Raw genomic sequence first — 70,298 nt, forward strand, 5'->3', positions numbered from 1 at the left:
ATTGCTCGTCCCGAAGAATGACTACCACAAAGCCCTTCATGGACCTCGCTTGTCACTATTTCAACTTCGGGTCCGAAAATACATAAAAGATAAGGATCACTGACACCTCGCTTGTACAATGACTCTTTAATTATACAATACTTAGGGCTGATGATTTTTAATTTGCGAGCTTGCCATTTGTTCGATGGTAGTTCTCCATTAAGAATGAAATTTTTGATGGGTACCCTCCAGTCAGCCTCCAATCATTAGCGGAAGTATTATCCTTGAGTATAAACTTCCTTGGTTCGGGTTCGGAAGGAATATCAGGATCTTCGATTGTCTCCTGAACCTCTACATCACTTGGAAGTGACTGTTCGGTTCGAGACGGTTCTTTAATGGGAACCTCTTGATCCTTTAACTTTCTTTTTGACTTTCTTTAGGAAGTTCCAATGGTGAAGTAAGTTCGTCATCTTGAGACTTTATCCGTGATCTGGTGATGACAAGTGAACTATTTCCGGAACACTGTTTTGGAGTTTCGATGTATTCGGCCTCTGAAATGTTATCGTTTTCTGTTTCTTCAACTAAAATACTTTGCGAAGAAATACATTCAACTGGGATAACTCGTTTGAGTTCAGGATCTGAGGTAGAAGCTAAGGCCGCTAAAGCGTCTGCCGAAGTGTTTTCTCCTCTAGGTATTCGAACTAATTCTAATTCTTTGAATTTTCCGGCTAATTTTTTTACAGCCGAAAGATAAGCTTCCATTCGAGGAGCCTTAGCTTCGTAATCTCCAGCAAACTGGTTTACAACTAGCTGAGAATCGCAATAAGCTATTATTTTTTCTGCTCCAATCGCAAGAGCAAGCCGAAGTCCTGCTAAAAGGGCTTCGTATTCTGCTTCATTGTTCGAAGCTGGAAACATTAACCAAAATGATTGCTCGATTATTTCCTTTGTCGGAGTTTTGAGCCTAATGTCGATTCCGGATCCTTGTTTAGAAGAAGAGCCATCTACATGTAATTTCCATGTAGAGTCCGTTTCAACAAAGATTCCATCATCTAATGGTAGTTCGGTTAGAAAATCAGCCAGGACTTGTGCTTTTGCGCTAGTCCAACTTTTGTATTCTATATCGTACTCACTGAGTTCGATTGCCCATTTCGCCAATCTTCCGGACAGACTTGGACCGTGAAGAATTGAGCGAAGTGGATGAGAAGTTAAAACTTCTATCGGATGAGATTGGAAATAAGCTCTGAGTTTTCTAGCAGATATGACCACTGCTAAAGCTAATTTCTCCATCATGGTATATCTCGTTTCTGGACTAGTTAGAGATTTACTTATGTAGAAAATCGGCTTTTGCTCACCACGGTCTTCTCGAACTAAAAACCCACTTACAGAATGATTAGAAACCGAGATATAAAGGTAAAGTTTTTCATCCGATTCAGGTTTTGAGAGAACCGGCGGTGTTGTCAAATAAGTTTTGAGTTGACCAAATGCTGCTTCGCATTGATCATCCCACCGAAATTTTATGTTTCCTTTTAAAATCTGATAAAAAGGGAGACATTTATCGGTGAATTTCGATATGAAACAATTTAATGCAGCAATTCTGTCTATCAATCGTTGGACCTCCTTAATGTTTCTTGGCGAAGGCATAGTAAGGAAAGCATTAATCTAATTAGGATTTGCTTCTATTCCTCTTTCCGTGACTATATAACCTAGGAATTCTCCGGAAGGCACACCAAAAGAACATTTGGCAGGATTTAATTTCATTCTGAAATCATTCAGAATTTTGAAACACTGCTCAAGATGAGTGATGTGCTCAGATTTCTTAAGAGATTTCACGAGCATATCATCAATATAAACTTCCATCGTTTAGCCCAAATGTTCTGAAAACATTTTGTTAACTAAACGTTGGTATGTCGCATCGGCATTTTTTAGACCAAATGGCATAACTTTGTAACAGTAGATTCCACTGTCTGTTATGAAGGAAGTTTTTTCTTCGTCTTCAGGATTCATCATGATCTGATTATATCCAGAAAATACATCCATGAATGTCAAGAGTTCGTTTCCGGCTGTTGACTCAACGAGCCGATCGATATGTGGAAGAGGAAAACTATCTTTTGGGCAAGCTTTGTTAATGTCGGTGAAATCGACACATACTCTCCACTTTCCGTTTTCTTTTTGACTACCACGGGGTTTGCTAACCAGTCCGGGTATTTCACTTCTCTGATGGAACCAATTTTCAAAAGCTTATCAACTTTGTCATTGACCGCTTGAGCTCGGTCTGGACCAAGTTTTCTTCTTTTTTGCTTTATTGGTTTAAAACTGGGATCGACGTTTAAATCATGGGTAATGATACTTTTTTCGATTCCAGGCATATCTTTCGCCGACCAGGCAAAAATATGTTTATTTTCTTTCAGAAATGTTACCAACTGATCTTTGATTTCTGAATCTAAAGTAGTACCGATTTTTACTTTTCGATCTGGAAATTCGGAATCAATTTCAATTTTTGTGGTAACTTCACTTGAATTAAGACCACTTGGGTAACGCGAGGTGCTCTCTTGCTTCGTGTTTATCATTAATTGCTATTTGAGCGTTAAACGATGTCCCATGAGGTAGCAAGATCGCGACGTTTCCTGATCTCCTCGAATGGTTCTGATTCCTGCAGGAGTTGGAAATTTCACACACTGGTGATAAGTTGAAGGTATAGCCTTCATTTGGTAAATCCACGGAGTTCCGAGAATTATGTTGTAAGCGGCCGGATGGTCGAAAACAATAAATTCTACAATTTTAGGAACCTCTGCGGCGAGTACTGGTAGTTTTATGTTCCCCAAGGACATAGATGTGTCACTCGTGAAAGCTACTAATGGTGCCGGTGGACCGATAATGTCAGCCTTACTGATTCCCATTCTTTGCAAAGTGCTTAGAAATATGAGATCTACCGAGCTTCCAGTATCAATTAGACACCTAGTTACTTCGAAGTTCGCAACATCTAGAGTTATCACAAGAGCATCGTCATGAGGTCCTGTTAATCCTTGAGTGTCTGAATTATCGAAAGAGATAGAAGGTGTTTGTTCATTTGACTGGAAACCCACAGCAGTTTGAATTGCTGCTCATTTCTTGTGCCTTTTGATTGATTTGATCGAATCTCGGCATAATTTGGATCCTCCCATTATTACATCGATCCTTTTCTTAGGAGTGTTCAGAGTTCCGGGCCCATTGGGCTTATGTTTCTTTTCAGGAGGATTGGACGCTTCATAATCTTCTTTTTCTTTATGATAAGATTCTACAAACTCCTCGATATTGAAATTAGCGAGCTCTCCAGCCGCCCACAGTTCGGTGAGGTGCTTTTTGAGTACGCTGCAATCTTTGGTGGAATGCCCATTTACTCTTTGAATATCGCAATAGGCACTCTCATCTCTAACCCAGGTATTAGAAGAATTGTATCTTCCTTTGTTTGGGGAGGGTTTTCCTACGGCATTAGTAGCAGGATTAACTCCGAACCGTTTTTGATCTTTTGGTTCGAATTTTTTAGTTGGATTTCCAACGACCAATTTTGCTGGCCGATGCTTCTTATCGAGGCTAAGCTTTTCTTCTTTTGCCTCCATCCAATTAGTAGATCTGAATAAAGCATCTTGGATAGTGCTCGGACGATTGACGATGATTTCTTCCCGAAATCGGGATTCATGCCAAAGTCCGTTCCTTAAAGCAGAAAGGGCAGCAGCGTGCGACACCCCAGGAATTTTGGCTATCACTTCTTTGAATTTAGCGATATATTTGCGAAGTGGTTCGTTCTGACCTTGGGTTAAATTCCATAGATCTGCATCAGAGGTTGCCTTTTCCATGAACATGGAATACTATTTTAGGAATACGGAGGACAATTCCTTAAAACTATCAATAGATTCAGGCTCCAACTGAGTGAACCATAATAAAGCCGATCCGGATAGGTTCTCAGAGAATAGTTTGCAATATCCGGCATCTTCCTCGTCTGGTTCTATATCAATTCTGCCAGCAGCGATCTGAAAAGCAGCGATGTGATTTTTAGGATCACCTTTACCATCGTAAGTTGGTAATTTGACCTTTCGAGAATCTTTGATCCGAAGGTTCGAGATTCTCGAAGTGAAGGGTGTTCTTCGAGTTTCTTCGATTACTCGATCGATCTCAGGTGCCAAACTTGTCGCCTGATGAAACTTCGACTTCATCTCATCAAGTTCTTGACGAACTTTGACGAAATCATCGGAAAGGATAACATCAGGTTCTTCCATAAAGAGTCCTTCGTCAATAACAGGATTGCCCTGATTTTGGGGATTTTCATCCCCGGTTGGATTGGACCCATCTCCTACGGTTGTCTGATTGCTAGTACTAGCAGGACGGCCTGTAGGAGGAGTTTGAGTGCTCCCGGATCTGTTTTGTGTGGGAGTCTGGAATAGCCTGCGCTGATACGCTGTTGTTCGCGCTGAGGACAAATTATCTAAACGGCTTGAAACAATGTTCTGCGCGTTTGACAAATTTGTTTGAGTGGTTTGAACACTCGTTAGAGTTTGCTCGATTGGGTTTAACCTTTCACCAAAAGTGGTGTTGGCACTAGCGAGTGTACCCATCTGATTGGTCAGATCGGTGGTTGACTAAGTAAGCAAGGCAATTACATTGCTCAAAGCTTGCTGATCAGTCATAGTTTCTTGGTTTGAAAAAGAGAGATTTTGAGATTAAAGAGTTTTGCGGTAACTCCCCACAGGCAGCGCCAAAATGTGGATGTAGGATTAACACTCGATTGTTTTTAAGTATTTTTGTGGAGAAAAACTCTAAAATCAACAAATGAAAATAAGGATTTGAAAAAGAAAGTAACCAAGAAACTAAATAAAGCGAAAGAGTTTGGCAAGAATAAAATAGTAAAAAGCCTTGCGAAATTGTAAAAGAAAGAATATGTTGTATTGCTTGGTCGTAAGAGGTAAAAGTTGTTCTGCTCCCAAACACATGCGTTTGAGGTTGTTTTTATAGAGAAAACATGATCAATGCGGTCATTTACTGCTCATAATCGCATTGATCCGCATTAATCATGTAGGTTACAATTTGACCGAAACGGCTTGAATTTGAACTATCTTGGGCTTCGCGTGGATCTTCCGAACTCTTTCTTGTTGACTCCGAACTCCTGCGTCTTAACGCTGCCGCGAACCTCGAACAATATTCTTCTCGCTTCGGCCTTCTTTTATGCGAACTATATGTTGAATAAGAGCGAACTCCGTATTGGTAAAGATCGAACTCTTTTGGTACACTGAATCGAACTCCCAACTGGTTAAGTCCAATAAAGTATCTAGAAATCCAAGAGGATTATTATGTAATAATGACGCGGACAAACCCAAGTGGATCCTACCGAAGATGTGTGGGATCCGACCCCAACATGATATATTTTTTTAATATTTGAAATCGACATATTTACTTTTACTAGAATACAAATTAACCAAATCTTAAGTTATTCTAATAAAAATTGGAGTAGTGATTTAAAATACTTGTATTACATATATTATATATCTTTACTAATATTATCTAAGATCTCACTCCTTTTTATTATGATACTTATAATTAATTAATAGATATTTAGGTATTTTATATATATTTTAAAAAACTTCTTCAAGAATGTAAAACAAATATTGCAATTTATTTTGATATAATTGTTTTAGTATGTATAGTGTATGTAAATATTATATTTAAAACTAACGTTTTTTATAATATAATTATTTTATTCGCACTGCATGAGTCGCTTTCACCATAAAACACATATTTTGAAGCGTTCGAATCGTTTGATCCGCAGTTGTACCGCCAGATATGCTTGATCCGCTTTTGTTCTGCTTGATACGCTTGATCCGTTTGATCCGCTCTGCCCGATACGCTTTCTCCATTCGGAGGCTTAGTGTCAAAAGAGGAAGAAAGGTGGGAGGTACGTATACAGTAAAATTTCTTGAAAAAGTGGTATTACACCCATATTTGGCACACTTTTCTATTAAAATATATATTTTATTTTTCATTTAATTCAATTATAAAATATATATATGTATATATATATATTCTATAGATAGATGTCTTGTTTGAAAAATCGCTAGGCGCTAGTCGGGCGCTCGGTATGGCCTAGCGATTAATCGGAAAATCGCATTAAACTCGGGGATTAATCGAAGATTAGTTTTAGGGTTATTTTAATATTTTTAAAATATATTAATCCAATATTGTTTTCAAAATTGCAGTAAACACATAAAACTGTATTTTAGAGACAAATTTTTATGATTTTTATTACAAATTTATGATTTTTATCAAAATTTGAATATAAGTTATTGTAAAACATCACAAACTCTCAATTTAAATGATTTTTATATTTGCAATCTAAAAATAATCGGAATATGTAAGATTAGGCGGGGAGTAATCGGATTAGGCGGGAAGTAATCGGATTAGGCGGAGAGTAATCGGGTAACTGATTTTTTTAGGGGATTAGTAATTAATCGAGGCGGATAGTTTGGGCCTAGCGATTAAGAGGGGAGTAATCGGGCTAGGCGGGGATTTTTAGAACAAGGGATAGATGTAGTTGTACTTTTATTTTACAACAAACACGATTCCAATTACAATAATAGTGCAACATCTCTCTTTTCTTTTAACGTCGTCAACGTCACTGATAAAAAGAAGTTCTTTCTTCCTTCTCACAATAGTCTTCCAAACATCAAATTAAAGGCATTTTCCAAAAATTCAAATATATATAAATCTATTCATATTATATTTTTTGCTAGTGTCATATAAATAAATTATCTAATACAAATTTTTATTACTTTATAAAATATTACCATGAATTATTTTAAAATTTTGCTACCGAAAGTTATAAAAACACTAAATAAGTTCCTAATAAGTATAGTTTATAAATTGTTATAATATATATTCAGTAAAATTGATGTGTAAACATATACCTTTAAAATTTTTAATTGTCCAAAAAAATTTATGTGTACACAGATAATTGTTCAAAATTTTTACTCATATAGATCTTTAAAAATATGAATGTAAGATTATGATCAATAAACAATATTAAATTATAATACTTATGTATATGATATAATTAGAATACGGTTAGAAATTGATAAAAATATCAAAATATAATTGGTTATTCATTTGATAAAATATAATTCAAATTTACGGTTTAATTTTCTTGCATACATTCTTAAGATAGTTAATGCTAATTCTAATATAATTAATATTATTTTTAATATTGTAGATATGATGTCTAATCAATGACAAAACACAAATAATATTGGGGAAGGTGATTCAAATTTTTCTACAGAAACATTAACACGGGTAAATATCTCCAATTTGTTTTTCTAAATTTTAGCGTAGTTAGAGGATAACTAAAAAGATTATTTAAATTTTTTAAAAATTGTAGAGCGGTCACAATTTCAAATGGACTCCTAGCAGAGAAAGAATATTTCTTGAGTTATACGATAAAGTAGTTGCCATGAATAATTACCGTATAAAAGACCCTAAAACCCTTGGTAAAGAGTATTTGGTTGAAAAAATTGGCGAGAAGTTCAATCTCAATATAAACTATCGGTTCTTCAAAGAAAAGCTTGATCAGTTGGAAAAAAGTACAAGAAGTATGTACATCTTATGGATAAAATGGGCATCACGGTTGATCCTGTCACACATCAGATAACTGCAAGTACTTCAGAGTTGAAAGATCAACAAGTAAGTATTGATGATATTTTTTATTACCTAAATATGATTACTAAATTTTACGTACAAAAACTTTACCTATATATTTTAAATTTTGTTAATAACAGGTATGTAAGATTATACACGCATTTCAACAACCACTGCCACAACTTTGGGATGTGATGCAACGTTGTTTCACATTATATAATATCAAATCGCAATCTCAATACTCTGTAAACCAGTGAAGAGAAGCACTTATGAACAAAGGCACAAGTAATAACGAAGGTCATACATACTCAGAAACATATGGTGATGAAATGCCAAAAATTCAAGTTCCAGAGACACAAGAAAACGAGGAGGTGTATCACGTTAACATTGACGATAATACACGTCCTTCAACTGAGTTTACACATGAATATACGCGCCAGAATTCTCCATCATCTGATCCAATCCAAATTTCTGCTTCTAGAGTTCAACAACGAAGTCGTGAAAGACGTGGAATTACTTCACAAAGATATGGCGGATATTCACGTGTCTCTATTGCAAGTGGTTCACGAGGAAGTCAAAGAAAATAGTCTTTTGAGATAACGCTAACAGATACTATGACTGTTTTTCGTGAGTTTCAACGCCAAAGTTTACGCCCAACTCCATTTGACGAAGAGGATTTCGACGTGTGATCTAGCTGTGAAGATATTTGAAGCAATGGATCTTCCAACCAACACAAAATATTATTGGGAATGCATTAAGGCATTTAGAAAAGACGAATTTTGGCGTAAGTATTTTATTGCTAGATCTGACAAACCTTTCAAAGATAAAATATAATTTTTACAAGCTCTGTCAGGATATACATGGGATGATGAACGTGTGGGAAAGCGCTTAAACACGGGCATCATTATGAGAGTCCAAGTTCTGCTTGTTTTCCTTATGGCAATCCAATGCCTGGTGGTTTTCCTTACGACAGTCCATATTCTGGTGGTAATTCGTGGGGTCAAACTTCAGGTGGTCAATGGGGTGCACCGCCAAATGCTCCACGATATGGGGCTCCACCAAATGCTCCACAATGGGTTACACCACCAAATGGGCCACAATGGATTTCATCACCAAGTTTTCAACAATGGGGCACACCACCAAATGCTCAGAAATAGGGCACACCACCAAATGCTCCACAATGGGGCTCATCATCAACTGTTCAGCAATGGATTTCGCCATCAATGGCGTAATTCACCATTTGCTTCAGAATGGCGTAATTCACCATTTGCTTCAGAATGGAGAACACAACAACCTATGCCAAACTGGGGAACACCTCCAAATGGGCAACAATGGGGTTCATCATCAAATGGTCCAAGCTGGAGTTCACCATCAAATGTTCCGTAATGGAGCTCACCACCAGTTGTTCCACAGTGGAGTACATTATCAACTGATCAAGAATGGGGCTCATCAGCAAATGTTTCACATTGGGGCACTTCACGAAATTCTTCACAATGGGCTCCTCCAGCAAATGTTCAACGTGGACTTTCACTAGGAACTCAAGATGAAACCACTCAACATAAAGATCCTGAAGAAACACCAGTTCATAATTTTTCAACAGAGCAAATACCACGAACACGAAAAATAGGGGGATTATTCAACATTTGGGGAAGGAAATGAGGAGTCCAGTTTCTAAGTTACAAGGAAAGAATTGAGTTGTGGAATTTGAAAAACGAGTAATTATATTTGAAAAGTTGATAATTCAACAAGCATTGAGTTACTCCAATCAGTATTTTCAAAGAGGACCATCCAAACAGATGGCGGTTTGGGTTGGCACAATATTTGGCTTCGTCTACAAGAAGATGATGTTGCTTGTCTACAGTTATTACGAATATCTCTTAGTTGTTTCAGAACATTATGTGAAACATTACAAATAAATTATGGTTTACAACCAACATCGAATGTAAGCATTGAAGAGAGTGTGGCAATGTTTCTACGGGTATGTGGTCACAATAAAGTTCAAAGAGATGTGAGATTACGATTTGGACAAAATCAAGAGACAATAAAGAGAAAAAAATTTGAGGTCCTTACAGCGACTGAGTTACTTGCTTGTGATTATATCAAGACTCCAACAAGGCAAGAACTACGTCGAATTCCTGAACGATTGCAACTAGATCGAAGATATTGGCCATATTTTAGTGGATTTGTTGGAGCAATGGATAGAGTTCATGTCTGCGTTAAGGTGAAACCCGAATAACAAGGAATGTATTGGGATCGACATGGTAGAACATCATTCAACATCATGGCAATATGTGATTTGAATATGTTGTTCATATATGTTTAGAATGGAACACCATGATCTTGTCACGGTACAACAGTTCTCATGATCGCACAAGATAGTAGTTCTGAATTTTCTTTGCCTCCAACAGAAAAATCTTATGTAGTTGATTCTGGATAACCAAACAAACAAGGTGTTCTTGCTCCATATAGATCTTCACGAAACAAATTTATTTGGTATCATATGTCACAATTCGAAAATGGTCCTCCTCCTAGGAATAAGCAGGAACTGTTTAATCGGTGTCATGCATTATTACGTTCTGTCATTGAGAGGACATTTGGAGTTTGGAAGAAAAAATGGAGGATTCTTTGTGAATTTCCTAGATATAATACTCATGTGCAAAAGAGACTGGTAATGACTACAATGGGACTACCTTATTTTATCGAAATTTCTAATTTTTCAGATGACAATTTTGCAGAAGTAATGCGAGAGATAGAGATCACAGACACAAATTTTGATACTGATCTAGGGGATATAGAAGCTGCAAAGGTAGTTGATGGCGATCTTATGGAAAACATCAGAGAAACTATCGCATATATGTTATGGAAAAATCGGAATACTAGATATTAATCTGTTTTTGATGTTATATTTGAAGTAATTTTTAAAAAATATTTTAATAGTTATTACAATAAATATATTTACTATATTTATAAATTAAATCATAATTGAATATTATATAATATGATATCCAATATTTGATCCGTTTTTACCATTCATACCTTTATTTTAAATCGCAAGATCCACTTGATCCGCTTTTGTACCGTCAGATCTGCTTGATCCGTTTTTGTTCTGCTTGGTACGCTTGATCCGCTTGATCCGCTCTGTCCGATATGTTTTATCCATTCGGAGCCAAATAAGAATCATTGGAGGAGATGATGTCAACAACCCACTATCTAGTCTATATTTGTCTTTTAATGAATAAATCTTTTTTTTTTCTTAGTGATATATTATGGTTTTTACCGTTTTTAACCATTATATAGTTAGTGATTTTAGAGTATTTTTAGTTTTTTTTTGTGTGTTTTTCGAGTCTTTACAGGTACATGCATATTTTGGCGGACTTTGGTGCAAAATAGGAGTATTTCGAGCATTACAGCTGAGAAGAGAAACTTGGAGCGTTCGAAAGGTGTTGGTGTCGATCGACACTACTTGGTGTCGCTTGACACGCATTGCGTCCAGAAAGATCACACGAGTTTTTACCAAGTCTTGAAGAATTGCATATTTGCCCCAATATTTTTATTTAGTGCAAAACAACCCTCAAACTCGCTCATTTTTGCAACTTTACCCTCTATCTCCGAAAAATGCAGAGTAATCATACGAAGTCCAAAATAATGTGCAATATAACCCTTATACGTATATTGTAAATGTTTTTTCCGGTCACATACATTAGATTTTGAAAATTCTAAAGGTTGAGTTGACGGTAGCGAATAAGGGTTATAACCCTTATACGTATATTCATCGCGAGGGCTTCGATTTGATATATTAATTGTCAAAATTTTACGAACTTGACGGTAGCGAATAAGGGTTATATTGCGTATTATTTTGGACTTCGTAGGATTAATCTGCATTTTCTGGAGATGAAGGGTAAAGTTGCAAAAATGGACGAGTTGAAGGGTTTTTTTACATAAAACCCTCTAGACTAAATTATTGAATTTTAAGGTCATTGTTTAGACCTAATTACTTTTGGGAGAGAGGTTTTGTATTAATTTGGAGAGAAGAATCAGACTCCTTTAGAGAAGATTCAGAACTCCTTTACTCTATCTTTTAACTTCTTTAATGCAATTTATTCAGATAATGATTTGTGTTTTTTTTTCATGTCTGACTAATTCACCTGTAGATTTAGAGGTTTTCATGTATTGATGAATTGCTAAGTTTAACAATTGGTAGGATAATTTTATAGTTTTTCACCTGGATTTGATTTAATCACTAGTTCTAGATTGATCACCTAGAATATAGCTTATAGGATAATGGGTTAAACACGAGAGTGCGCTTATTTCCTGAAATAATCTTAGGTGAGCAAAAGTATTATTCTCATATGAGAGTTGGGTTAGATACTTTTATGTACAATCAAACCTGGACTTTAATGCTTGTTTAATTTTAGGAATTTATAGACGAGAGTTGGGAATCCAATTATTAGGCGTAGTTAATCAATGCAGACGAGAGGTAGTTGATTTTAGTTGCGCGTTAGAGTTCAAGAATGGTGCTTAATAAACCCTTACCTGTTGTCTGATTTATAATTTTGATTTACTGAAAGGACAACTACCAGAGATATTTTTCTGATGAATATGGCCAGAAAAGCATCTCTGAAGGATTTGGTTTCAGCTAATAAGCGTAGAGTATCTCTTACAACTGACATTTGGACTGCTCAAGCTACAGGTGCTAGTTACATGGTAATCACTGTGCATTTCATTGATGAGTATTGGCGTTTAAGAAAGTTTATCATTAGGTTTAAGTACATCACGGATCACAAGGGAGCTACAATATCAAGGGTTCTACTTGAGTGTCTGCCTGAATGGGGAATAGAGAGGATATTCACCATCACAGTCGACAATGCAACTGCCAATACTAGTGCACTCAGGAAGTTTCAAAGGGCTTTACAGCCACGGAGAGCTAATTCTTTGGTGTTAAATGGAGATTTTATACACATGAGGTGTTATGCTCATATCATAACCTTGATTGTGAAGGAAGGTTGTAGAAATTAGGTGTTCATGTGAAAGCCATCCGCAATGGAATGTTATATGTGAGGTCATCTACTTCTAGATGTGACTCATTTGAGTAGAAGGTTGTGACAGGTAAGATGACAAAGGGAGAGCTTGCCTTTAGATGTCAAAACAAGATAGAATTCTACATACTTGATGTTAACAAGAGCAATCAAGTTTAAGTTGGCATTTGACGAGATGGAGGCTAAAGACAAGTTGTACAACATCCAAGACCAACTTCTTGTTTATCTTTGTGGTTTACTAGTTTTGGTTTTATATGTTGTTTGAGAATTCTTTAAAGTTTTAAACCGGCTTGGATGTTGATTGAACTCTTTTTCAGAGTTTTAAACTGAAGGCAACTTGGACTAGAAGACTAATCAAGTAACATCATAAACAACTGCAAGGTAACTTCATCACTCCATTTTGTTTTCTTTTACTTTTGAACTTGGTTTATGGTTTAATGTTAATATACTAAACTTATGAATCATTGATCATTTCGTAATTGATATCATACTTGGTTTATAGCTTAATGTTTATCATGGTTTTTCATTTTTCAACTAATCTTATTTGGTTTTTATGTAACAGGAACAAGTCATGGAGTTTGGATCATGGCTTTGGATTTGAACTTCTTTCTTTAATTTGGATGCTTTGAATTTGATTTTGAACAATGTTTTTAGGTCTTGCTTTGGATTTGAACTTCTTTCTTTCATTTTAGATGCTTTGGATGTTGATTTGGATGGTTTTATTTGGATGTTGTGGATGTTGCGTTTTGGTTTGAACGTATGGAACTTTAAACTTTTGTTATGTCATGCTTTGGTTTTACTTCAAGTTTTTTTGTTACAGATTTACGGGTTTTATGGTATATTTGGTTAGTAACAAGTATGTTCAGGTATATTGTAGTAGTTCGGAACCGGTATCCGAAAGTATTTGTATAATTTTCGGATTTTACATGGAAGTACCAGTACCTAAACTAGAATTCGAAATGTACCGAATCGAATCCGAACCAAAGTTTTTAAATACCCGAACGAAATCTAGAATTCTAGTTCTAAAAATTCTGAACCCGAAAGAACCGATCCGAACGCCCAGAATTAAATAAATCTATTACAAAATCTCTTGAGGGTAGAGATTTATTAAGGAAAGGAATGAGATATCTTATTGGTAATGGAAGAAGCACCAATGCTTGGCTTGATCCATGGCTTCCTACTCACCCGCCAAGACCACCAAGATGCATCGAGGGTATAGACTCAAATGTGGTTTGTGTTAGAGATTTAATGAAAGTGGGCCAACCAGGATGGAACATGGAGCTGTTACAAAATATCATTATGGAAGAGGATATACAGCTCATAAATTCGATCAGATTGAGTCCAATGGAAGCTCCGGACATGCTAGGTTGGTACTATAACGATTCAGGAATTTATACGGTGATATCTGGTTATTGGCTGGCTTCTCATTTACCAGAGTATCAAGAAGAGATCCAACCACCACCAGGCTCTCAAGTGATGAAGGATGCCATTTGGAAAATGAAAACAGCGCCTAAGCTACAACACTTCCTATGGCGAATGTTATCAAAAGCGTTAGCCACGAAAGTCGAGCTTGCTAGATGAGGAATAGCAACGGACACGACCTGCAAAAGATGTCACAGAGAGGAAGAAACCACTGACCATTTGTTTTTTGATTGTGATCATAGTCAGGATATTTGGAGGGAAAATCGACACCTAAGGCAGATCATGTGTAATTCGGCAAAATGTCTTACGACTAAGATCAACGGAATCATTGAGTGCTACAATAATAAGGAGTTATCTCTGCTAGACCGCCAGATACCACTATGGACTCTATGGAGGATTTGGAAGAGCAAAATCAACTTCTCTATGGAGGATTTGGAAGAGTAGAAATCAACTTCTCTATGGAGGATTTGGAAGAGCAGAAATCAACTTCTCTATCAAGATTTGGATAGTACATGGCAACAAGATACCATTAAGGCAATTGATGAAGCAAGAGAATGGGTGACATGCTGGCACGAGGATTCCATTAATAACAATGAACATGGAAGAATTCGGAACCATGCAAGACGGTCGCAATGGCATCGACCACATGAAAGTTTCATTAAGTGCAATTATGACTTCAAGTTTGTTCAAAATGGAAATGATTCACAAGCAGGATGGATAGTGCGTGATTCGGATGGTTTCTTTATAAGAGCGGGTATTAGCAGGGATCTTCATGTTTCATCGGTTTTAGAAGCAGAACTACAAAGCTTGGTAATGGCAATGCAGCACACATGGGCACAAGGAAATATGAGAGTCATCTTTGAAGGAGATAATAATACAATCCAAAAATTGGTCACATGGAAGGATTGCAATTTTAGAGTTCACAATTGGATTCGAGAGATTAATTTCTGGAAGGCAAAGTTTGAAGCTACAAAATTTCAATGGACAAGAAGACACAACAACCAGGCTGCTGATAGGCTAGCAAAGGAACCTATGGGTGATCACACCAACTTTGTCTCCTATTTTTATGTACCTTCTTTCATTGTAAACATCCTCCATGAGGATCACTGTTAACTATGGCTGGGCAAAAAAACCGGACCCGATATCCGAACCGATACCCGGACCAAAAAAACCGGGTTAGGACGGGTTAGGGTATTAGGAAATTACCTCATTGGGTAGAGTATTGGTCTACCCGTGGGTATCGGTTCGGGTCGGGGAATACATGTTACCCATTTAGGGTACCCATAAACTCGAAGCTGATTTAGACATTTGTTTATATATGTATATAGTTATATAGTCATATAGTCATATAGCCCTACCTTTTGAGTTATGACGATTGAGGTAAATTTTTCCCTTGAATTCTCTTTTAGTTCCTTTTTACCAATTACAGTTTCAAAGTTTGATTATAATCTGTTGTTCTTTAACTTGTCAATGTGATGTAGAGTTTGAACATGAATTTCACATCCATGGTTTTGAATGATTAAGGTAAGTAATCATATTCATACGTTGTTTAAACTTTAAACTTTAAACTATGTAACAAAGATTGACATTTGATTGTTTTTTCTTGTGAGGAGAGAAAGATTCAAAACAAAGTCATCAGTCATCACCGGATCTTGTCTGGAGAGAAAGATTCCAACAAGGCTACAATCCTATCTTGTTCTATGTTTTTTATTTTTGAATAATCGGATTTATGAAATTTTGGATTGGATTTACTCTTAACTCTTAAGTAGTCATCTTTATGATTTTGGATTGGATTTAGTCTTTAGATGTCATGTTTGATGTTCTGTTCTTTTCATTTGATCATTTGAGCATGTACAATGATTTAAAACTTCGGGTATTGGAGTCATATTTCGAGTTTATGGGTAATTTTACCCATTTAGATCCAAACCCAATGGAGACCCATAATTTTCGGATTTTTTTCGGTTCTCATGCATATTACCCAAACCGAACCGAATCCAACGATACCCAAACCGGACCAGAACAGAATCTTTAGAAATACCCGAATGGACTATAAGTTCATTACCCATTTAACCCGAACCCGAATGGGTTCCCAAGCCTAGTTAACATTAATGCAATCTAGTCGTTAAAAAAAGGAAAAAAAAAAAAAGTCTATATAAATAAAAGTCACGACGATCCTTAACGCGTAGAATCTTCCATTACTTTACTTTTTAGGACGAACAGAGAATTGGGGGCTAGGGTTTGTAATTGAAGAAAGAGCGAAGAAGATGATCGAGGTGGTGCTCAACGATCGACTAGGGAAAAAAGTTAGGGTTAAGTGTAACGAAGATGACACAATCGGTGATCTGAAGAAGCTTGTTGCGGCACAAACCGGAACACGAGCGGAGAAGATCCGAATTCAGAAGTGGTACAACATCTACAAGGATCATATCACTCTCAAGGACTATGAGATTCATGACGGCATGGGTCTTGAGCTTTACTACAACTAGGTTTTGCATCTCTCTTTCGTTTGCGATTACTTTGGCTATCTTTCGTTTTTGTGTTATGCGATTTCATTGATAAAGAATTTTTGTGTTTGGCTTTAAGTTTGAAATTGAGATGTTGTTGTTAGTTGCAGACCTGTGAATTGCAATATTTTGAGATTTGATTGGAATTTTGGAACCTTGAAAGCCATTATTCTTAAAAGTTTGAAGCTTTTTAGGGTTTGATTTTGTAGTAATTTAAACCCTTAAGAGAGGCCCTAAGCGGATAATTGAGACCTATGTTTTGGCTTAAAGTTTTGATTTCTTTCGGAAATTTTAGTTAGTAGTCAGTCACAACCTGTGAAAAAGGAGAATCCAAAGCTTAAGTTGGAATTTTGGAACAGCCAAAACCCTTTTTCATCAAAACCTCACACTCTTAAAGTTATTTTGTTGTAACTAAACCCTTAAGACACGACATAAGTGAATAATTGACCTATGTGTTGGCTTTAAAGTTTAGGTTTTTGGGAAAATTTAGCAAAATTTAGAGGTTGTAGTTAGTTGCAGACCTGTGAAAAGTATAATTCTAAAGCTTTAGTAGGAATCGTCAAAAGCTATTGTTATAAAAAACCTGAAGCTTCTTAAGGTTTTTGATTTTGTTCCACTGTATCCAAAGCGTAGCTATATATGGTTTGGCTTCTTTAAAGAAGAAAATTGGTTGGTACATCACAAATTAGATTGATAAAAAGCGTTAGGTCGAGTTTCGTGTTCGATTTCCCCATAGAATTAAATCCTCTATTTCTGCTGTCTATTTCCCCATAGAGTAGCCTATATGTTAGCTTAAAGTTATGACTTTCCAGAAATTTTGGCAAAATTTAGACGTTGTAGTTAGTCGCTGACCTGTGAAAAGCAGAGTGCAAAGTTTTTATTGAAATTGTTTCAGAGCATCCAAATCATAGATAGATATGGTTAGGCTTCTTTAGTACAAAGAAGAAAGTTGGTCCACTAAAACTGGACGTTTTGCTTGGAATGATATCGATTGGTTGAATAGATTCTCTATGATCATTCTTCTTCTACTGAAATGTCTTTTGGGTCTTTCCTAATCCTTTGTGTAATTGGAAGGTCTTAAGAGTGACACGGACCTCTTTTTCCTCTCATTCATACATTACCTGGTCTCTACTGGAACATGATTGATAGCTGAAATAAGATTCTAAATATCCTCTCTATGCCTTTCCATATGCAATTTAACTCTCATGTTTTCTGCTTCTTAATCATTTGAGACTTTTTGTTTGTCTCAGTCCATAGTAGTTTGCTATTAAAACTCGAAACATTAACGTAAAGCTGTCGTCACACATTCCATTCATGTTTTTTATGTTACTCATTTGGTAACTTAAGGTAGACAATAGTCAGTGTCAATGAACCTCTGATATGTCTTTTCATGTTCGTTCCCTGCTCTTTCTTGCATCGTCCAATGTGATTTTGATTCAATTTTTCTATCAGCTGAATCGTTATTTGCTTGTTTCATCTGTTCCAGGCTATTCGAAGGAGCTGAGCTGAAGGAATGTTGTTGATTTGGATACCTGCATAAACTCATCTAAACCATGTGGCATCTAAAAAAGACATATGTTGTAAAACCTGATAACTACAAATATGTGGTAACAATGACATTTGACTGCCAATGGTTTTAAAACCCTCCTAAACTGTCTGATTGGTTTCTGGCAATACTTTGCAGCTTGTACAACGTTGGCCTATAATCTCCATGTTGGTACTATAAAAGTCTATATAAGTTGTATTCATGTGCTTTCTCTCCAAATGTTTCTCATCTTCCGAATTACCCCTAATGCTTGGATATCGGTTTTGATTAGATGTGAATCAGAAAAAAAAAAAAAAAAACTTGCTTGCTTCTAAGAAAAGTCAAGAAAAGACAATGAAAGAAAGAAACCCAAAAGACATTTCAACACAAGAAAGTACTATAGTTGTTCATTGAATGTAAGACTGGCCAGTGATGTCAACGTCTCTATCACCGGAAGAAGCTGGTTGCTTGTGCTTTGGCGTCAACGTCTTTACCTCATCAGGTCCGTCTGCGCTTTGTGTTTCGCTGGCCGGTATGTGATGCTGCCGAGGCTCTTTCTCTATATTCTTGGCCTCTTTCTCTAAATTCTTTGCATCTTTCTCGTCGTCATGACCGTAAAGGCCACCTCCGTAAGCTTCGTGCGTCACCGGCTGCATCTGTGAGATATACGGTGGCTGGTGCTGTTGTGGCTCGTACTTATCTCTACTTTCTTCTTTTTTGTGCTCTTCTTCCATTATTACTTTTGTCTTGATGTCGACACTGTTGGTTGTCTATTTGTATCAATAGTGGTTTCAAGACACGTTTACTTACCTCCCACGTGCCATGATCAGAAGACGAACACGTCAAGTGGGCATATGTTTTATTATACTTTAGAGTGAATCTTGCTTGAGATGTGGGCAAAAACTCGTGTTTCCAAGGATCGACAACCAAGTGGACTTGGTCTGGCCAATCGAGAAACCACTACATGTCATACAGACATACAGTTCTAATCCACTTTCATCTTCCGATGAGTTTTTGAATCGTTGTTGTTTAATATTTTTCAATTAATAAAAATCAAATAATGAAAAAGAGCAACTGTTTTATCAAGTGTGGATCAAAATATTTTGCGACGAAATCAATTGCAAAATCTGTATCTCACTAGTCACTTGCAACAAATCTACACTGTTTTTGTCGCATTTTAGCGATTAACGATATGTATTTTGAGCATTTCTAAAGTTATCAATTTGTTCATTTTGTAGGAACGTTTAGTAACTGGTACGAGGCCTATAAGCATAAGTTGTATGCGACTGGTACAAGGCATACATCAATTGTATATGTAAAATGAGCATAAACTCTTGTGAAGATGTTAGTGGATTACTCTGCCTAGGATCACGTGTAGGTGGTCGTACTGTTTTCAGCGAGTTGTGCTTTGATCAGAGCCGGATCAATGAATTTTGGGGTCCCAGTAGAATTAAGAAAAAAATAACATCATAATTTTTATAATATTTAAAATTATAAAGTAAAAATAATCAATTTAAACAAAACTATTATTTAAAAAACCATATTACAATTATATTCTTTAAAAAAATAGTAATAACTTAAATCTTATGAAAACTAATTTTTTTATGGGTTTTTTTCAAAAATTATTCATCAAACTTGTTATTTTTTTCTCATATTTACAACAATTTATATATATGTATAACTAAAAAAATATTTACGTAGAGCCCTTCTAAAATGGGACCCATTAGAATATTTCATCACCATGTGCTCAAGTCCGGCTCTGGCTTTGACAACAAAGAGGAAGAAATGATGACAGCGGCAACATGATGGTATTTTGGGGCACCAAAGTTAAACAAGAAAAATAAACTGTCTCTGAACATGTCAATGTATATTATTAACATACAGTATGTATAGATTGAAGCTAAATGTATTTTACAAACCGATCTTTTACTTTTTTACTTAAGAAACATACAACTCAGCTTGTCCGTCAATGAAAAGGCTCATGAACTCTTCTCCATCCACAGTTTCTTTCTCAATTAGGAGCTGCGCAAGCTTGTGTAGGATATCAATTTGTGTTGTTATGATCTCTTTCGCCCTCACGTACGCCTTCTCCACGAGCTCTCTCACTTCTGCATCAACCACATCCGCTGTTGCCATCGAGTAATCCTTCTGCGATGACATCTGCAAACAAACATAAACAAAACATGTTTTGAGAGATGAAAACATTGATACAAAACATGTATCGAGTTTAGATATATTACACTTTGACCCAAGAAAGGGTTTCCTCCTGCTCCACCAACTGCCACTTGTCCAATCTTTTTGCTGAACCCGAATCTCTCAACCATTTGGCGAGCCACTCGTGACACCTGCATGAAATCGTTTGATGCTCCGGTTGTTACATTCTCGTCTCCAAAGATCACCTCTTCTGCAACCCTACCATAGGCGAAACATAATAAAGATTGTTTAACACTTGGAGTCTAATCTTGTAAATAGAAAACCAGCGCAATTCGGTTGTCAACAAACCTGCCACCAAGTGCAACAGCCATTTGATTCTCAAGGTAGCTTCTGCTATACAATCCAGACTCAAGTCTCTCTTCGCTAGGGGCGAAAAAGGTGAGCCCACCAGCTTGACCACGTGGAATAATCGATATCTTGGCCACTGGATCGTACTCCGGCATAAGTGCACCAACTAAAGCATGCCCAGCCTCTGCAGATTCCAATTTTATTGAACAGTGAGTGGACAACACTAGCAAAAAAGAAAATGGAGAAGCTTGGATCAGTAGTATCTAACCATGATAAGCAACAAGTCTTTTCTTCTCCTCAGAGACAACAGCATTCTTCTTCTCAGGGCCAGCAATGATCCTCTCAAGAGCATCGGATATTTCATCCTTGCTTATCTCCTTAAGCTCACGTCTAGCCGCAAGAATCGCAGCTTCATTCATCAGGTTCTGCAAATCAGCACCAGTGAAACCCGGAGTTCTCCTCGCAACTTTCTCATAATCCACATCCTTCCCAATAGCCTTCCCTCTAGAATGCACCTGCAATAAACCAACACAACATTACTCATCATATTTCTCCATTGTTTAGCATAACCAATCATGGAAAGAAAGTAAACCTGCAGGATCTTGACTCTTCCAGCTACATCAGGCCTATCCACTGTGACTTGCCTGTCAAATCTACCAGGACGCAACAGTGCGGAATCAAGAACATCCGGTCTATTGGTCGCAGCCAACACAATGACACCGGAATTACCAGAAAACCCATCCATCTCAGTCAAAAGCTGATTAATCGTCTGTTCTCTCTCATCATTCCCACCACCCATCCCAGCTCCTCTTTGCCTACCCACAGCATCAATCTCATCAATAAACACAATACAAGGAGCTTTCGACTTCGCCTTCTCAAACAAATCCCTAACTCTAGAAGCACCCACACCAACAAAAAGCTCCACAAACTCCGAAGCAGCACACGAAAAGAACGGCACTCCAGCTTCTCCAGCCACAGCTCTAGCCAAAAGTGTCTTCCCCGTACCCGGTGGACCAACCAACAAACAACCTTTAGGAATCTTAGCACCTAAAGCAGTATACTTATCAGGATTCTTCAAGAAATCAACAACTTCTTGTAACTCAAGCTTAGCTTGATCAGCTCCAGCAACATCCCCAAACGTTACCCCAGTTTCCGGCACTTCCTGAAACTTCGATTTCGACCTACCAAAATCCATAGGACCTCCTAAACCTCCAGGACCACCAGCACCTCCTTGACCTCCCCTAAAGAGATAAAACAACCCTCCAAAAGCAAGCAACGGAAAAAGCAAATTACCAATGAAATCAAACAACCCATTTCCAGATTCTCCTTCCGAAACCGATATATCGACACCATTCATCGCCAAGATATCAATCAAATCCGGATCATTGGGAACAATAACAGTAGCACGACGATTATCAACAGCTGTTAGCTGAAGAACAGAACCATCTTTACTAAATTTCACTCTCTCAACTTTACCTTTCTTCACCGCATTTAGAAACTCACTGTATCGCCACTGCGTTCCATCAGGAAGATCCGATGACTGAGCTTGTGGATTCGGTGCTGTCATCAAAACGTTTTGACCAAACGTCGACAGATTTGGTGATTGAGCTTCAACAGTAACGGTCGGAGCTGGCGGCTGAACCGGTTCGTTAACTGCTAAAGCTTGTGGAGACGTAGATGAGAACAACAGAGCCGCTAACGCAGCTTGCGATGGCAAAGATTTCATTAGCTTCTCCGATTGGTATCTTCTTCGAGAGATGACTGAGAAAGGAAGAGACTTTGTGGTGGTTTTTGGTGTTGGAGCTGAGATTATGATTTGAGAACCGAGGAAATTTGAAGAAAGTAGTAATGGGTTTGAAGATGTGGCCGCCATTGAAGCTCTCTGAAGAATCAAAATTAGATTTTGAAGAAGAAAGCGGTGAAAAAGGAAGGATCTTTGAATTGAGTTTGAAGGAGGTTTTTGTTTCTTCTTCTTCTCTGCAAATTGAGATTTTTTGGAGGAGGATTAAAGAGAAGTCATGAGTTTGAGTGATTGCTTGAGGTTCGTCTACGTGTGTTATCACATATCCAGTCGTGATACTAGCGGATACGCAAGAGTCTCAAATAATAGGAGAAAACTCCTTATTGGGCTGCTTCAAACACTGTGGGCTTTTTTAGTGTTGTGTATAACTTCATGTTGGACCATTAGTGTAAACCAGACGGTATGTTTCAGTTTCAGTTTAAGGTTTGAGCATGACTGCCAAAAAAAAAAAAAATGTATCATGTAATTGCTAATAGAATGTCATATATTATAAGATTTCTATATTATTGGGAAATGCATATATTTCTAAGAAACTAAATCAAATTCCAGGAATTGGAAACAATATGTGCGTCGAAAGACTAAAACTTCGAGTCGATTTTCTTCAATATGTCTATGTACAAATTGAAACACAGTAATATAACAATTTTGAAATTAAGAATTCAAAATTCGTATATTATTTTCTTCAATGTGTTCGTACCCATTCGTTTTAGGCAATTTAATTGTATGAAGCCGTTAGATTTTGAATTCCAATTTCAAATTCGTAATATGTTTTTGATGTTGTGTTAGAGCTAGAACAGATGCTGTTTGTGATTTTCGTTTCTTCACTCTGGGATTGTAATGAAGCAAAACTTTTCAATAACGAAACTAAAGACGATCAAGCTCGATTCACCAACTGTACGTATCGTCCAAAGTAAAGAAGGCCATTGACACAAAACACTGACTATTCTCGGATGGTCAGGACTTATGGATATCCCACCATAGTCAACCACTTTTCCATTGATGTTGCCCCAACTTTAACATCCCCTCGCCATGCTCTACTTCTTGGCAGGCAATTGATACTCTATAGCCTAAAGAGTAATGAAATCCGAAGAAAATAAGGAAATTATTTAATTTTATTTATTTGCACGAGATATGTTTACATACCTTTTATCTTTAATTTTAATGAAAATGACAAAAAAAAAATGAACGAAAAGAAAGGAATGTAGATAAGAATTGAATCAAACAATTATAGTAAATTAGATTAGGTCTCCATATACAAACCATTTACTTCCAAAGAATGTACAAGATTTACTTTGCACTCGTAATTGTTACGATGTTTTGTAGATTATGAAGGTAATACTCTTTAACTATTACATATTTAAGTGAATTTTGAATTAATTATCAAATCTTTATATTGTTGGTACCATAGAAGTCAACGATAAAATTGGTATTGAAGATGTTGGAAAGACGGGGAGTACTTGCGGAATAGAGGGCTCAACGATCCACTATATCTTAGAGAAGTAAACATATTCGATTTGTTCTCTCCAAGAGAGAAAAAGCCAGGAGTAACAGCGTTCAAGCTATTCTGTCTTCAACATGTTAACCCATCAGCAATGTTCCTTAAAGGGATATTTGAATACTTTTAGCAAGGAAGATCAATACAAGGACTCGATATGATTGGTAAATCAGCTAGAAGAGGATATGAGTTGACAATCTATGCGGACGCCTTGATTAGGAGAATCACGAATCTAGGAGATATTAATCTAGATAGAGAGTTTGTCTATAGAATGAGAAGAAGAGTGAACCGTGGGTTTAATTACAAAATAAGTGATGAATTCACAAAAAAAAATTAAAAGCCATAAACTTTGATGATTTTTACAGGTGTAATTGTGGTGGTGTTGAAGCTTGTTTAAAACCTAGTAATGTCCAATAATTACAATTACTTTTTATTTATCAATCGAAGTCTAATTTCAATGTCATACAATTTCTTCCATGTTTCATCACAAAATAACCAAAACAAAATTATTGGTCAATCAGTCTAATTTCCAATGTCAATGAGCAAAACAGAATATTAGTCAACACCAAGATGATAACTACAAGATTATCAATCTTACTCTAATTCCGATGTCATACAATTTCTTCATCAGAAAATAATCAAAACAAAATATTGGTCAACCCAAAATAACTAGAAGAGTACATGGCTCAATCCAAAATAACTAAAAGAGTACATGGCTCAATCCAAACTCAATCCTCATTTGAGATAGACACCACTATCCCATGTCTACTTCTTTCATCCTTAAAAAACTTGTCATAGAAAGAAGACAACTCATCCTTCTCCACATACTCGAGTAAGTCTTTGATTTCAACAGCACGGCCATCTATGCGTTTCACATCATTCACCAAATGGTGAGAAATACCAGAATCATCCGGAATATATGTCCTCCTTCTGTAAGTTTCAAACTCATTGTCTTCAACATTCTCCTACATATAAAGCTTAATTACAAGATAGAACTTCAATTATAAAAATAAACTCAATTATCAGAAAAACAACTTACCAAGAAATGACCAATTGAATCAACATAGGATTCTATTCTTTTTAGCAAAAGTTTAAAATGGTGATTTGCAGAGACAACACATAAATAGAATCCACAGACATCGGACTTGCTATGAACATCGCAACTGATTTCATAGCCAAGTCTCTGGTCATACCTAAAAAAAAAAAAAAAACAGATCCGAGTTAGCATTTGTTAGCATTTTTAGAACAAAACAAACACAATTAATAAAGGTTTAGAGAATAACCTAAGCTCACTGTAAAATTTATCCGCCACCATTGCTTTAAACAAACTCAAGATTATGAAATCCGAAGAAAATAAGGAAATTATTTAATTTCATTTATTTGCACGAGATATGTTTACATACCTTTTATCTTTAATTTTAATGAAAATGACAAAAAAAATGAACGAAAAGAAAGGAATGTAGATAAGAATTGAATCAAACAATTATAGTAAATTAGATTAGGTCTCCATATATAAACCATTTACTTCCAAAGAATGTACAAGATTTACTTTGCACTCGTAATTGGTTACGAGGTTTTGTAGATTATGAAGATAATACTTTTTAACTATTACATATTTAAGTGAATTTTGAATTAATTATCAAATCGTGGAAGCTCCCTTGGCCCATTGGTTGACCAAGGGTTGATTAATGCTTATACACCAAGAGGTCTGGGGTTCGAGTCCCAGATATTGCGATTTATTAACAAATTTGCATATTAATGGAGGCAAGTGTGCAGGAGATCTCCAGCGATGTACAATTATAGCCGTTCGCCAGGATTCTACGCAGAGAAGGAAGTGTCGCCAGGTCGTGGATCATTGAAGGTATTCATCAAGATTATGAAGAAGGAAGTGTAGTCTGTCGTGGATCTAGTAAGGGTCGGAAGGAATTGTCAGTTGTAGAATCGTCTATGTAACAGTTCTCATAATTTGCAATTAATAATAAATCTAGACGACAAAAAAAAAAAGAATTAATTATCAAATCTTTATATTGTTGGTACCATAGAAGTCAACGATAAAATTGGTAATGAAGATGTTGGAAAGACTGGGAGTACTTGCGGAATAGAGGGCTCAAGATCAAGAGATTCAAGCGTTCGGTGAAACATTTGTAATGTGGTATTTCAAAAATGTTCTTTGACACTAACATGGTAATTTGGCAATAAAATAAGGTACAAATTACAATACCAATAGATGAATAAAAATTTTCTTGTCCTTTGCTTATTTTCATTACAATCCATTAACATTTTATTTTGCTTGCGCTTTGGCATTTGCTTGTTTTGATTACAAACCAATAAAAATAGTTTTACATGAAACATATGAAATTGATGCAAAAGATGGAAAGATAAAATAAGTCAATTCACTTAGCCCATCCACAAGACACACCTGATGCATTTCCCTTCAAGAAGTAGCTGGAATGCGTCATTGATCTCCTCGAATTTCATTTCATGTGTCACAAACTTATCCAATTCAAGCTCATTGCTCAAATAGCGTTTTAGAAGAAGAGGAATGTGTGTTTTAGCCTTCAAACCTCCAAACAATGAACCCATCAGAATCTTCCCATGGTGAAGAACATCAAAGGAGTCTAAACATATTTGTGAACCCGGCTTGTCCACCCCTAAAGTTATCGTCTTTCCCCATCCCTAAACGTTGATTGTACCAATAAAAACCGTCAAATGTTTTCCTACTTATTTGTTGTATTTCGAAATCTAGCTCTACTTTGGTTTTAGGTAGAGATCAATGCAACAATACCTGTCTGCAACAAGCATAAGCTTCTTGAACCAAAGAGCTACTTCCAACACACTCGAAACAATAGTCTGCTCCCCCACCAGTCATCTCATTGATCACCTAAACACAAAAGTATAAAAGTTATATGTTTATCTTTTTCGACTGACGTATATATTAGTGCAATTACCTCGCTAACACTCTTTTTCTCGCATGTCATAGAGTTTACAAACTCGGTAATTCCAAAATTCTGGCCTGCAAAAAGTTGATGTTCAAAACAATTATATAATTCATTTTTAATATATAGAAAAATATACAAGGTATAGAGATTTATGCAAAATAACTATTGAATAAAGAAATTCATTAACCAACCAACTTGGAATTTGGCAGGGTTTATATCCACACCAATGATTCTAGAGGCACCACAAAGTCTTGCACCCTCTGCAACCTAGAAACATAATATCCAAACCCTAACCCATTTAAACAACTCATAATATTCAAGACGATTGATTTTTACATGATCATTACTAGAAATTGTAAGTTTACCGCTAATCCGATAGAACCAAGTCCGAAAATCACAACGGTTGATCCTTGTTCAACTTTGGCGGTCTCCCAAGCAGCACCAACACCTAAAACATTATCCTTTAACTCATCAAAATCAAAGAGTAACAAACTTGAATAATTTCCTTTTCAATATTAGTGATTTACCGGTGGAGACTCCACAGCTGAGGAGACAAGCACGACTAGGAGGAATCGAAGAATCGATCTTAACAATGTTAGCGACATCAAGAACGGTGTATTCGCTGAAGCTGGAGACGTTCAAGAAATGAAAGAGAGTTTGGCCATTGAGATCGGTGAATCTGCTGGAATTTTCGTATCTTGGCATCCAAGGCGATACCTTGAAGGGGAATTTACTACATAAATTGCTTTTTTGAGATTTGCAATCAACACATTCACCACAGTCAGGCATGAACGTTGGTAGCACGGTATCTCCTTCTACCACTTCCTTCACATTTTCACCCACACTTTCTACTACTCTGCATAATCAAATTTCACTTACATTAATATTTGTAGTTGTGTTTTTAAAAACGCTTTGAAGTGTAAGTTTGGATTTATTAGGATTTATTATGATTTTTTATTGATTTAGATATCTTGCAATATTCTTTATGCTGGTGTAGTGGTGTGTAAGTTGCTATAGAAAAATGGTTTGATATTAAAAGTTAGAATATACTATAAAAAAATTAAAACAAAAAAAAAGTTGTTAACCAGTTTGTATAACGTAAGTTTCAAAAAGTAACAAAAAATCACATTTCAAAAAAAATTTAATAAGTAATTTATAAAAAGGTCAATTCAAGAAAATGATGAAAGAGTACTTCTGGGTGCAAAGTGTCTTCGGTGGTGTCCTTCTCCTTCTCCCCAAATATACATTTTTTTTTTTGAATAAATTGTTGTTAAGATAATTTTCATGTGAACTCCTACGATAAATTCCTTTCTCTCCTTCAATTTTTTTGCTCCAATATCGTTCTTTTTATTTTTATTTCAATTTTAGGCGAGCCAACAGAAAAGTAGACATTTTGTTTTGTCTTTTGATTCCGATTTGACTTTTTTAATTTCCACTTTATGAGTTTTTGGTTTGCTTCGTTACAATTTTCTTTGGTTTTGGGTTGGTCAGTTTTATTAGAACTGAACCACATAAAAACGTACACGTAATTTGGTTTGGATGGTTATTTTTTTTTTCTTTGAATAATTTTTCGAATCATTCATTCTAGTATTCTACTTGCTAACATTTACATAGACATCTATAATTAGTTAATGAACATAAATCCCTATAAAAACCCTTGTTCAAAAAATCGTTAGGCGTTAGTCGGGCGCTCGAGCTGGGCCTAGCGCCTAGGCGGAAAATCGGGATTAATCGGGGATTAGTTTTATGCATTGTTTTATTTTATTTAATGTTAAAATTAAATAAATATATGTTTTATGCATTAATGTGTTTAATGTAATGTTAAAAAGTAAATATATTATGCTATGTATATAAATATTAAAATAATTGTCAACAAAAAATTAATTTTGGCAAAATTGATCTTGAGGAAACTCTTTTTTTGTGTGTCTAATACAAAATAGTCAATTAGTATATAAATGTAGTATTTAAATTAATGTAGATGTAGTACACAAACCCTCGGGACACAACCGCCGAGATTTGTTAGGCGGTCCAAAAATCGGTTAATGATTAATTAGTCCGATTAGGACATAATCGCGGCGGTTGTGTCCCGAGGAGCGGCTAAGCGCCCGCGTTTTTGAACAGGGATAAAAACTGTCATAAATATATATATGTTTGTGTTGATTGACTAACAATAATGGATGTCTCTAGTCTCTATACATCTAACTTATTCAATGAAAATCTCATAACGTTAGCCGACTAAAAAAGTCCAACAAACCCATTTGTTGTGTAACCTCCCACGTGAGGTTTGAAATGAGGATCTACTAACCGGATGTCATTGAAAATTAGCTCTACGAAAAAGGATAGAGGAAAAAACTGTTTTTTTCACAAAAACAGAGAGAAAGATAGAATCATACCCAAAAAAAAAAAAAAAAAAAAAAAAGATAGAACTAACTGGCAAGGGATTTTATAGTCCAATGGCTCGACCACTTAGTGTTCGTTACTAGTTTACCCTAGTGATGGTGTAAAAATGTTGATTAGTGGGTTCAACGGTAAAAATTCCAAAAAATAAAACTTTGCACAACTTGAAACATTTTTTTGGCTATATCTACCATCTTTCTTTTTCTCCATATCAGGATAATTTTTTTTCCTCTACTTTCTTTTATTTTTCTAATTTTGAGCCTACATAGGAGTACTGACCATTTTACTTTAATTTACCGTTTGGTTTCAATTTAATTTCTGCGGTTTCGGATTTATAAAAGCTAATTAATTTGCAGCCTAACGTTACAATTTACAAATATAATCTCTTTTGTGCAAAATATTGAATATATTGAATAAATAAAAAAGAAAAAGGTTAGAGGATGAGACGTAGACTAACCCTATTGCCTCATGGCCAAGAATCCTCGGAAAGCAGGCTGGAGGAACCTGCGGAAACATGACAAAATTTTGTAAATCTGACTGTTCAGTATCAACGACCACAAAAAAAATTATAAAATATAAAATCAGATTTCATATAATAAATATGAAAATATCTATCTTGGTTTATATAAGTAATGTCAGTAATTGGCAAAAAGACAAAACAAATGCCTGGCAATATTGGACATTGGAGTCTGTTTTGTTTCTTTTACCAAGAATATTTTTTCGTTTTTTAAAATAGTGTGACTTTGTGAGTACTGAGTACCAAAAGAAAAGAACTAACGTTGCAAATCAAAAATTAGACATAAGTTCAGATTTGTTAAGTATCTTTTGGTCAATCCGTGAACCAATTGGGTCAAACTTTGTGTCACGTTAAGAAATAATGTTGGACCTTATCTAAAATCGTTGAATATTAAACCAGTTTTGCAAAGTCTAAATGCTATAACTTATAAATCTGACTGTTCAGTATCAACAACTACAAATTAAAAATAAGTAGATCCGATTACATAAAATAATAAAATATCTATCTTAGTTTTATGTCTATGTCAGTAATTAGCAAAAAAACAAAAAAATGCCTGGCAATATTGAACATTAGTGTCTGTTTCGTTTCTTTAACCAAGAACATTTGGAGTATATTGAATTCAGAAACTCACGTAGAAAATAAAGAATTAATCATAAGTCAATGTTTTGTGTCTTCGATAAATATATCACGACAAGAAAACATATCGGTTTCAGACGGATGTTACGTAAAATATTAAAACCAGTTTTGTGTAAAAAGCCTAAAACGAAGAAGAGAAGAAGAAAGAGTACACTACTTGGAGTTTCCAGAAAGTGACGTCACTGTGACATAGCGCGGTGCAGATGATTCGGATCCGAACCTCGTAAGGCTGCGGCGGCGCCACCATGATTTCTTCCATCACCAACGGCTCTCCGGCCTTCCTACTAACCGCCGCTGCCATAGAAACATAAAGTCAACGCCATTAGTTATAGTCAACGATAAGATACTTAATGAATTTTGAGAAACTTTTCTCTTCACTAACCTTTGCATCGGATCGGCTTACGTGAAGACTTGTTGTCGCCGGAGGAGTTTCCGTTTTCCATCTCAAATCTCTATCTCTTTTTTCTTTGGTGTGTTTTTTTTTTTTTTGAGAGTCCCAATTTGTAAGAGCTTCTCTCTATAAGTGTGTTATCTCTCTCTGTATATAGACTAATTTAGATTACTAGTATATTTGTCGTTTTTAATTACTATTATAAAACTTATTTCTGTATTTTGTGTCTATCTGCGTTCGGTGCATTTGAAACTTCCTATATACACACCAACTAGATGAGGTTTACATAATTGAGATTTTCATAATTTTTCAAATATATATACAATATTCGTCTGTTTTATAAAAAGTATTATTTTATATTTTTCACACATATTAAAAAGTTATTAAATTTTATATTATATCTCTTATCAATACATTAAACAAAATTATCTCTTTTCTTAATAAATTAAAAAAATGGTTAAAAATAAATTTTTATGAAAATACAAAACGACCATCTTTGTGAAACAAAAATAAAACTTTAAAACGGTATTCTTGGTCAAACGGAGTGAATATATATTATCTTATTATTGATAAAAAAAAAAATTTATTGTTTTTTTCTTTGGTAGCTAGACTATATCACCATGGATATTGATATATATTCCTATATTTATTGATCAATTTATCAGATTTACCTATATGTAATATAAACAATTCTATGAATAATTTCATGACGTGTAGTATTTCCTGCAACACTCAAGTTTTTTATTGATGGTATTTACATGTTCCATACCAACAATCGACATTTTTTCACCTCTAACATTCAAATCCACAATAAACGCTAACTCTATAACTTCCAATTTTCATTGCACCATTCAAAGGCCGATGCGGTAAGACAGTGGCCATAAAATATACAAAAGTTTTTGTTTTTTATTAAAAAATAAGCAAATTCTTTAGCTGAAATGGCAAAAACTGTTCTGCGCCTTTTAGTCTGAGTTCGAATCCCACTAATGCTCTCTTATTTGTTTTTTTTCGTGATTTCATATATTAAGTCGTAGGTAAAAATATTAGTCTATTATAGGAGTTGTAAAACCCAAATTTGACATTTGATGACATACAAATTGTTGAACGCATCTTTAATAAAGAAAAAGTGTAGAGTTACACTAACTAATTAACTTTTTGAAAGAAAATTAAATAGAACAATAATATCTTAGTGAGTAGGAATTTTTTAAAATAAGTTAATAAATTATAAAACTATTAAAAATCAACAAAATTACCATTACAATATTTGAAATATTTTACATATCCTTAATTCCTTAAAATAATAATAATTTTCCTACAATTAATTTACATACTTTTTCGTAGGAAAATGGTCGAAAGTTTTCATAGAAATTTCTATCGTCCGAAATATCAATATTTTCCAACCGAATTTCTATTATTTTCCACCTAAGTTTTTAGGGATATAAGTGTCCTAGAAAATTTGTAAGTAATTTTAAACTACTTTCTAATGGCACAAATTTCTTTCTACTTCTACTTTTCGTCCAAATTTCGTAAGTGTAAGAAAATTTTCCAACCAAAGTTTTCGTAGAAAACATTATAGAAATTTGCGATGTTTTTTTTGTAGTTTAGTTAAGACGAGAAAAATTAGTAAAATCGATTTAATATATATAACTAAACATTATACTATGCATAATCATAGGCGAAAATGGTTGATTAAAAATCATGAGAGAGAGGCGATTTCAGAGGCGATTACACATGTTCCTTTTCTCTTCTTCTCTTCAGTGAGCGGTTGTCGCCGGTTACCGGCGGTTTCTTCAGGGGATGATAATTGTAATACGGTTGCAACTTCCACAACCGATCCTTTTGCAAATCTATATAAACTCTGCGAATGTCTCTGGGAAACTTGGGTTGATCAGAGTGAAAACGATTCCTTTCCTTTGTTCATATTGATAATGGCGGATAACATCCGGAGACAATTGCAAGAGATTGCTTTGGGAATTGAAGATGCAACAATCAATCTCCCTGTGGATTTGTGTGAAGAGGCGATCAATGAGACCCGTTTCAGTATGATTGTGAAACCGGTTAACCCGAGGAAACAAAATCTGCGAGCAATGCTCAGTGCCCTGCCATGTCTATGGGGGGTTAGTGAAGAAGTGACAAGCCAGATTCTGGAGAATAGGAAAATTCAATTCCTATTTCAGTCTGAAGAATCAATGTCCTCGATTCTGCGACGAGGGCCTTGGTCATTCAATGACTGGATGTGTGTACTCCGACAATGGAATCCAAACCAGATGGATGAAGATCTGAAGCATATACCCTTCTGGGTTCAAATTAGGGGAATCCCACTCTGTTTCCTCACACAACGAATGATCACTTTCATAGGACAACACCTCGGACACTTCATCGAAACTGACTTCGGTGAAGACAATGATATCATGGTCGACTATGTCCGTGTTCGTCTACTAAGGAATGTTGACACTCCTCTGCGTTTTCAAAGACAATTTCAATTTGGTGGAGAGACCTGCGTGCTCAAGTTTCGATACGAGAAACTCCGAAATTTCTGCTCAAAGTGTGGAATGCTAACTCATGATGCGTTTGAATGCCCTCAGGGAATCAATGCGCCTCTTCCTCCACCGGCGGATGATGATGATGATGATGATGATGATGATCCTAACTACGGTCCAGACGGCCCAGATGGGAACTTGCCAGATGAGACAGAGGAACCAATGAACAGAACTGCTGCAACAAAAGAGGAAGAAGGTGGAAATTAGTCAGCATCTAAGAAGAGAAAGACAGAGTCATCCTCAGCAACAGAGCACTACCCATATGTTCCCCTGATCTGCTGCGAAATGTGTCAAGCATATGCTACCAATGACACTCAACAATGCTACGCAAAACAGAACAGCAAGCAATCCGAAGTACTGGAGATGCACAACTGGTTCTTGGTGAATGCGGGTACAACAAAACAGGGAACAAGCAACAATGGAAGACCTCCACAAACTCCTAATTGTGAAGGCATGGTGGGCTAAAAGCCACCGGAGCTGCGATTAATACATCCTTTTGGAACTGCCGGGGCTTGAAAGGGTCCTTGCTAGTTCGACGCCTCAAGGGAATTAAGGCAACTTATTCCCCGGACTTACTCTTTCTGATCGAAACGAAGAATCCCGATGATATCGTCCGAGATGTAGAAGCCCAATTGGATTATGATTATGTTAAGTGTGTTTCTCCTTTGGGTATTGGTGGTGGGTTAGCCTTATTGTGGAAAAAGACTATTTCAGTTTGTTTTTATGATGTTGATGAAAGAATCATCGATTGTAAGATAAGTAATAAAGATGTTTCTTTCTACTTCTCTTGTGTTTATGGGCATCCAAATCGCAAAAACAGACATGTTCTCTGGAAACTTCTTCAAAGAATCTCACTAAACAGAAATGGTCCTTGGTTATTATGCGGAGACTTTAATGAGATACTCTACCCAAATGAAACAAGAGGTGGTTGTATAAGAGAAAATTGGAGTCTGACTGACTTTATGAATATGGTAAAGTGTTGCAAGATATCTAATCGTCCTTATCAAGGTAGTAACATGACATGGGCTGGGAAAAGGAGATCATATACAGTGGAAAGTTGGTTAGATAGGGCAATGGCAAATGATCAATGCATGGAAAGCTAATTTTCCAGCATCTGAAGTCATCTACCTAGAAATGATGGAATCAGATCATTGCCCAACTATTATCAGAATCCGAAGAACTACTGAACAAGGTCTCCGACCTTTCATGTTTGACACCAGATTGTGCTCAAACATGAAATGATAGCTTTGCAAATCGGAATCTCACATTACAGTAATGTATACGTAATTGCAGGAAAGAGATATCAGCCTGGAAAAGGTCTCACAATACAAATTCTGCCATACGTATCAAGGAATTAATAAAAGAGATCGATGAAGCACACACGGATCCCTCTATATCAGTGGAACAGATTCGCCACCTCCGCAGTGAGCTTTTGAGAGCATATAGGGATGAGAAAATGTTCTGGAAATTAAAGAGCAGGAACCAGTGGCTAAATGAAGGTGATCGTAACACCCAATTTTTTCACGCCTCAACAAAAAACAGGATCACTAGGAATCGACTGACTTCCATTCAAGATGTCTATGGTACGATAATATATGGTAACAAAGACATCGTAGCAGAAGCAATTCGCTATTTCAGTGACTTGTTTTCAGTGGTATAAAAGTAGATGTCCAGAGCTCCCTGAGAAATATACACCCGGTGGTAACTCAAGAAATGAATGAGAGATTGCTCATGAATATCACAACAGAAGAAATCAGAATAGCCCTCTTCTCCATCGGAGCAACACGAGCACCGGGACAAGACGGCTTTAACGCAGCCTTCTTCCAACAGTACTGGAACATAGTGGGAGAAACCATAGTCTCAGAAGTCAAACATTTCTTTACAACATCAGAAATGCAACGAGGGTGGAACCATACAAACCTTTGCTTGATCCCTAAGAATTAGGAACCGAAAACAATGAAAGATTTCCATCTAATCAGCCTCTGTAATGTGATATATAAGATCATCTCGAAGATCTTAGTGAAGCGCTTGAAAACCATACTATCTGGGATTGTCTCCGAGAATCAAGCAGCTTTTATCCCCGGTAGACATATAACAGAAAATGTGTTGATTGACCACGAAGTTTTCCATGCCTTACGGGTCCGAAAAAGATGCTTAAACTCCTACATGGCGGTGAAGACGGACATTAGCAAAGCATATATGACCGTATTGAATGGGAGTTTCGAGAAAAAGCGCTGCAAAAAAAGGATTTGCTCCCAATGGATACGGTGGATCATGGCGTGTGTACGATCGGTATCCTTCTCGGTTTTAACTAATGGAAGCCCTTATGGTTAGTTTGCGGCAAGCTGTAGTTTACGTCAAGGCGATCCACTATCACCCAACCTATTCATTTTGTGTGCAGATGTTCTAAGTTCTCTTATCTCATAAGCAACAAGAGATGGTCGTATCAATCGCATTAACATTAGCAATGGGAGACCTCGAGTCTCGCACCTCCTCTTCAGTGATGACTCCCTATTCTTCCTCAAAGCAGACTACAAAAACAGTAGTAATTTACTGTAAATCTTTAAAAAATATGGTGCTGCTTCGGGTCAACTAATCAACTTAGATAAGTCGTCAATAACCTTCGGTAACAAGGTATACCAAGAAACAAGAGACAGAACAATGCAAACACTGCAAATACCAAACATTGGTGGTGGTGGAAAGTATTTGGGCCTCCCAGAACAGTTCTCAGGAAGGAAAAAAGAGATGCTACAGTATATCTATGACAAAGTCAAAATGAAGATTGATGGATGGCAAACCAAATTCCTCTCTACCGCCGGGAAAGAAACTCTGATCAAAGCAGTGGCTTATGCTATGTCGGTCTATTCAATGAATTGCTTCCAGCTGCCTATGTAGCTTTGTTCGGAAATAGATAGAATGATAGCTCGATTCTGGTGGGGTTCAACCAACGAGAAACGGAAAATGTTTTGGATTCCTTGGAAGAAATTGGTAACATCAAAAAAGATGGAAGGACTAGGATTCCGAGATATCCATCTCTTTAACCAAGCGTTACCTACAAATTAAATCTGGAAATTTGTTCAGAGATCAAGCAGTTTAATTTTTTGGCTTCTAAAGGCTAGGTACTGCAGGGATGGAGATTTTTTCTCCGCAAACAGAGGCACAAAACCTTCGTATGGATGGAATTCTCTGCATTTTGGATGGGATTTATTGAAGTCTGGAATCCAAGCTACTATCGGTGACGGACACAACATGAAAATAGGAGTCGACCCATGGTTACCAACAACACCTCCACGGCCACCCATTCTATTGCCAATGATAGATCATACACTTGCTGTTAGTCAATTAATTGACCAAACCAATCATCAATGGGACGAGGCAGAAATCTCAAGTTTGATAGATCCTACGGATCATCAACAAATACAGAAGATTTATCTTCCTCTGACCAGCAAGATGGATTCATACATCTGGAGCCATACCAAGGATGGCAGGTACACTGTGAAATCAGGGTACTGGAAAGCGGTTAATGATAACATTCATGATGATGACCCAAAACCCCCATTGGCTAGCAATCCTGACATTGCTACAAACGTGTGAAAGCTGGAAATCTCTCCAAAACTGAAACACTTCCTATGGAGGCTTGCATCCAAGGCGCTAGGAACCGCTAAAAATCTTCGATGCCTAAATATCAACGTCAATCCGTATTGCTCCAAATGTTGTACCAAACTCGAGACAAGTGACCATATTGTATTCTCGTGTTCAGAGATCATCCAGATATGGAGAGCGGCAGGTTATCCAACATAGTTATTAGGTGATGCGGGGAAGCCGATGGAAGATAAATTATGATGGCTTATTGACCTGTCTAAGACACAGAACGCTTCGAAAATTCATAGATTCCTTCCATTTTGGCTAATGTGGAGAATTTGGAAAGGTCGCAATGAATTAGTGTTTAATCGAATGGTAATAGACGCAAAGAACACAATAGAGCGGGCTGTAATGGATACAAAAGAGTTGATAGAGAACACTGTTGATCGAGACAGCCATCCGAAGGACTCACACCACCAAAGATCCAACAATGCGAAGTGGGAAACACCACCAAGGGGCTGGGTCAAATGCAACTACGATTCATCTCATCATGAAGGTAAAAAGTATCAGGATTATGATGGATAATCCGAAACTCAAACGGGACTTTACTACATTGCGGTATGGGTAAGTTCCAAGGACGAGCAACAGTCGAACAATCAGAGTGTACAACATTGATATGGGCATTACAATCATCATGGGGACTATGATACAAATCGTTTCAATTTGAAGGGGATAACCTCAATGTGGTTCGCCTAATAAACGACAATGAGGAACACCCCAGGCTGAGGCATTATTTCGAAACAATCTGGAGATGGAGGTCAATGTTCACATCGGTGAAATTTATGTTTCGTCATCGGAAGCATAACAAATGTGCTGATATGTTAGCAAGAAAACCAATCACTTGTAATAACAATGGAATGTTGTTTCATTCTTGTCCTACTTTTCTAGCTGATACTGTAACACTGATTTTGGTTATTAATAAAGCATTTTGAAGGAAAAAAAAGACGAAAATGTTTTACTTGTTTACTCCAGCTCTACCATTTGCTTTATATTTTTTGAGTTAATTTCATATTTATCATTCAGTCCTTATCCACAACTACATGTTTTCCTTCAGTCAGCCAAAGACCTGCTACGAGTCTATCAAACCATATACAAATTCTCTGCCAAAGCTTTGTGGCTCAACTCCACCAAAACGCTACCAACATATTCGCAAGTTTGCAAGGTCTGCCACTAAGAAAACTTAGAGATAGAGTAGTGTTCTCCTCCTGTTCTTTGGTTTGGTTTTTATGTTTAATGGTCAATATACACTGTGGAAGTCGGATTCACACACTCAAGTATTTTTATTAAGTAGGAAAGATTACTCTTGAGGGACAAAAATGAATATGTAAAAAGCTTATGAATTGCTACAAAAATTGCTATAGTATTTCTTATTCCAGAAAAAGATCCCCTTACATGGCCATTCACCCTTATATTTATACATAGAAAAATGTCAATTAAATGGCTAATTAAGTACAATTATTCTCTCTTAAATGTGTCCGTTTTAATCTTCGAGATTTAATGCTCAACGTTCAAATTTGAATTAATTCCGATCTTCGTAGGCTTCGCCCTTCAGCCTAAAGGCCCCGAACTGAAATGATCTTTAACTTCGACTTCGTCTCCTCCTCGAGGTTAAACCACTCCGATCCCTCTTCGTGGTATAACCACCTCGACTAAGTTCTTGGGCTTATAAGTCTAACGGGCCTTGTCCTCTATGGGCTTCTGTCCTGCCTATGTGGCAATCTTTGGTTGGTCCCGAACTACCCGTGCGGGATCCGACACCAACAATTAGCCCCCCAAGTCTTCCGAAGTGCTACCTCAATTCGGAAGATTTTAATGCTGAAATGACCAAAGATTGCGCTTGAGAATCTTCTGATTTCCCGCCGAAAATCTCATCACTCCTTAATTTCGGCACTAGCCATTTTTAACCGAGTGACATCTGTCATCATTATGACCGTATATTAATTAATTACTATTAAAACGGGAAAAAACCTTCCCACTTCCCACACAACTTCCGAGGCGGTTCCATCATTTAGCTTGTGTAAGGTAACTTCTTTTCATCATCATTTTCTACTTTTACTTTTGCGCTTTAATCAAAACTTCTCTCTACTTTTCTTCGCCGAACCCCTCTTCGCCGGATCTTGAATTTTTCATTTTTCTCCGATGACTTCCGATTCTGAGAGACCTGAGTCTCCGTCTTACGACGAGAGACGTTCTAGCAACGACGAATGCACTCGTCCTAACGACATTGCTGGTCCGCATTACAAATCCACTTGTACTCTTCAATCCCTCGAGCGATTAAAGGGGCTTTGCCATATTCCTCCTGGAATCATAGCAGAGGCGTAGATAGCCGACCCTACGGAATCCCCAGAGAACCACCGCGACGGCTACTTTTGTGTTTATGAAATCTACTTCAAGGGCTGCGGATTGACCTTCCCCCTTCCCGAAGCCCTAGTTCGATACCTGGCGGCTCTTGAGATTGCTTTACCTCAAGTAACCCACAATCTCCTCCGAACCATCCTCGGGATCATAACCGTTGCGGCAGAGGCTGGCTACGTTATTGGAGTCCCCGAGCTGAATGAACTCCTAAGCGTGAGAAGTTCATCAAAGAAAACAGGGTACTTCTCGGCGTATCCAAATGCCAACAGGAACATCATTTCGCACCTCCCGAACAAGGATGAAAACTGGCACCATCCTTGGTTCCTGATTAAGAAAACTCCTGCTTCAATTGGAAATCTTTCCGATGTACTCCCATCGAAGTGGTCTGCGAAGCCTGGTAGAAATTAGGTCGTATATTCCTTTCCTGGTTGTTTTATTTTTACTGACCGAACTCGTTGTTTCACTTCGCAGCTTTCATCGCTTCGACTCTTCCGACTAAGGAATTCATCAAGTTCTTCAAAACAATCCTTGAAGGGGAAACCCTATGGAATTCTTTCACCCTCGATCGGTTCGTTGAAGCCAATCGAAAACTCAGGATGAGCCCTCCCAATCAACTTTATCGTCTTCCGCCCCCTCCCTCAACCCAGGGAATGTCAGCTCGGGCCCTCACTGCCCAGCGTAAGAAGCTCTCCAAGCCGATAGCTGAGGCTTGCGATGAAAACAAGGCGTTCCTTGCGACCGCCATTGACAAAAAAGACTATAGCAGGACCTTGCTGGTTGATGACAACAGCACCGAGGGAGCCAGATCCGTCGCTGCTTTCAGATTAACACCTCGCCGTGAACGTCATGAAGAACTTTCTCCTCGGAGGGTTCAATCTCCTCGTCGTGACTCTCCTCGTCCTCCCCGAGATGATTTTGGCAACGAACCGCTTAAGAACTTGGTTCGCAAGAAGAGAGACAAGTCATCTCGCAGTGATTCTTCTCCGCGAAGGGAGAAATCGAGGGCCCGGACTGACCGTTCTCCTCGATCGTCCTCTCCTACTGAACCAATGGGTCCTCCTGCTCCCGTTGACATGTCTTCCTCTTCCCAACATGGTGGTAAGCAGACTGTCCGGAGCGCATCTCCCCAGAAGGAAAGTTCTAGACCTCAAGATGCTCCCTCGACGTCAAAACCTGCTCTTGTCCCCCAGATCAAATCGCTTACAGGTGACGATTTATGCATTCTTAAAGGTTTTTACCCCATCTTGATTCGAAATCTTACCATTCCCCTTCTTCTACCTTCACAGCTATGGAAAAAGAAGGTAACGTCTTCCGATGCTTTAAGACCCGATCGGGTCTGATCCTGCCGGAATTCGACAAATGGCGTCATGCAATTCGCGAACGCTATTTACTTCATGCGTATCATTCGTCTCGGGTTAGTTTCTCCAAGTTTTTTTTCTGGTTTCGCTATTACCCTTCATACTGACTCTCCATCCCGAATTTATATGAAATGTTAGGCAAACAGCGAATTCAACGATATGGTTGAGCACTACGAGGGACTGTTACTTAGCCAGCTACAGGAGATTGGTTCGTTGAAAGGCAAGCTTACTATTGTTGAGGCTGACCTCCGTTTGTCTTCCGGCTCCAAGCACGATCTGGAGGACAAGGTAGACGGTCTAACATCCGAGCTTGCGAAGATAAACGGGGAGCTGCAGGACCAGTACGACCGGAATTACAAGCTCCAGGATGAACTTCTGGTGTTCAGGGTAGACTTCATGAATCTGAATCATCCGTCGATGCCCTGAACAACCAACTTACTGAGCTTCACGCGAAGTACCAGGCGATCGCCAAGTTGCGTGATTCCGAGTTAGCAAGGTCAGCATCGAAGGCCAGAAAAGAGGTCAAGGGACGCGGGATGGAATTGATCCAAGGGGCCATCCGCTTTATTCAAACTGAGAAATCTAGGTCAGATCTGGAATCTGATATCAAAGAGCACGAGAGCAACCTGATCCTGTTGGATCAGATCCATGACAAAGATTTCTCCGAAGCGCAAGAAAGGTCTGAATTGACCGCTAATTTATCTGAAAAACGGAGTCGCCTGGCAGCTCTTCCTGCTTCAACCTTCAACCCACAGCACTTCGAGGAATTCTTCACCGAATCACCTCCCCCAAGTGAATCGGGTCTAGACTGGGCAGGTAATCTCCAGTTCTCGATACTTACTATCTTTTTCTTGCCTTATTATTATTATTATTTTTTTTTTTCTTTTGTTGACTGGAACTGTCCTTCCTAGGCTCAAGTGAGGCGGAAGATGCCGCCCCTCCCAAAGTTCCAGCTGCACCGGAGGTCACCCCGACGGATGGTTGTACCGTGGAGAGCGGACCAGGAGCTTCATCTGATCAGGCACCAGCCAAGGAGGTGAATGAAACTTTGACAGCCGAGACGGAGTCCGAGGTGGCTGTTAATCCGTAGTGGCTGTGTCCACTCTAAATTGGGGATTGTCCCATTTATTTCAAAACTTAAATTTGAACATGTTTTTGCCTAAGGAGGCTTTATTGTCATTTTACAAAAAATTTGCCTGAGCAGGCTTTTAAACCTTTTTAGGTCATGATCCCAAGAGGGTTTGGTTAAAACTATGTGCGGGTTTGCAAAGTCCGCTTTTAACCTTTTGTGGCCTTGTGGTTATGCTTTCGAGACTTTTAGGCTGATCAGGCCTTTCTCTTTAGAATGCGAGAACTGAGCTCGGCTTAACGCGAGTTCCCCACTTCGGGTTTGGTCAACTCAGTGAATTTGTTGGGCCTGGCCTTAAAAACTTTTGTAGTTAATGATTTTTTTTTAAAATGCGACGGTTGCTTTTTCCCTTCTCATTTCTTGAAAGTAGGAAAAACGGCTCGTCTTTAAGGCAATAACTGCCTTTTCTTGATTTCCAAAAATGGTTTAAGTTACTAGGGCACGCCACCATTAATGATTCTTTGTTTCCAAGACAAACCCTATTCCTATTATAAATAGGAGATTGTTTGCCTTTGATCTCTCCTCAAGAAACTTCATAATTCACTCGATAAGCACCATATCAATGGAAAACGAAAACGTAGTCCCCGTTGATCCCGGCAGCCCGCTTTTCTGTCCGTCGATGGTTTTGAGCCAGCATGTGTTCTCTTCCCGCACGCCGTGTTTCACTTCCCCTCGAAGGAAAAGAAAGAGGCTTGCGATTTCCTGGATAAGGTTTAATACTTATCTTCTTTGATCAAAACTTTCCGCTTTCTTCTTTTTACCTACTTATCTTTATTCTAGGTCGTCGACAAGCACCGTCGCTTGTGTGACGAGAGGCAGCGGCTAGGTCTCAAAAGGCAAACACTAGAGGCTCGCATCGCTCGTGTGGAGAGGAAGATAAGAGCTCTGGAAAGTGATCCCTTTCAATGGGAATGGCGGAACTTTGATTCTGTTGCTGAGATCCCGAAGATGCTCCGGATGTATCTCCGTGCTAAGGGAGTTCCGGGGCCCGTGAATGCCCCGGTCTATACCGCTCCATCTGATAGCGAAGAAGAAGACGAGGAGGATGCCAGCACCCGTCGGAAACGCGTTCGGGATCATCCTGAAGTGGATGCCAAGAACAAGGTGTCCACTTCGAAAACTAAACCGGCGATCAAGGAACCTGTTCCTGAGCCTCTTCCATAAATGTTCTCTAATTCTGCTCCTATTTTGAACTCGTAATGGGCTTCGGCCCCCTTTTTTTTATTTATGGAAACATTTGCAATTTTCTTTATTCTTCAAAATATTCTCGGGGATATATCTTTTAATGCAGGATCGGTTTAAGATCATAAATTTCTCCGCGAATCACTCCATTCCTAGGATAGAATTCGTAGTTTACTAGGGACATGGCGTCTCTATAAATTATAGTCTCAATTTCCCTTTACTCCTCACCAATCTTTTTCATTTTAGCAGGTATGGAATTCAACCTTCGATATTCAGAATCTATGCCCGACTTTTCCAGGATCGGAATGATAAACGAAGATGTTCCAAATGAGTCAAATAGGCAGCCTCTTCCACCTCGCGGCTTCTTCAGATCCCAGATCCGAGCTCTGTGCGCTTTGATCAGGGATCTCCCAATCAGAGACCAAGGAACAGCGATGACATTCATATAGGCGCTTGCGATTTGTCATCGAAAGCTTACATTGGAAAAGAGGAGACTCCGGAAGAGGATTAACCGAATGCAACGCAGACTTACTACGGTATCGAGAGATCTTCACATCCTTGGCTCTCACCCCGGAGAATTGAGCTTGGAATCTCTGACTTCGCTCGTATTCCGGACTGCATGATGCCAATCCTCGACCTTGCTGGTCAAGGAGTTGAAGTGTTCTGCTCATCAACGAGATCTCCCTAATCCGAAGTGTACGATGAGGCATTCCATCTTATTTTTTTTTTTGAATAACGCTCTTTTTCCAATCTCCTTTATGTTCGCATAGTCGATCCTTTATCTGCTTCACTTGTTCGCACAGTCGAACCTTTTCCTTTCATGAAGAAATAAAACAAAAAATTTTATTAACAGCTGAACTCGTTTCCGAGCTGCCTACATACCCGTTTCGGGATCAAGCCACACCGTAGTTCATGTACATAAAAAATGCGTGTAGCCTTTAAACATAAAACTTCTTTAGGTTGATCACGTTCCAAGGTCGCTTGACTGACCTGTCTTCTAAGTCTTTCAACCTATAAACACCGTTCCGAACCACTTCGGTAACAATGTAAGGTTCTTCCCAATTAATACCGAGTTTACCGGCGCCTTCTTCTTTTTTATTGTCAAAGACGCGCCTTAACACATAATCTCCTACGAAGAATGGCCTACTTTTGACTTTAGAGTTGTAATATCGGGCTGCTGCCTACTGGTAATTCTGAATCCGATTCAAAGCTTGATCACGCCTTTCATTTATGGTATCTAGTGAGTCATTAAGCATTGCTGAATTTTCTTCCTCATTTAATGGTGCTTCTGTTCGGCGAAGTCCGGGCACGTTGAGTTCAGCTGGTATTACTGCCTTCATGCCATAAACCAAAGAGAATTGAGTTTCTCCGGTAGGTCGCCTAGGGGTTGTACGATAGGCCCATAGGACGGGTTGGAGTTCTTCATACCATCCTCCCTTTAGATGATTCAAGCGTTTCTTGAGATTGCTCAGTATCGTCTTGTTCGCGGCTTCAGCTTGACCGTTTCCTTGCGGATATTGTGGAGTAGAATAACTGACTTTGATTCCCCAGTCCGCACAAAAGGCATCAAACTCGTGCGAAATGAATTGTGGCCCGTTATTAGTGACTATTTCGTACGGAACTCCATGTCGACATATAATGTTTTCCCAAATGAAAGTCTTCACCGCCGAATCCTTGATACCAACATATGCCTCAGCTTCAACGAATAACTCCCACATAATCCTTCATGCACTTCGCTCATAACGACTTCGACTTCGGGCCCAAAAATGCACAATAGGTAAGGGTCACTGACACCTCGTCTATACAATGTGTCCTTTGATAGACAAAATTTCGCGCTAACGATTTTCATTTTCCTGGTCTGCCATTTATTCTTTGGGAGCTCGCCTGTCATGATGTAGTGCTTTATTGGCTCCCTCCAGTCAGCCCCCAGGCCAGTCTTTAGCCGGAATTTGGTCGACCTTGTGAAATACTCGTGGCTCTGGTTCGGGATGTTCGTTTGGTTCAAGAATATCTTCCTCGATTAATGGCTCGGTCTCTAACACTGTTTCTGGAATCACATCTTCTGCTAAGATAACAGGTTCCTTGTTAGGTGTGTTCGATCCCTTTGATTTCCTCCTTTTGATGGGTGGCAATTCGACCTCCGATTCGCCACGGTCATGTGCCGCTGCTCGAGATCTAGTAACGATGAGGGTTTCTTTGTTGTCTTGAATGCTTCGCTCCGGAATGCATTCCACTGGAATAACTCTTTTCAACTCAGGATCTGATGTTAATGCCAACGCGGCAAGTGCGTCTGCGGTTGTATTCTCTCCCCGAGGTATGTGAATTAGTTCGAATTTCGAGAAATTTTTGGATAGACCCTTCACCATTTCGAGGTATGCTTCCATTCTTGAGTCCTTGGCCTCGTAGTTTCCATTAAACTGGTTAACTACTAATTGCGAATCACAATAAGCGACTATTTCCTTAGCTCCAACTCCTTGTGCCAATCGAAGTCCGGCTATTAGGGCTTCGTATTCTGCCTCATTGTTGGAAGCATTAAATAACAATCGGAATGATTGTTCTAGAATTTCCGATGTTGGAGACTCCAACTTGATTCCCACTCCGGATCCTTGCTTTGATGAAGACCCATCTACATGTAATTTCCAAGTTTGGTTCTCCAGTTGCTCTATCGTTCCAGGTATTGGTAGCTCGGTCAGGAAATCTGCTAAAACCTGAGCCTTCATACTGATCCGGCTTTTGAATTCTATGTCGTATTCGCTCAATTCCATCGCCCATTTCGCCAAGCGTCCGGACTGACTTGGACTATGAAGTATTGTTCGGAGTGGCTGGTTGGTTAATACTTCGACCGGATGGGATTGAAAATATGGGCGCAGCTTCCGAGCCGAAATCACCACCGCGAGTGCGAGTTTTTCCATCATTGTATATCTGGTTTCCGGATCCGTCATTGACTTACTTATATAGTAAATCGGCTTCTGCTCCCCGCGGTCTTCCCGGACCAGGACTCCACTAATCGCATGGTTTGAAACTGACACGTACAGATAAAGCTTTTCGTCCACTTCCGGTTTGGATAATACAGGTGGGGTAGTTAAGTATGCCTTAAGCTGCCCAAAAGCTTCTTCACACTTTTCATCCTAAAGGAATCCTTTGTTTCCTTTTAGAATTTGGTAAAAAGGCAACGACTTATCTGTTGATCTCGAGATAAAACGATTTAAAGCCGCGATCCGCCCAGTCAAACGTTGTACCTCCTTGAAGTTTCTCGGAGACTGCATGTTCAGAAAGGCGTTGATTTGGTTTGGATTGGCCTCAATCCCTCTCTCTGTCACAATATAGCCGAGAAATTCCCCGGATGGGACTCCGAATGTGCACTTTGCCGGGTTCAGCTTCATTTGATACTTATTGAGAATATCGAAACATTCCTCTAGATGCTTAACGTGATCCTCCTTCTTTAACGATTTAACCAACATGTCATCTATGTAGACTTCCATTGTCTTCCCGAGATGATTGTGGAACATTTTGTTAACCAACCGTTGATAAGTTGCTCCTGCATTTTTCAAACCAAAAGGCATCACTTTGTAACAATAAATACCTCTATCCATGATAAATGATGTTTTTTCTTGGTCCTCGGGGTTCAATAACCCGAGAAAGCATCCATGAAGGTCAACAGTTCATTCCCAGCGGTGGATTCTACGAGTCGATCTATATGCGGGAGCGGAAAACTATCTTTAGGACATGCTTTATTGAGGTCCGTGAAGTCGATGCAAACTCTATCTTTTCCATTCTTCTTTTTAACCACGACGGTGTTTGCTACCCATTCCGGGTATTGTACTTCCCTTATGGACCCTATCTTTAAAAATTTTTCCACTTCGTCGTTTACTATTTTTGCTCGTTCTACTCCGAGCTTTCTTCTTTTTTTGATTTACAAGCTTGAAACTTGGATCCACGTTTAGTTCATGACAAATTATGCTTGGATCTATGCTAGGCATATCCGCCGCCGACCATGCAAATGATGTTTCGTTTTTCCTTAAAAGCTCGATCAAAGCTTCTTTTATTTGCCTAGTCAAAGTTGCTCCAATTCGAATTTTCCGTTCCGGTTTGTCTTCTTTCAACACTACTTCGATTACTACATCATCTTTTTTCTGCCCGCTAGGAAATTTTGGTCTTAGTCCCTCTTTTGCGGGCTTCGTTAATTGCTATTGAATCTTCAAACGGTGGCTAACTAGATAACATGTTCTCGAAGCTTCTTGATCCCCCCGAATTGTTTCCACTCCATTTGGTGCTGGAAATTTGATACATTGATGATACGTAGAGGGGACTGCCTTCATTTGATAAATCTAAGGAGTCCCGAAAATGATGTTGTAAGCCGCGGGCTTATCAAAAACAACAAAATCCACGATCTTTGACACCCGTTTGGCAAGGACTGGTAGCTTGATTGTTCCGAGGGACATGGCTGATTAACTTGTGAATGCTACTAACGGAGATGGAGGCCCTATTATGTCTGCCCGACTAATTCCCATTCTTTCTAAAGTACTTAAAAAGATTAGATCGACCGAACTGCCAGTATCGATAAGAATCCTTGATACTTCGAAGTTGGCAACGTCCAGGGTAATGACTAATGCATCATCATGAGGTCTCTCGAGGTGCCGCGTTTCTTCTTCGTCAAATGATATTGATTCACCTTGAAAATCGACTTCTTCACTCAAACTTGCTTTGAGTAAAATATTTCACCTATGTTTCTTGATGGAACTTATCGAATCTTGGCAAAATTTAGAACCTCCTAGAATCACATTGATCTTACCCTTCGAACTCCTTGGCTCTCCCTCATTGGATAACTTTGGTCTTTTGGAATTTTGATCTTTGGAGTTATCCTTTGCTTTGTGGTATTCCTTCACGAAATCTTTTATATCGAATTTGGAAAGATCTCCACGCTCCTCGAGATGCCTCTTAAGGACACTACAATCCTTGGTTAAATGTCCGGTTACGTTATGAATGTCGCAATGTAAACTTTCATCACGGACCCAAGTGTTTGACCTTTCTTTCCCTTGGAATTGCTTTCCGACAATACTGTTGAAGGGTTGCGACCCAAACTTTCTTGGTCCTTTATTCTCCCTAGGCTCGAACTTCTTGATAGGGACGGTGATTGCCGGTTTCTCTTGTTTATTTCTTTTGGCGAAATTTTTTTTTTCGTCCTCTACTTCCATCCAGTTGTTTGCGCGGAAGAGTGCATCCTGAATTGTGTCTGGTTTATGAAGTATTAAATCCTCTTTAAACCTTGAATCATATCACAATCCTTTTCGTAGGGCAGATAAGGCTGATTGCTGCGAGATTCTTGGGAGCTTTGACAGCACTCCTCTGAACTTGGTGATGAAAACTCGAAGTGACTCATTTGATCCTTGTGATAGGTTCCAAAGATCGGCATCCAAAACGCTTTTGTCCATAAGGATGGAATATTGTTTTAAGAAAACAGCTGATAGCTCGTCGAAATTGCTGATCGAACCCGGCTCTAATTGGGTGAACCACATTAGAGCTTGGCCACATAGATTTTCCGAAAAGAGCTTGCAGTACCCTGCGTGATCATCAGCTTCATCCAATTCGACTCTTCCAGCAGCGATCAGAAAAGCTGCGAGATAGCTCTTTGGATCCCCCAATCCGCTGTAAGGGTCCAACTTGAGCTTCCGGGAATCTTTGATTCTCAAACTTGCGATTCGCGGAACGAAAGGTGTTCGCCTAGCTTCTTCAATGACTCGATTGATATCCGGCTCCGAACTCGTAGCCTGATGGAACTTTGACTTCCTTTCTTTTAGTTCCTAGCTAACCTTCCTCATAGTTTCAAACTGGTCGAGGTTTTCCTGCTCGTATTGATCTGCAAGTTGAACTTCATCTTCGAGCTGTGTCTCTCCCTCCAATGGCTGAACTACATTATTAGTAGCACCAGGAGTTGTTTGTCTGCTGGTTTCATTTCGCGCAACGGAACTTGGCGAGTTGAATATCCTTCTTCGGATTCCCACAGGATTTCCTGCACTTAAAGAGCGAACACGAGTTTGTATAGTACTGACGTTTTGACTAAGAGATACCTGGGATGTTTGTAACGTGTCGACGGCCTTTTCCACATTCGAGAACTTCTGCGACATTTCCGACATAGTTTGTTGCATGGCTTTGAGGGTTTCGGCCAATGACGGCTCAACTGCGTCTCCTCCGGACATTGCTGCTTATCTCGGAAATGGAAATGTAGTAAAGAAAAATCTGACCACTCAAGAATCCTCTATCCCCACAGGCGGCGCCAAAATGTGGAAGTCGGATTCGCACACTCAAGTATTTTTATTAAGTAGGAAAGATTACTCTTGAGGGACAAAAATGAATATGTAAAAAGCTTATGAATTGCTACAAAAATTGCTATAGTATTTCTTATTCCAGAAAAAGATCCCCTTACATGGCCATTCGCCCTTATATTTATACATAGAAAAATGTCAGTTAAATGGCTAATTAAGTACAATTATTGTCTCTTAAATGTGTCCGTTTTGATCTTCGAGATTTAATGCTCAACGTTCAAATTTGAATTAATTCCGATCTTCGTAGGCTTCGCCCTTCAGCCCAAAAGCCCCGAACTGAAATGATCTTTAACTTCGACTTCGTCTCCTCCTCGAGGTTAAACCACTCCGATCCCTCTTCGTGGTATAACCACCTCGACTAAGTTCTTGGGCTTATAAGTCTAACGGGCCTTGTCCTCTATGGGTTTCTGTCCTGCCTATGTGGCAATCTTTTGTTGGTCCCGAACTACCCGTGCGGGATCCGACACCAACATACACTACAAGAAATTTGGTCATTGGTAGTACACTGAAAACGCTACTATATCGATTTAGTAGCGTTTTCATGAACGCTATGACAGGAGGAGCTATAATAGCCTCACCCCATATGATAGCATTTTTCGGAATGCTACGGAAGATGAACCTATTATAGCGATAGTCTTATGCTATAGGATAGTTTTTTCTAGCACTTGTTTCGTGCTATTATGTACTCTTTCATGGCTTTGTATTAGTGCCATGAAATATTTTATTATGACACAATTAAAATGTCGTTGTAAATTGTTTCGTTACAGTTATGGCTGCCAAAATTGTGCACCTATTCGATTGCGATAATAAATTCTGGGATTTATAAAATCTATTGTGAAACAAAAAATCATAAAAGACCAATGCTTTTCCATTTAAGATCCAAAGCATACAAAGGGTACAGATTTAAATCATGAACTCTAAAAGGAACATGTAAACATACATGAAACCAACTCATAAACAAAACATAAAGTCATGTCTTAAACTGATCAAGTTCTCAAACATAGCCGGCTAAACTGATCAAGTACTTACGGATACTTGGTCTCTAATGGGTCCCCAGTTCTTGATTTCTGCAAAATCAGATGGGTTTTAATGAGTTTTCGTAGAGCATCATTGTCAATTCCCTAAGTATAAGTAATTTGTCCTCTTCAGGAACGTGAGTGGGAGTAAGATTGACAATGTTAACTCCAGTTAATGAGTGCAGACAAAACTGGTGTCTAGAAATCGGTATGAACAAATGAGTTTTGACTTATTCAACAAAAAGCCTCACAAAAATAATAACAAAGGTTGCTAAACAAAAGACTCTTGACAGATTCAATAAATGTCTCACAGTAATAAGTAGCAAAGTGGTTATATTGTACCTTAATAGCAAAAGCAAGAAAGTATTGTGAGCAGTCAGGCCAATCCAAAGCTAGGTATTTGAAGCCACGAGTTGAATCTGAATCACCTTTGTAGGAGACTAGTTGAGCTGTAACGTTAAACAGAGAAACTTAAACAGGAATAGAAGCAAATGTTCAAGTAAAGTACGAGAGTAAAGAACAAGTACCAAAGATGATTTAAACAAGTCCAACGAGAGGAAGAAAGTGACTGCCAATAACCAACCCAAGAAAAAAGAATAGAGAAATAGCTTACGTTATGTATATCCAAAAACAAAGACTTTCTTCCTATATTGCTTTCCTCCTTCCTCCAATGCTCCCTGACACACATATAACACAACATATATTGGGAATCATAAACATCACTCTACTTAACATAAGATATAATTTACTGCCATACCTGCAGAGATGAACCCATCTCTTATCCAGCATTGTATATATGTTCTAACCTTTATTAAACCAAGAAGCAATACAATTCAAACACATAAGCAAACAGATATATAACACTAAGCAAACAGAAACGCATATCAGTTTACAAACTATGAATTTCTTTTTCAGACTAACATACCAAATAAGAAAAGACAAACTTGAATCTAAACACAAACACATATATAAAACTAAGCTGACACAAACTATCAATTTCTTCTTCAGACAAACATACCAACTAAGCAAATACAAACTTGAATCTAGACACAAACACAAATATAAAACTAAGCAAACACAAACACATAAGCAAAGAAACAGAATCTCAAACACAAGCTCGAATCTAAGCAATTCATTTTCGTTTTCAATTTCATTATCAGCAATCCATATTATCCCAAAGTTTTAAACCCTAATTCTCAATTAGAAACACAATCTCAAATTAATAATATAGTTTTGAACCCTAATTCTCAATTAGAAACAAAATCGAAAATTACTTACAGCTTCGTTACTTACAGAATCTGAAATCTCTTCCTTCTCTTCCTTTCAGCTTCGTCTCCTTCCTTAATAAAGAGCTTCAAACCTCGCAATAAGCTACAGACCTTGAAAGCTCACAATAAGAGAATTTAATTAGGGTTAAGGAGACTGAAAATAGGAGCAGCTTGAATGAGAAATCAAATCGGATGGAAGACTAACCCAGTCGAGAAAACAGAAAGAACAACAGAGAAGACGAGAAGTCTGGCGAACGAGAAACAGTCGGAGCAGAATATATAATAGAGCTACGGAGAGGACGAGAAGTCGAGAGAAACCCAGCTCCGACTCAGATCTAGGTCGAGACACCGAGCCCAGATTGAGGCGTCGAAGGTTGATAAATGACTGGAAATCGAGTGAATCGAGGCGACGAAGGTTGAGGAATGACCGGAATTGGGTTTTCTGGTGACCGGAAACCGGATTCGTGGTGTCAGCGAAGGTTTAGATTTTCAGAAAAAAATGACCTAAGTGTTTGCTTTTGTGAGAGTCGCGGAAAAACAAAGTTTTGGCTAAGTGTTTTGCCTCTAAAATGATTTTCTCTGCTACAGTAGTGATTTTTGGATTCCCGCTTAATGAAATTCTTTCCCAGCGCTAACTTAATACTACAATATAGTTGCCATCCGATTTTGTCACTTTTAGTAGCAGTTAATGAATTAGTGCTACAATGATATGCTGCCAATGACCAAATTTCTTGTAGTGATAGACTCAAAATGTGGGCTCAATTATATTTACTTTCTTTGTATTAGTTATAGCATATATCGTGTTTGTTCAAAAAAAAAAGACCATATATTGTGTAAATTTTAGAGTTCGTAAGTTGTTAAGGTCACAAACTAAAGCAAATAACTATATGAGTTTGTATTGTTCATTGAACTTTATATGACAATGATTTAATCATAGTGGAATTACTACAAAATATGCAATATACATTTTTCACTTTTTCCAAACCGTAGATTCATAGTTTTTTTTTTTTTCAGGAATGATTTACACCATGTTTATCCACCAAAGTCATTCTATTTTCTTAACGATGCAGTTCATTTTGGTGAAGGATATTGGAAGGTTAAAGCCACAGAGGTTCAAACAGAGGGTTCAAGCACCATATCACATACAAAGATGAAATGTTTTAGAGCGATGAAGCTAAACTATTCTAGATTTTGTGACAAAATATAGATCTTCCAATATTTGGTGGCAATCACTCTTCACTCACAACATCTTACGGTGAAAATAAATTCTCATCCACATGGTTAGTAGTTTATGAGTGTGCCGCACAAAATAAATCATTTGTGTAATGTTGATTATATCTATCCATCTTGTGTGCTACTACAATCGCGTGTTTTGTAGGGGCTCTTCATGATATCATAAAATCGTTATAGACTGGCATGAAAGTTGAATACTCATGGGATTAAAGTTGTGTGTAACCCACACTAGTTTGACATATTCTTTCTAAAAGCGTAACTAGCCATGGGAATTTGGTGATAACTGAAAAACCGAACAGAACCGAGATTTTTGGTTAGCTGTAAACCGATCGACGATTTTATAAATACACATCGATTCTATGTTTGGTTCGGTTTGTCATCAGCTAACCAAACGGTTTTTTTAGTTCTCTTCGTACCATCATCTGTCAAAGCAACTTCATGAATTTAGGCCAAAGAAACGAGGATGGGTTGGACACATTAAAGATCCGCTATGGATAAAGCTCGAAGAAAGACGATTGACTAAAGAAAAACGATAGTAAATGCGTTTAATATAATTTGTGCTACTTTGGACTTATTTAATGAGAAATATGTTTAATATGGGCAAAACTGTATGGACTCACTCAAAAATTGTTACAATCCACTATTTACTCTTTTTTTTTTTTCTTTTCGGCATTCATTATTTATTCTATATATTAGAAAAAATCTCTACATCTAATTTGTTTTTCTTTCATTCTCGTCCGCTTTTTCTTCGGTCTCTCTAATACCCTAGCGAAATCTTATGCTTCTCTTCTACTGCTTATATGCTTCATATCTCTCATTTTCTCCTCTAAATCCTCACAATGAGTAATGACAAGGAAAACTTCAACATCGCCGATCCTACTACAGGTAAATTTTACTTTTTTTTTTCCTATTGCTACGCTTTTTAAGAAAATTTGTTTAAACTTTAATATATACTGGTATTAGAACTTTATGAATGTAGTTCTCTGAGGCTGGTTGGTAACAAGTCTTGTCGGGCATGAGATCGAACAGCCGTAGGTCACCGTCACCATCTCATTCTAATGGGTAGCCTCACACTTTGCTGAGAACACTAATTTGTAATGGATTTGGGCTTGGTATTTGGTAGTTGTAAATTTAATAATGGGTGTGTAGTTTATATTTATGGACTTGATATTTGAGTGGTAAATTTATTAATTGGTTTCTAAAAAAATTCATGGGCTTGTAATTTATTTTCGGTTGACCAAAAAAAAAATAAAAAATCGGTTCACTTTGGAACTAATTTTATAGACTATAACCGAATCAAATAAACCGAGTCCTAAACCGAACAAAATTATTATTTGGTTCAATTGGGCATGATTTGGACAAGACCCAAAAAACAAAAACAAAAAACTAACCATTTCCCTAAACAAGCCGAATGTCCATAGCTAAGCATAACTATATATATGTTATTATATAAAGTATGGTTTTCAATGTTAGTAACTCATAGGATCGTGACACGTGACAAATCTATCGATCTTAGATTTTGACACATGTAAAACAAAAATTTTCTTTTCAAAATTAAAAAAAGATCATTGTAAGTAATTATAAATTTAAATAATTTTAAAAATGTAAAAAATAATTATAAGAATAATTTTAAACATTTAATATTTCTATAAACAATTTAAAAAATGTCAAAAGATAATAATAATAAGTAAATTATACGTTTTTTATAATTAAAAATATATATTTCAATTAAACAAAAAAAAATCAAGCAAATTTATTAAAATAGAAACATATGTTATCATATAACTAATATGATATATTTTTGTTTCTCAAAGTTAGTAATTAATAGTATCAGGAACCGTCAAAGATTTTATCATGTGTCATGATAATTTAAAATTTAATATTATTTATCTCAATTTCCTTTCCAGTTAGAAATATGTGATGATTTAATTAAGCTAATCCTTATATTATTTATTTGAGTTTTTTTTGCAATTAGAAATATGAGAGATCAATTTGTTTTTCTCTTTTGTAATATTTTTTTACTTAACTGTATTTTTTGTTTGTCCTCAATTATGATTGTAGTATTGTTAGATTGTTTATTTTAATTTCTCTTTTCATATTTAAATTATTAAAGATTCATATCTCATCGTGTTTATAATTTATTATTTTGAGTTTAACTGTTGTATCTTTAAATTATTTATTTTGATTTCTACGTTAAATTTAAATGATATAAGATTTTTAATATATCATAGTTCTAATGACTTTAGATAGCGACATGTGCCATGATTTAAATTACAAATTTACATTATTTATATCAATTTTATTTTTTAATTAGAAATATGTAATGATTTTAAGTAAATTTTTATATTGTTTATTTGAAATTCTTGAATATGTAAGAACCTTATATGCTTCTTCTTTGTTTTTGATATTTTGAATTTAATTATACTATTTTTAAAAATTTATTTAAATTTCTATGTTCATATTTGAATTAGATAAGATTCATATATCATCGTACTTATAATTTGTTTGGATTTATCAATTTTTATTTATTTATCATAAAGTAATTGCAATAAAGTATATAGAAATCGAACCCGCAACGTTAGCTTGGAAGGCTAAAGAATTTAGTCGATTTAACATCTTTATATTTTTAACGTGTCTAATTAAATACTACTTTGGTTTCACTCGCTAACTTTATAATGAATATTTTTAATTTTAGTTCTTCATATAAGTATACTATGAGTTATTGCTATGTGATATATCTTTCATTCGAAATAATTTGAAATTAATAATTTTAGTGGTTAAAGATACAATGCAACGGTGAAAAAGTAAATATTTTTTTTTACTTTTGAAAGAAATTTTTTACTTAAGACGTTGTTAATTAATTTTTAGTTAAATTTGATTTTAATTTTTTAAAAATTAAACCCGTCCATTGGACGGGTCCTTATCTAGTTATTATATAAAGTATGGTTTTCAAAATTAGTTATTCATGTGATCGTGACACGTGTCAAATCTATCGATCTTAGATTTTGCCATGTGTCTAAAGATAATTAAAAATTTAAATTTAAAAAGATAATTAAAAATTTAAAAATAATTTATACCTATATTTCCATAAGAGATTTTGCCATGTGGCAAAAAAAAAAAATTGGTTTTAACAAATTAAAAATTGTAAAAAGATAATTATAACAAATTTATAAATTAAAAGAGTTTTATAATATAAAGAAATTATATGTATATTTTTCATAAAAATAGAAATTATAAAATAATGTTAAACGTTTTATTTATAAGTTACTAACTGTACAAGAAAAAAAAATTCAAAATAGAAAAAATTAAACAAATTATATAATTTATTAATCATATAAGAAAAAGGATTGTAAATACTCGTCTCTATATAAACAAATAGGTTACGTTTTCTCATATTTTCTCACCAAGCAAACTAATTTCTTCAGAAACACCACCATTTCTTTAAATTCATTCTATTAGTAAAGTTTTTCCTCTCTTTTTTTGTCATAAATTATTTTAAAGATAAAATTAGTAACTAACCTTTGACTCAAAAATAATTAAGGAAATAGCCATGAGTAAAAAAAAACTTCAGAAACTAATGTTTTTCAGCGATGAAATAGTCCTCAAACAAAAGACGAAACATACATGTAATTAGGATTTTAAAAAAATATGAAATAAAAACTAATAACAGGAAATAAAAAAAAAAAAAAAATCAATACTGGAATTTTGACGACGAAAGAGAGACATCCACCTAGAATAAGAGGAAAAAATAATGTCATTTAATAAAATAGCATATCATACTAAAAGAAATAGGAGTAGCATGTGATTGTTAATAGAGGTGACGATGGTGGTGGTTGATGGTTACAGATGTGGTGAAATATTTACTTTAAGAACAACATGAATCATGTAGAAATTATTTATCATTTGTTGGAAATATATCATGTCATTTATATATATATAAAAAAAAAAACACTTTGAATTACAATGGTTTTCTAAAAATGACATGTGATATTCAGATCCAAAGAATATACGGCGATGGAGGTAAATTAAGGAATTATGAACGGTAAGCCGATGGACATAGACTAGAGTTGTTGTCGGAAAGAGGTTCGGCTCGATGCCAAAGGAGATAAAGAAGGAGAAGAAATAAGATCAGTTGGGAAAGAGGAGAAGATGCGGTAATGGTGGTGTTAGTGATAAATAGGCCAACATTTATATTAGATGATTTAATAATTAGTATAAAATAACTACAAATAGTATTTTATATTGTGCGTTATGCATAATAAATCTATTCAAAAATAATTAAAATGCTGCATTTTCTAAAATTAAAACATAGATGTTTATATAATTTATTTAAGCTTAAAAAAAAGATAAGTGATAATTTCGACCAGCAACCCGTGCAACGCACGGGTCCATATCTAGTATATATATATGGGAACTTGTGAAATCATTTTTTTCATTTAACCGATGGCGGACAAAAAAATAGAAGGAAAAATATATAATGTTGTTAATTTTCTTAAAAAGAAAACCAAAAATTCTTCATTTATTTTTATAATTTTATGGTTAGAGTTACGAAGAAAATACTTTTTATGTCAGCAAATAAAAAAAGAAAGAAAAAATAAAATTGATGAAACTCATTATGTATGTGACACATCAACAAAAATAGATTTTAATGTTTTTATTTTAGTATTTAGAAAATATATCTTTAAAGTTATTCTTTTTGTTTAAAATCTAGTAAGTAAATGAAAAAGAATTATTAAATCTTGCAAAAAGACAATATGATATTTTTTTAATTAATTTTGAAATATTATAGATTCCATGAACTGATGTTAAGCATCTTGTTCTCTTAAATAACATCTCTTTTTATAAATGAAAAGATTTGGTAACTGAAGAAACTTTATTGGTCATAACAATTTTTAGAAAAATTTGTTTGTATATGAAAAAAAAATCATGACAACTTAATCATGAACATGAAAGTAATGTTCTTATCTTCAATTTTAATTATTGATTTTTTGTCTATTCAGAGTCTTTCTTTAGCTTGCTTATATATAGATTAACAAAAACATACAATTCTCATAGAGAGAAAAGTTTAGAAGAAAACTAGAAAAGGTGAAAGTATGGAGAGGACAAGTACTTCACTTCTATTCCTTGTTAGCTTAGTTATCATATTTGCCACAGGTATTAATATATTATATACATATATCTTTTATATACTTAATTTTTACTCAAAAATTTGGCTATTTTGTGATATTACCCTATTATATAATCTTTTACATACCTTTCAATTGTTATGTTTTTACTCTTCATCACATATTTTTCTTACAGTTTAAAATTTTCAACAGTATAATTCTACGATCAGAATAAACAAATTTTGATATTGCCAAGAGTCTATATGAACAATTAAGGAAACAACCCTGCTTGACATTTTTAGTACACCCGTAGATGAATTAACGTAGGTTCACATGGCATGGGATGAAAAAAAAAAAAAAAAAGAAAAACACAGTATGATAGTAAGTTATGTGATTTTTTTTTTATGAATTGACTTGGTCTTACAATGATGACACAAATAAGACTATTATCTCTAATCATGAACAAATGTATTAGATATAACAACAACAAAATCAGTTTAGTGCGTACGTGCTAGCTTAGTCGTCCTTAGTGAGTACTACGGCGTTTGGCTCCTGAGGTCCCAAGCTAAGTTGGTTGGGTCATGTAGGATTAGTTTTTCGTTGGCTCAGTAACTTTGGTGTCTTTTTATTCTGCCCATCCGGCGACATAAGATTGAATTACATATATAACAATATTTGTAGATGACATTGAAAAAATCGCAATGACATGACTTATTTCCATCAAATAGTTATTTTGTTATGTGAACAACTAATTTATCACAATGATGTTCTATCAAACTACACCTCAAATCCTAAACTCTAACCTATGTTTAATACATTAGATGCCCATATATATATATAAACATGTTACGAAAATATCACATATTTCATAACTATATATATAAAAAAATTCTCTCATTGCTATTTTTAAAATTTATTTGTACTTTATATCTATATGGTACAAATACTCTTATTTTTATGTTTTTTTTTTTTTGAACACCCTCTTATTTTTATGTTAAGTTTACTAAATCATATAATGTTTCAGTTGTGAATCAGATAAGAGCACAAACATGTGACGACAAACTAGGCTCTTGTGAAAATTGCGACCAAAGGTGCAAGGCCAAACACGGACCATCGTCCGTAAGCAAATGTAACGGTCCGGATGGGATGTGCAAGTGCACCTACGAATGTGCGTCATTTAAACCAGCCAAAGTGTGCGTCGGTGCGACTGATATGTGCACTGACACTTGTCCTCAGAGTTGTTGTGATAGACAATGCGCAATAAAATATAAGAATGGACATGGGGGTTGTGTCAACTATGCTGGTTATAGGATGTGCATATGCGAGTACTCTTGCTAAAACATATTGACAAAAGTTGTTAAAAAAATTATTATGGTGATAAAACTATTGTTGTTACTAGTTCAATAACTCAGATAAATTTCGATTTAATATAAACATATCTAAAGAGAATTGTTGTTAATGTTTGTGATAACTAAAACAAACTACACTTGAAGATCCAACCAAACCGCAACACAAACCCTTACATGTTTCTAATCTAAGGCCTGAGACAGATAAATTAAATACAAACTACATTTTTCTTACAAAAGATATACCTCTGCTCTTTCAATCATCAGTAGAAGAATGTGTGTTGTTGGGCAATCTCCGGCCACTGACAAAGCTACTGAACAAATGTAGAGCTCGTGAGGGCTGTGCATATGGTACCATATGAGCCGCTCCTCTCACCGTTGCAAACGTCAGTAGTTTTCCGTATTCAATGGCCCAGCCTCCAACCTAGTCACATCCACCAGTTTGCAATCAGTTAGAGAAATTTTTGCAGGGGTAAGAAGCAAACTTGGCTTCTGCTGTTTAATGGCGTAGGCAACTACCTGACTTTTGTGGAACCAGGCTCCATACGGAACTGTGGTCTCGAAGTTGAGATCGTTAGCAAGTTCTCTTACGAGAGTTCTTGAACCGACGAATGGAACTACAGAATCTTGATCTCCACTGCAATTTCGACAAGCTGGGTGTTAAGCTGCAAGAAAACAGGAGAAGAAGTAGATAAAAGGGATCTTTAATAGAATTATTACCTGAAGATCCAAACAGGAGTTTTGTTCTGTATAATTCTCTTCAGAATCGGAAGCATGTCGATATTCCCATCGGTGTCAGAGTAGTTCAACTGACTGTGACAGGCAAAGTAAAGTATCCAATCGCAATCAGTACAAAAATATATCAACTACAGTTATAAACAACTTCTTTAATTTTGTGATCAACGAAATTGAGAGAGGGTTAGATAATATACCCGCTGCACATTGACCATTCATAAGGCAGATGAGTACGGTTCGCATGAAGCGCCTTTTGTACCTCTGGAAGGTTAAAGTAGAACCGTCTTTCATAGGTCATACACACATCCACTCCCAAGCTCAGTTTAGTAGCCTGAAGTTGTTTTAACAAATTGACAGATAATTCAACAAAAGTTTTGTTGGTGGAACAAAAGGTGAAGAAGGACTGACCATTTTCTTGAGCCTCAGCTCTTGCTGGACGATAGAGGGATAACATACGTCGAGGAGAACATCATAGTTGTTGACATACTCACTGATGATGTTTCCGGTTTCACTAATAGCATCATTGCAGGCCGTGCTTACGTTATGGGGGCTGGCAAATGTGTAATCATCAAAGTCACATTGGCTCGTGATTGTGAGTTTGAGTTCATCAGAAATCATCCCATGCGACCAGAAGAACTCGTACGTAGCTGGACTGTCTCTGTCAAGTTTCAGTAGTGGATTCCCGATCTGATCAGAAAGAACAAACAGACAAAGGATTCAAAAGAGAAACAAAAGAGTTGATGTGATGACAAGAAGAAGGTTCTTTTGCTTACTGCAACGCCTTTAATGTTGAATTTGAATCCACTGGAGTGTGCATTGTAGCTGAGAATCGCATCAGCCAATTGCGGTATGTAATGTCCTACAAAAAATAGATATGAGAAAACTGATGGTTTTAAGGTAAACATTCAATACTTTTCATTGATATCAAAGACACACCAGCATAGCTTTCACCAGTAAGAAAGAGGTCCCGAGACTTCGACTTTGGGAACTTGTCAAACCATCTCAACAAGAACACGAGCATATCTCTAGCTGTTCAACCACAAAACATGTCAAGAAACAACAGTCTTCTAATATGGTTTGAAAAGGGCGTTATAAAATTTACCAGTAGTTTTGTCCCCGGTGTTGTAATCAGTGCTTCGGTTGGAGTAAGACCATCCTACTCCAGCCGGTGACTCCACAAAAAGCAAGTTCGAGGCTACACATATTACAAGAAGAGACAATAGCTTCAAATATAAAATCACAGAGTTCTGTGCTGTTTGCCTAAAATTGTCAAAAACAAACCTTTGTTCCAAGACAAGGAGTTAACGCGAAGGCCACGGCCATCTCCAGTGGGGTAAAATGGACCCAACTCAGTGAAAGCTCCTCCACCAATTGAAGAACAACCTGGACCTGCAATGCAAACCTCAAATATGAAATTTCATTTACACATCCTTTAAGTTATGCAGAAACTGAGAATCAAAAGACGGACCTCCATTGAGCCAAAGGGTCAATGGTTTTGTGTCTGGTTGTTTCACAGCCTCCACGTAGTAATAGAACAGACTCCGACCAGCTTTCACATCGACATCGACATAACCTGCGTATTGTCTGAACCCAACAGTTGGTTGACCTGGCAGCCTCACCACCAAATCTTCTTCTGGGTATCCATCTGCAAACCACTGCATTGACAGCAACACCACCACCATAGCGACAGCCACAGTCCCCGACAATACACTGGCCATCTTCTACGGCTTTCTTAAGTACCTGAAACATATCCATTATATGTCAAATGAATCCACAACACATTTATAAACCCAATTTAAACCAACAGGAAAGATTTACACTATGATTGATCTAAACAAGAGAAATCTACATAACACCAATACCAAAAACATATCATTTAGCTGCAGATGTGAAACAAGAACAATTTGGAATTAGGAACTAAAAGACAAAAAGATCTTGTACATTTTTCACAACTAAAAGACTACATTGCTCGAATTAATGAGACAAGAGGACAACACATGTGATATATCAAACATTGGAGATTCTTGATGTCTCTAACAGTAAGATCTAAGTTCAAAAACACTTCAAAATCAGCTAATTGGTTATAAGAACCCAAACCCAGAAAGAACTGTGAAATGGTACTGGAAAATTCACAAGTAAAACATAAATCTTTGAGATACCCATTAAGCAAAATCCACTTTCGTATACGTTACAAACAAGAAAAAGTTATTGAATAGACATGAAATTACGAAATTGGGGAAGAATCACTACAAAACAGCAGATTACTACTATTGATTGTTCGATCCTCAAGGTGACGACTCTAGTCTTATCTTCTTCAATCGGACATTGGTAGAGAAAACGAGAATCAATGGCTGGAAAGCCACTTTTGAGAAAAAAAAATGCTGGAATGCCACTCATCTAATTTTTATTTCTGAGAGAATTAAAAATAAAACAATTTAAATCAGAAAATTATGAAAAGACTAAAAACCCAAAAATCAAATCCCTAATTTCTCATTTTTTCCCTTGCTCTTGGAACAGAGGATTCGAAACTTAATCGTTTTTTGAGTTTCTCATTTTTCCCCTTTTACTCAAAAATCAAATCCCTAATTTCTCATTTTTTCCCAAATCGAAAATCAACAAAAATCTTCTCGAATTCGTGGAATCGAATTGAAATTTCGTCGAGTTCGTCGCCGTGGGAGTGTTGTTTCGTCGAGTTCGTCGCCGTGGGAGTGAAATTAATGGAGTGTTCGTCCCCCGATAGTAATCCTTTGAGAATCCTGCCACCGATAGTAATGGCTCGTGTAAAGACGGTGATGATTTGGTATACGAGTCGACGGAGAGGCGTTGGAGAGAAGAAACCGCCGGAGAAGAACCACCAACAAATGCTTCGGAGTTTGAGACTCCAAAAGGAACCGCGGAGATGGAAGTTGATCCGATAGAACCACCAACAGATGCATCGAAGATTGAGAGTCGGAAAGGTACCTCCGACATGGAAGAGGATTCCGAGAGTGAAAAAGAAACTCCGAAAGAAACTAAAATCGATAAGACCGAGTTAGCCCGAGAGGCTGAGCGAGAGAATGATCCAACATAAGGAGTTGGTGGCTTGAATGGAAAAAGGGATAGTCTCCTCACGAAGCGTTGCATGCGTCAGCAGCAGCAGCCTCCTGGAGCTGGCCTCGACGATCCAATCAACCTGCATATTCTATGGAAGGTGATCTGAAAAATGAGGTATGCGTTCTTACTTGGCATTGTGCACTCATGGTCATGCCAATTAGATAGAATTTAATGTCCGTTGTTTCACATGTTTTAAGAATCCTCTGTTCCTTTCCATGAATTTTCTTATGTTTTCTTTTCCAATAATTGCAGAAATCGTTTTCATTTGCAGTGAGAGATTCACTAGTTAATGTTGGTCCAATAAAAGATTTTGCGTATGGCTTAAGGATTAATGCTGATGCAAACACCACTGGGATTTCCAAACAGAGCAAATATGAATTGGTGAGCCGTTTATTTGGAAGTTTTATATTATACTAGCTGCGGAAATGTTTTGTACAAAATATAACTTGCTTAGGGTTGTTATTTAGTAATGTCTATTTTTGAACTATTCTTTTAATTAACAATGAAATCCTTTGTTCTACAAATTTTGTAGTTGACATGCTTGCCTCGTATTTGTGTAAAAACTGTAAACGCCATACTAAATTTCTGTATTTTGGCGTTGAGGTGTGCTGTTCTAGTCATGGGAAGAAGTGGAAGGAAGAACTTGATCAAGAAATGGAAAGAAAGCGCACAAGTCAAGTCTTGTATGCAATCGTTTATTTAGGTACAACTGGTATATTTAGGTACAACTACGTATAGGTACAACTGGTATATTTTGGTTTTGTAGTGTTGCTCTGTCAAAGATAGAGGATAAATAGAAGGAAGAGCTTGATCAAGAACTGGAAAGAAAGCGCACAAGTCAAGTCTGCACGTACTTGTGGATTAAGATTGCACATGACTTATGTTTTTGTATTTCATTTTTGTATTTTGTTGTGTTGTGGATTAAGAACATATGACTTCGTATTTTTGTAAACCAAAAAAATATTTAGATTATATTTATGTTCAATTGGTTTTGTAGGTACAACTAGTCTATTTAGGTACAACTATGTGTATGGATTACTTATAAGAAAGTACAACTAGATCATTTTGGTACAACTGAGACAATTAAAAATAACATTTTAAAAAACAATTTTTAATAAATTTCAAAGAATTAAAAAAAAAAAAAATATATCCACGTAAGCATCATTTTTGGCGGCGGGATATTATTTTTAATCCACGTAAGCATCATTTTGGCGGCGGGATATTATTTTTAAATCATCACACGTGTGGTAAATTGTTTTGTTTTAAACATAGTTGTACTAGTTGTCCAGTTGTACTCACATGTTCATAGTTGGACTTTGGCGATTTTTGCGTATTTTCAGTTGGACTTTAATAAAAATTAGTAATTTTAAGTTGGACATATGTTGTTACACTATTAATTATCATCTAAGAAGTTTTCATAATACAATTTGTACGAAATCATAATTTTCACCTATTTTGCATCAAAATAAGTGATCACCTACAAAGTGTTCCTTGTACTATAAGGAGTGTTTCATATGAAAACAATAGTATGCACTAGGAAAATGATAAATTCAAGTTTTATTTATTTAAAATTGTTTCTTTTTTAGTTCAACATGTTTTTGGAATCCTTGTTAACTCTAATTTATCGTTTTTCTTATTTGTTGAATACACATACGGATATATTTATGGTCTTAGTTGTACCTTGTCAAAACCTAATTATACCTAGTTGAACATAGTTGTATGAATACGACAAGTACATATACTGATACATATATGGTTATAGTTATAGTTTTAGTTGTACCCAGTATATTTATGGTCTTAGTTGTACTAGTCGGTCCTAGTTGTACCAGTCGAATCTAGTTGTACCCGGTCGAACATGGTTGTACAGAAGAAATACGTATACATTTATGGTCTTAGTTGTACTCAGTCGAACCTAGTTGTACATATACGACGAATACATACATATACAAATATGTTCTTAGTTCCTTTATATTTACTTCCTTTAGACCAATACTTTATTTATATTTGAAGATGTTTTTAGGGAATTTCTTATATAAATCTTAATTTATAACTTTTCTAATTTAATAAAATTCATAATACAATGAACGTAGTTGAACTAATAGTATATATTTAGAATATGATAAATTCGAGTTTTATTTATTTTAAATTGTTTGTTTATAGTTCAAGATATTTTTGGAATCGTTACTAACTCTAATTTATCGTATTCATATTTGTTTTATAGAACTATGTATACATTTATGGTTTTAGTTGTACTTAGTCAAACCTAGTTGTACAAATACGACGAATTAAAATACAGATACGTTCTTAGTTGTACCAGTCGAACCTAGTTATATAAATTCGACAAATAATAATACATGTTTTATTTTCCAAAACATATAGATCAGTGACAGCGGCGGCAGATCGGAAGTGGTGGTGCCGTTCAGCAAAATCAGGAGTTCGGAGACATATTCAGCTCGAACCACAGCTGCTACAGTTGATAGTCCGTCTACTATGGTTGATTCTTCCGCCATCGTGTTCTTTATCGGCTCCGGCGTCAACGCAAAGCTCCGGTCTCGCCGCATCCAAGAAAAACACTTGGCGAGAGAATCTGAATCCCACGGCGAAGAGCATAGAGATGCTATTCTTGACTTCGAGGGGAGCCGGTGAGTGAAATGAAAGACGAGAATCGCGAAAGGTTTAGGATTAAAGGATCTAAAGATAGTTGTGGGAAAGATCTTTGTGGGAAATGTCTCAGATTTGGATATAAGGGAAAAATCTTGAGAGAAAAGAATTGAAAAACAGAAAAAAGAGAGAGATCCAAAGAAAATGATTCATGAAGAAGGGTCATCGTGAAGCAGAGAGATCCCGGCGCTGGTGAGTCTCTACCGGCACCGGAAAACATAGATGGAGAGTTGGTCTCGAGAATGGTGCCTGGGAGAGTCTCGGGGCTACTTCAATTCTGTATCCTGAGTGGCGTAATTGATCCTTCGTTGATTATAATCGCAATTAGATCTATTTCCATGTTATTCTCAAACAGATGAGAATTTCACGGAGACTGAAGTTTTACTTACTGTTAAATCTTTCAAATCAGATACGTAGATGCATTGAAGAGGAGATCGAAACAAGAGAGGAAGAGAGGAAGAGGAAGAAGAAGAAGAATAAAGCCTCTCTCTTTTTCTCTCTCTCGTTGATCGGAGCAAACAAAGAAACGACAACGTTTAGTTGGTAGCTTAGAGAGTATCAACCAATGTGCACGTGCCATAAGTGTGACCTCTGTGACGCTTTTGAATTATTGTTTTGTTAAACTTTCTTGATGATTCAGAGGGTTTCCAGGGGTAAAATCGAAATAACATATTAGTAGTGGCATACAGACTCTAAAATGGCAGGCCTGATTAAAATTCCCGGTTCAGTGGCAAACTAGCCTGTGACTCAGAAAACGAGTGAATGTGTTTTAAAAGTTTGGATGGATCAGAACCCAAAAATCGAAAAATTGTAACTCTAATTTACTCCGGTTCTTCTTGGTTAAATCCGGTTCGGTTGACTTGACTTTTTGTATTATAGAGAAATTTGGCCAATACGTCGTTGTGGACACCTTCTTACCAGTTTGGTGCAGTTTGTTGCGAAGACTACCTTTATTCTTTGTTGTGCTATCGTATAAGTTATGGCCCAAATCATGACCCAAATCATGACCCAAATCATGACCCCAAGTGTCATGGGAAGAGACTCTTGTGTACATTTTTGGCCCCCCATGATTGGGTCTTTCTGAAAGCAAAATCAACCTAAACTTGAAACCATATTTATCTCCTTCTAAGATTAGCTTAGCTTAAGCCAATAACTGTATTAGATTAGCTTAATATATTAGATATATTAAATTTATTTGATTATATTAGCATTTTTACCAAACACTTATTTAAAACAGATTTTATTCAATACTTATTTAGTTATTTTGTATGGAAGATTCGCTCGAGTTTCTTTTTCTTTTTTTTTCTTTTGTTAGTCAAAACTTTAATTTGGTACCATTTTGTATTATGACTTCGATATATGGACTAGCGATGTTCTTTTCTGTAGTTGATATTATATAAAACAAAAACGATTAAAAATATCCGTTTTAAATTTTAAACAGTGATAAATCAAATAAAGAGAAACGAATAACTAATAAATTCTGGTTTCTCACAAAATTTTCGGAGATGAAACTAATGATATTATTATTTTATAGAAAATTTCAATCTTTGTTTAGATTATTTTGTCACACAACAACATTGAGCAGGATTAGTAGTACATTCACCATACAATAAAAGGCTTATGTTTTTTCTACACCACTTCATGCATCCTTGGGTCCCTCCTCCATTCATACACGATTCTGGACCGAAGCATTTTTTCCAATCTTGCTTTATTCCAATACCTCTTGAAACAAATCATTGTAATCATCTAAATTAATGATAAAAATATGTTCATAACAAAAAAAATTGAGAGTATAATAAGATTGTACCAAGAGTACTATCGGAACATTGAACCGACGATGTGACAAAAAGAATAGTGAGAAGTAATACGACAAGCATTTTTTTGGTGATAGCCATTTCTATGACAATCTTTTTGATAACTTTGTATAAGATTTTCTTTTCTGGCTATTGTTTAGAGTCAGTGGCCGATATATATATACACATATGATTAGCCAATTAGGGATATAGACTTCCCGTGAAAGCAGAAATTAATAAATACACAAGATTCTACTAACACATATGTAAGAAAGAGAAATACAAATATGTAAATATCTCCCAATATTTTTTAACATTTATTTTATTTCACAATCTCCCAATACCCTTAACTACACAACACATGTTATAAAAAAAGCTTTTCCTGTCATACATTGAAAACGTAAGAATCTTTCAATTAATTTTCTTATAATTAACAGTAAATATTTTGATTTGTTTGTTATTTATATATAATAAATTGTTTTTTCCTAGATTACTAATGAAAATTTGAAATAAATTTTAAAGAATCTAATAGTCTTAAGTTGAAATTATTCATTTATTTTAAGGATTTAACTATAGTAAATGTTGGGCATCTGCATCTCTGTTTCAAGCCGCATCACCGTTGGAGGCTGAAGCACGTAGTTGTTTGGCTGCTATGCAACACACGTGGGGAAGAGGATATACGACGGTCATCTTTGAAGGAGATTGTCAGACTCTCATTAAGTGTATCAACGGAAAACTTAAGATTGCAGCCATCAAGAATCTGCTGTGTGATATAAAGTTTTGGGCATCAAGGTTCAAGAAGATCATATTTGATTTTGTGAAACGAAGATGTAATGAAGCTGCACATGTTTTAGCAAAATTTGGATGTAATGAGTTTAGTTTTCATTCAGCATCTGTAAATCCTCCTCTGTGGTTGGAACAAAAACTCTGTAATGATTTTGAGAATGCAATATAAATGTTTTATTTCGACGGAAAAAAAAAACTATAGTAAATGTATTGATTTTTTTACCTTTGATTTGTAAATGTATTGATAACTTTTGAACATTTGTGAGAAAATATTTATTATTTTATACATAGGAAATTGTTTTTCCAAGATTACTAATGAAAATTTGAAATATAATATCAAGATTCTATTAGTTTTGAGCTGAAATGATTTATCTGTTTTAAGGATTTAACTATAGTAAATGTATTGATTTTGTTCCCTTTGATTAGTAATTGTATTGATAACTTTTGAACATTTCTGAACAAATATTTCTTTTTTTTATACATACTAAATCTTCTTACCAAGATTATTACTAATGAAAATTTTAAATAAATTTTGAATATTTTAATAGTTGTAAGTTGAAATGATTCATTTGTTTTAACTTTTAAGGATTTACTATTTTTTTTTTTTTTTGGTAATCAAAACTTTAAACTATATTAATTTTAAAAATTAGAATTTAAGATCCAATCATGATATTACAATTCATGGTATGCAAATTAGTATTAATTTAATATCCAATCTTGAAATTTAATTATTTCTTTTGCAAAAAAAAACTCTTAAAAGGTTATGTATATTTTATTTGTCAAAATATATAAATTAAAATGGTTATGAAATTCAAACCAAGATACAAATTTCATAATACCATCATCAAGATAACTCTATCACACAGTGCTAAGTGCTAATTTACCTGCTTTATGATTGTAATTACGAGATATGACAGAAAGAGAGAAGAAAACATACAAATGTTGAGAAATTTGGCCAATACGTCGTTGTGGACACCTTCTTACCATTTTGGTGCAGTTTGTTGCAAAGACTACCTTTGTTCTTTGTTGTGCTATCATATAAGTCATGGCCCAAATCATGACCCAAATCATGACCCCAAGTGTCATGGGGAGAGACTCTTGTGTACATTTTTGGCCCCCCATGATTGGGTATTTCTGAAAGCAAAACCAACCTAGACTTGAAACCATATTCATCTCCTTCTAAGATTAGCTTAGCTTAAGCCAATAACTGTATTAGATTAGCTTAATATATTAGATATATTAAATTTATTTAATTATATTAGCATTTTTACCAAACACTTATTTAAAACAGATTTTATTCAATACTTATTTAGTTATTTTGTATGGAAGATTTGCTCGAGTTTCTTTTTCTTTTTTTCTTTTGTTAGTCAAAACTTTAATTTGGTACCATTTTTGTATTTTGACTTCGATATATGGACTAGCGATGTTCTTTTCTGTAGTTGATATTATATAAAACAAAAACATTTAAAAATATCCGTTTAAAATTTTAAACAGTGATAAATCAAATAAAGAGAAACGAATAACTAATAAATTCTGGTTTCTCACAAAGTTTTCGGAGATGAAACTAATGATATTATTATTTTATAGAAAATTTCAATCTTTGTTTAGATTATTTTGTCACACAACAACATTGAGCAGGATTAGTAGTACATTCACCATACAATAAAAGGCTTATGTTTTTTCTACACCACTTCATGCATCCTTGGGTCCTTCCTCCATTCATACACGGTTCTGGACCGAAGCATTTTTTCCAATCTTGCTTGATTCCAATACCTATTGAAACAAATCATTGTAATCATCTAAATTAATGATAAAAATATGTTCATAACAAAAAAAATTGAGAGTATAATAAGATTGTACCAAGAGTACTATCGGAACATTGAACCGACGATGTGACAAAAAGAATAGTGAGAAGTAATACGACAAGCAT

The 70,298-nt window shown here is 36.4% G+C and overlaps 9 protein-coding genes, 1 long non-coding RNA gene and 2 pseudogenes across 15 annotated transcripts in view; 6 read left to right on the forward strand and 6 right to left on the reverse strand.

The window, feature by feature from the left end:
• Positions 1 to 8,893: 8,893 nt before the first annotated feature.
• LOC110230356 lies at positions 8,894 to 10,525 on the forward strand (annotated as a pseudogene).
• A 5,714-nt stretch (positions 10,526 to 16,239) lies between these two features.
• On the forward strand, positions 16,240 to 18,348 carry LOC9299878 (ubiquitin-like protein 5). Its single transcript, XM_002863756.2, has 2 exons — positions 16,240 to 16,582; positions 18,087 to 18,348. The coding sequence occupies exon 1, from the start codon at positions 16,361 to 16,363 to the stop codon at positions 16,580 to 16,582; it is 222 nt and encodes a 73-aa protein (XP_002863802.1). The 5' UTR covers positions 16,240 to 16,360; the 3' UTR covers positions 18,087 to 18,348.
• Positions 18,315 to 19,219, reverse strand: LOC9299879. The gene has a single exon (XM_002865497.2). The coding sequence runs from the start codon at positions 18,857 to 18,859 to the stop codon at positions 18,533 to 18,535; it is 327 nt and encodes a 108-aa protein (XP_002865543.1). The 5' UTR covers positions 18,860 to 19,219; the 3' UTR covers positions 18,315 to 18,532.
• A 733-nt stretch (positions 19,220 to 19,952) lies between these two features.
• On the reverse strand, positions 19,953 to 22,690 carry LOC9301618 (ATP-dependent zinc metalloprotease FTSH 5, chloroplastic). The gene is made up of 5 exons (XM_021035550.1): positions 21,220 to 22,690; positions 20,896 to 21,142; positions 20,628 to 20,811; positions 20,366 to 20,537; positions 19,953 to 20,285 (listed from the first exon to the last, which is right to left on the reverse strand). The coding sequence occupies exons 1-5, from the start codon at positions 22,498 to 22,500 to the stop codon at positions 20,064 to 20,066; spliced, it is 2,106 nt and encodes a 701-aa protein (XP_020891209.1). The 5' UTR covers positions 22,501 to 22,690; the 3' UTR covers positions 19,953 to 20,063.
• Positions 22,691 to 26,147: 3,457 nt separating this feature from the next.
• LOC9301619 (alcohol dehydrogenase-like 7) lies at positions 26,148 to 31,112 on the reverse strand. The gene is made up of 9 exons (XM_021035702.1): positions 30,795 to 31,112; positions 30,570 to 30,706; positions 29,717 to 29,763; positions 27,390 to 27,718; positions 27,228 to 27,310; positions 27,054 to 27,129; positions 26,872 to 26,936; positions 26,709 to 26,804; positions 26,148 to 26,599 (listed from the first exon to the last, which is right to left on the reverse strand). The coding sequence occupies exons 1-9, from the start codon at positions 30,853 to 30,855 to the stop codon at positions 26,321 to 26,323; spliced, it is 1,173 nt and encodes a 390-aa protein (XP_020891361.1). The 5' UTR covers positions 30,856 to 31,112; the 3' UTR covers positions 26,148 to 26,320.
• A 1,495-nt stretch (positions 31,113 to 32,607) lies between these two features.
• On the forward strand, positions 32,608 to 34,116 carry LOC110231035 (uncharacterized protein At4g02000-like). Its single transcript, XM_021035711.1, has one exon. It carries the CDS (start codon positions 32,732 to 32,734, stop codon positions 33,548 to 33,550), a length of 819 nt encoding a protein of 272 aa, XP_020891370.1. The 5' UTR covers positions 32,608 to 32,731; the 3' UTR covers positions 33,551 to 34,116.
• Positions 34,117 to 39,083: 4,967 nt separating this feature from the next.
• On the forward strand, positions 39,084 to 41,749 carry LOC110231003 (annotated as a pseudogene).
• Positions 41,750 to 57,885: 16,136 nt separating this feature from the next.
• Positions 57,886 to 59,337, forward strand: LOC9299880 (putative defensin-like protein 179). Its single transcript, XM_002863758.2, has 2 exons — positions 57,886 to 58,003; positions 58,979 to 59,337. Exons 1-2 carry the CDS (start codon positions 57,943 to 57,945, stop codon positions 59,290 to 59,292), a joined length of 375 nt encoding a protein of 124 aa, XP_002863804.1. The 5' UTR covers positions 57,886 to 57,942; the 3' UTR covers positions 59,293 to 59,337.
• A 21-nt stretch (positions 59,338 to 59,358) lies between these two features.
• Positions 59,359 to 62,401, reverse strand: LOC9299881 (serine carboxypeptidase-like 42). Of its 5 annotated transcripts, none has more exons than XM_021035639.1 (11): positions 62,304 to 62,401; positions 61,504 to 61,775; positions 61,317 to 61,424; positions 61,138 to 61,230; positions 60,972 to 61,064; positions 60,809 to 60,894; positions 60,444 to 60,722; positions 60,233 to 60,366; positions 60,021 to 60,113; positions 59,820 to 59,937; positions 59,359 to 59,724 (listed from the first exon to the last, which is right to left on the reverse strand). In XM_021035639.1, the coding sequence occupies exons 2-11, from the start codon at positions 61,751 to 61,753 to the stop codon at positions 59,557 to 59,559; spliced, it is 1,422 nt and encodes a 473-aa protein (XP_020891298.1). In that variant the 5' UTR covers positions 61,754 to 61,775; positions 62,304 to 62,401; the 3' UTR covers positions 59,359 to 59,556. The 5 variants fall into 5 exon arrangements, with proteins under 5 accessions (XP_020891298.1, XP_020891292.1, XP_020891302.1 ...); XM_021035633.1 differs by having other exon boundaries at positions 62,301 to 62,398; XM_021035643.1 differs by having other exon boundaries at positions 62,286 to 62,384.
• Positions 62,402 to 62,518: 117 nt separating this feature from the next.
• Positions 62,519 to 64,128, forward strand: LOC110231074. Of its 2 annotated transcripts, none has more exons than XR_002334159.1 (3): positions 62,519 to 63,242; positions 63,381 to 63,509; positions 63,732 to 64,128. It is a non-coding gene; the product is annotated as an uncharacterized LOC110231074 (long non-coding RNA). The 2 variants fall into 2 exon arrangements; XR_002334160.1 differs by having other exon boundaries at positions 63,400 to 63,509.
• A 3,157-nt stretch (positions 64,129 to 67,285) lies between these two features.
• Positions 67,286 to 67,724, reverse strand: LOC9301622 (defensin-like protein 115). Its single transcript, XM_002865502.2, has 2 exons — positions 67,597 to 67,724; positions 67,286 to 67,509 (listed from the first exon to the last, which is right to left on the reverse strand). Exons 1-2 carry the CDS (start codon positions 67,682 to 67,684, stop codon positions 67,346 to 67,348), a joined length of 252 nt encoding a protein of 83 aa, XP_002865548.1. The 5' UTR covers positions 67,685 to 67,724; the 3' UTR covers positions 67,286 to 67,345.
• A 2,193-nt stretch (positions 67,725 to 69,917) lies between these two features.
• Positions 69,918 to 70,298, reverse strand: part of LOC9301623 (defensin-like protein 115) — a 439-nt gene continuing 58 nt past the window's right edge. The window contains exons 1-2 of the mRNA XM_002865503.2: positions 70,229 to 70,298; positions 69,918 to 70,141 (exon numbers count right to left, since the gene is read on the reverse strand). The exon at positions 70,229 to 70,298 is cut by the window's right edge and continues 58 nt beyond it. Of these exons, the coding sequence (XP_002865549.1) occupies positions 69,978 to 70,141; positions 70,229 to 70,298 (234 nt within the window). The 3' untranslated portion in view covers positions 69,918 to 69,977. The remainder of the gene's footprint in view (positions 70,142 to 70,228) is intronic.

Source organism: Arabidopsis lyrata (genome assembly GCF_000004255.2).
Source record: "Arabidopsis lyrata subsp. lyrata unplaced genomic scaffold ARALYscaffold_8, whole genome shotgun sequence".
Taxonomy (NCBI): Eukaryota; Viridiplantae; Streptophyta; class Magnoliopsida; order Brassicales; family Brassicaceae; genus Arabidopsis; species Arabidopsis lyrata.

Coding starts and splice junctions, on each gene's coding strand:
- LOC9299878 (XM_002863756.2), top strand. CDS start 16,361: ATGATCGAGGTGGTGCTCAACGATCGACTAGGGAAAAAAGTTAGGGTT.
- LOC9299879 (XM_002865497.2), bottom strand. CDS start 18,859: ATGGAAGAAGAGCACAAAAAAGAAGAAAGTAGAGATAAGTACGAGCCA.
- LOC9301618 (XM_021035550.1), bottom strand. CDS start 22,500: ATGGCGGCCACATCTTCAAACCCATTACTACTTTCTTCAAATTTCCTC. Junction 20,812..20,895: donor AAGACTTGTTGCTTATCATG/GTTAGATACTAC, acceptor TGGAATCTGCAG/AGGCTGGGCATGCTTTAGTT. Junction 20,286..20,365: donor ACCCTTTCTTGGGTCAAAGT/GTAATATATCTA, acceptor GTTTGTTTGCAG/ATGTCATCGCAGAAGGATTA.
- LOC9301619 (XM_021035702.1), bottom strand. CDS start 30,855: ATGGAAAACGGAAACTCCTCCGGCGACAACAAGTCTTCACGTAAGCCG. Junction 27,311..27,389: donor CAGCTGTGGAGTCTCCACCG/GTAAATCACTAA, acceptor ATAATGTTTTAG/GTGTTGGTGCTGCTTGGGAG. Junction 27,130..27,227: donor TTGGTTCTATCGGATTAGCG/GTAAACTTACAA, acceptor TTATGTTTCTAG/GTTGCAGAGGGTGCAAGACT.
- LOC110231035 (XM_021035711.1), top strand. CDS start 32,732: ATGGCGGATAACATCCGGAGACAATTGCAAGAGATTGCTTTGGGAATT.
- LOC9299880 (XM_002863758.2), top strand. CDS start 57,943: ATGGAGAGGACAAGTACTTCACTTCTATTCCTTGTTAGCTTAGTTATC. Junction 58,004..58,978: donor AGTTATCATATTTGCCACAG/GTATTAATATAT, acceptor ATAATGTTTCAG/TTGTGAATCAGATAAGAGCA.
- LOC9299881 (XM_021035639.1), bottom strand. CDS start 61,753: ATGGCCAGTGTATTGTCGGGGACTGTGGCTGTCGCTATGGTGGTGGTG. Junction 61,425..61,503: donor GACCCTTTGGCTCAATGGAG/GTCCGTCTTTTG, acceptor TTTGCATTGCAG/GTCCAGGTTGTTCTTCAATT. Junction 60,895..60,971: donor TACTGGTGAAAGCTATGCTG/GTGTGTCTTTGA, acceptor TATTTTTTGTAG/GACATTACATACCGCAATTG.
- LOC9301622 (XM_002865502.2), bottom strand. CDS start 67,684: ATGGCTATCACCAAAAAAATGCTTGTCGTATTACTTCTCACTATTCTT. Junction 67,510..67,596: donor ATGTTCCGATAGTACTCTTG/GTACAATCTTAT, acceptor TTGTTTCAAGAG/GTATTGGAATAAAGCAAGAT.